The 70,889-nt window shown below is 48.3% G+C and overlaps 3 protein-coding genes across 3 annotated transcripts; all 3 read right to left on the bottom strand.

Annotated features, from left to right (window-relative positions):
- Window positions 1-33,874: 33,874 nt before the first annotated feature.
- Window positions 33,875-35,273, bottom strand: LOC149853211 (E3 ubiquitin-protein ligase RNF167-like). The gene is made up of 2 exons (XM_090027914.1): window positions 35,268-35,273; window positions 33,875-34,831 (listed from the first exon to the last, which is right to left on the bottom strand). Exons 1-2 carry the CDS (start codon window positions 35,271-35,273, stop codon window positions 33,875-33,877), a joined length of 963 nt encoding a protein of 320 aa, XP_089884040.1.
- A 7,153-nt stretch (window positions 35,274-42,426) lies between these two features.
- Window positions 42,427-43,524, bottom strand: LOC149853210 (E3 ubiquitin-protein ligase RNF167-like). The gene has a single exon (XM_090027913.1). It carries the CDS (start codon window positions 43,522-43,524, stop codon window positions 42,427-42,429), a length of 1,098 nt encoding a protein of 365 aa, XP_089884039.1.
- Window positions 43,525-45,941: 2,417 nt separating this feature from the next.
- ZNRF4 (zinc and ring finger 4) lies at window positions 45,942-46,850 on the bottom strand. Its single transcript, XM_090028007.1, has one exon. The coding sequence runs from the start codon at window positions 46,848-46,850 to the stop codon at window positions 45,942-45,944; it is 909 nt and encodes a 302-aa protein (XP_089884133.1).
- Between the last annotated feature and the right edge of the window lie 24,039 nt (window positions 46,851-70,889).

Genomic DNA, 70,889 nt, shown 5'->3' with positions numbered 1-70,889 from the left:
TCTTCATCTTAACTGCTGCTAAATATAATTTCCCCCAATATTTATATTAATTCTGTGCCATTACTTTTTATTTCTGGGCTACAGGAGCATGAAGATTTGTGTGCCATAATCTATGCAGGAAGGCTGAGTTGATACATTGGTTGCAAAGGAAGAAAAGCATGTGTGGCTCTTCCTGGGTAGCTTTAATTTTATCCATCTGGCTCAATCAAAGTGGTTGATTAAGTAAATTTCTTCAGTGGAGTCGCACTGCCATAACTTGGCTCATTTTCTTCAAATGTTAAAGTAGTTATTGTACTAGGGGAATCTAATTTTGTATTCTTCTTATTTGCCTTGTCATTGTCAAACAAGAGACAAAAGGTCTCCCTGGGCGAATACAGTGTGCACGCTAGCACCGCACAAACAATTGACTTTTTTTTTTTTTTTTTTTTGCAGTTTTCTGGGTGAATCAAAAGATTTTTAAAAAGTTGTCGAGGGTTGACCTGGAATGAAATTTTTATTTTTGTTTTGACAAAAGAATAAAATTTTAAAGTTGGGTCTAACGAAGTGTTTTGCTGGCGGCGCACGACTGAAAGGTTGCATTTGCTTTTTATGTTGGTTTTTTGTTTTTTAGTTCATAAAGTTAGGTTTTGGCAATTTTCTGAACCGGCACGTTGTTTGAAATAAATGTTTGAAACCTATTGCAAAACCATCAAAAAAAAAATATTTTGACTTCTCTGAGCTCCCCCCCCGCTCCCATTTTTTCTGACTGAAATTATTCCCCAGATTTCACTTGAATTCATGAGTATTTTCTCTCACTCCAAAATTTATATTTTTCAGCAAATGAACTATGAACCCCAAATTCACCCAATTTCAATGGGGTTTCCTCTGAAATGTGCTGCATGCATCCATTTCGGATTTCCTCCCGTTGAAAGAGATGTCTAAAAGGCCTAAATTATATAAAGATGCATACAGTTTTGAGGCTTGATCCAGACTTTTTTTTCACAACTTTAACTTGAAATTCCACTGCCAAAATGTGTGGGAGCCTAGAGTCAGGTTTGTGATTTGTTTTGTACTAGTCCAGAGACCCGTGCAAAGACCATCACCAGACGCATGAGATGTTTCATTCAATCTTTTAGCGAGTCTGTTTTTTGCAAACCCCTTGCCCCAAATTTGCACCGTTCACCCTACCCCAGGCCCTGATGAGGCATGGCAATTGTCAAGATAATAGGAGTATGTGGGAGGACTTTTGAGCACTTAAAACAGCAAGCCAATGTCAACCTGCCTCACTGTAACGCTGCAGTAGTATCCGTGGGTCTCAGCTAGGAGTCGGGACCCAGTTGCTCTAGGATGGTGCTCAGCAATGTTTCCTGGATGGAGTCACCCAGCTCTGGTCCAAGGCAGGGTGGCTGCCGTGTGGGATGGGAAAGCTCTCTGTCTGTCCCCCAGCTGCTTGGTCATGGTGTGGTGTGGGCAAAGCCCCTGCTGCTAAATGCCTCTAAGTCTCAGCTCTGTGGGCCAGATGCAATGGTGCCATGGGCTGGATCCAGCCCTCAGGCTTTATATTGCTGACCTGTGCTCCAGGATATATATACACCGAGCAGTAAAGAGATGGCTCTTGCACCAAAGGACTTCTACTCTTGGATGGACCAGAGTCTTGGGTCTAAACCTTGAATGTTAACAGGGCTCCAAAGGGTATGATTTTCACTTGGTAGAGCGCTTTTCATCCCAAAGCAGTTTGCAAGCTACATACAGTACTTCTAAAATACAGTCACTGCTGAAGAGGTTCCTCGGCATGTGCAGGATGCCCATGGTGTGACACGCAGGGCCTGGGGACGTTTCTTTGTCCCAGCACAATCCAGCCAGACATCCAAGTCAATGGAAGTTTTGGTATCGACTTCATTGATGCTAAGGGTCCTCTATAAGTTTGAACAAATGCAGCGCGCCAGCAAAGATTGAATTTTAGGCACAGAGGGTTGGAAATCAGCATTTATTTTCAAAATAAATAAATCAAATTTTAAAAAGGGTTCAGATGAGAAGCAAAAGCTGAAATTTCAGCATTTCTCGTGGAACAAAAATCAGAGCAATTCAGTTTGGAACCATTGGATTGTTTAACATTGATTAATGTAGAATCACTTTGGTTTGATTTTATATTGGATTACAATGTAAGGCATGACAAAAATAACACCTAAGATAAGTATTTCAATATAATATACAAGTCGAAGCAAAGCTATTCAATGTTATGAAACAAAATGATTCAGTTTTTATCAAAAGGAAGGAAGCAGAAACGGCTCCCTCTCACTGACCATTTGGCCAAAGCCTCGTGCTCCCATGAATCATTCTGATCTTGGCAAAACTGCATTTTTCAGTGAAAAGGTTTTCTTTTTCTCTCCCCATCATTCCCCCATCACCTGTATTTTTTAAAGGTTTCCTTGGTGGTATGTTTTAAAGACCCCAATGCATCTGGAAGATGAAAGCCTCGCATCACACCAGCAGGATTTGAACCCATGCTTGGCAGGCAGCCTGCCTATTTCCAAGCCAGTGCTTTGGCAACTGGAGCCAAGCAATGATGCTGTCAGTGGCTGGGGCCTCAAGGTCTGTAGATTTCTGCACAACTGCATCTCGGTTTATTAATAAAAGGCATTCGCTGCCCTTTCCATTCCACTCAGAATGAAGCCTTTATGCTCTGCAGCTGAGGTCGATTGTTGCTCTCTGGCAGTTTATTACCTTGCTACTGGACCAATAATTAACATTGTGTGTCTCAGGCTCTGAGGCTGAGAAGCAGAAAGGTGGGGGGTTTTTCTTCTCCCTTTTTCTCTCTCTCTCTCTTTGCTGAAAGTACAAAAAGTTCTAATGATTTACTTCCTGGCACGGTGGGCTGAGGCCTGCAGGCAACAGCAAATCGGCAGCCGAACGAGAGTCCATTTGAAGCAGTGCCATGGGGGCCGCGGTGCTGCCCGCTGCTGCTGTCAGAGGAACGCAGCAACTTTCCCCCAAGCTGGAGCCTTTCAGTGGGTCCAGCCAGGCACTTCAGTAAGGTGAGGAATGGACCTTGGGTACCAGATGGTGGCCTATGTCTGTATGCACCATCCAGCCCCTGTAGCACAGCCTCCCTGGCCTGCAGCACGGACCCTGTTGGACAGCGGCAGTGATGTGACCCGTGAGCTGTATTCATGGTGGCGGTGGGCAGGCTAACCCTATATTTGCCTGAGCAATACCTCACAGAGAAATTCAATCCAGGACATGGACCTGGGACCTGAGCTGATATAGATGGCTGTAAGAGTGCCAGCATGTCCCTGGTTCAGGCTTTGATGTATTCAGCAGTCTTCCAAGGGCCTGGCATGAAGAGCTTAGGGTGGCCATCATGGAAGGTTTTCTGCTACTCTGTCCTCTATTGGTACAAAACCCAACTCCTTTATGTCGTTTACTTTTCTTTTTGAGAGAAAAATAGAGGCCATAAAAGTGTCCGGTTTTGTATCAATAGAGGACAACTGGACTGTCCTCTATGATGGCCACCCTACACAAAGTTTAGTCAACTTTGGGTGATGATCTTAGTACATACAGCCTAAGTGGGGAGTTAATGCAGCAGTAGTTTTGTGGAGCTGGGCCTATATGTCTTTAGTTTAGACCTATGGCCTGCCTTTTACAGTGCAGATCAAAGCTGTATCATAAGACTCTTTTGCATCTAAGGGCCGTGCAAAGTTGTCATCTCCGTCTCTGTCCTTGAGTGGGTCCTTGCGCTCCTAGCCCCATTTCAAACTGGGCACGTCTACACGTGCGCTTTAATGCACAGTAGCCTATACTACTATGCATCAAAGCATCCTGCCTGATGCAGGGGGACTGGACCCAATGATCTACAAGGTCTCTTCCAGCCCCTAACAATCATGTATAAGCCCATGCAATTACACTAATGCACAATAAAATAGGCTAGTCTGCATTAAGCATCACTTAAAAACTGTGCACATTCATTATTGTGCTTTAAGGCAACCTAATGCACATTTCTGTAGTATCTCCAGTGTGAGGTACTAACTTGAAGGCCCTTTTCCTAATGCACATTACTGCACATGTAGATGTGCCCACTGCCATGAATCCAGGCCACAAGCGACTGCAGCTTTAGGCCCTGTGACTCGTTGGGCTTGGTGAGGGCGGTTCAGTGACAGCTGGAAGTTTGCTGTGGTTTTGGCATGAAAGGCTCAACAGCACGTCGTGAGATGTGAGCGTTCACTGCATTCTGGCAGCGCTGAGCCCTGCAGCAGACAGGGCAACAGTTAATTAATGCTTGGCCATGCAGGTCTCCTGGGCAAAGCTGTTTGCTACCTGGGCTCTTGCAGCTGGAGGGAAGAAACAGAGAATGATTGAATTTTTCAACCTTTGCTATGGAAAAAATAAAAATAAAACCCAACCCCCCGAACAGTGAGCACTGAATGAAACCAGGATGGTTTAACAAGCAAGCGAGCTGCAATTCTGGCTGCACAGCATGAGAAAAAGATACGGTCCATACAAGGCATCACACTGGGGTCTCTGCCTCCCTTGGGAGATGAGTCAGATTGTCAGGACTTAATCTTGAGCTGGTGGCTCTTTCCAGAAATGAGAGAGGGCCTTTTTTTCCATGGCCACTTCACTGGGTGAGAGCTGGCTCACATGACAGACAGACAGAGATACCTCCAGACCTTCCCTAAAGCCTCCCCTGCTGCTTTTGCCATCTGCGCAGCCCAGCAAGGACAACATCTGCCTGGCAAGAGAAGGCCACAAGATTGCTTTGAAGCCTGGGGGACACCTTGTGAAACCATCTGCGGAGTGCGGACCAGGAGGCACTATCGCGTCCCGTCTCCCAGTTCCATTTCTGGCCCGGTGTTTGATGCACAGATTGAAGCAGCCGTTGGGTTATGTCTCCACCATTGCTCTGGGGTCCCGAGAGTGCCACCAGAAACCTGTCCTGCCCTCTCCTGCTTTGCATGCGTCAAACCCAGAAGCGAGGTGGCATTTCTGCCCAGGGTTATATCCCTCCCTTTCTGCCAGCCTCTCTCAAGTGCTCCAGACTGAACTTGAGAGCAGCAGTGAGGCACGTCCCCCGGGGTGACCGTTGCTGCCTCCTGTCCTTGCAGGGGGGCTGTGGGAGGTGGGCGTAGCGTGCAGGTCAGTGGCCTTCTCCAGCACGGTGCTGACATGCTGTTAGACGCTGGGGGCCCTGGTCTGCTGGGTGCCGCACAAACAGGCTACAAAGGACCAGAAGGGGCATGTAAGATCATCAAATCTGGTCCCCTGCCAAGGGCAGGAGTTTTTTGGGCTCAAATGAGCTCAACAAGGTGCCTGTCTAGCCTCCTCTTGAACTACTCCAAGGATGATGACTGCACCACCTCTTCTGGGAGCGTATTCCAGATTCTAGTTACCCTTACGGAAAAGAAGTTTTTTCCTTCTGTCCAGCCTAAATTTGTCCTCAGTTAGCTTGTGCCCATTGGTCCTTGTCCTCCCGAGGGGCGCTTTTCTGAAGAGTTGCCCCCCTACAGCTTGGTGCTCACGTACTTGTAGGTAAGTACAAGTCATCTTTTACTTGGATTGAACAGATCCAGTTTCTGGAGTCTCTCCTCGTGGGGCCTATCCTCCATGCCCCTAATCATAGGGGTGGCCCTTCTCTGCACCCTCTTGAGCTTGTTCGCATCCTTCCTGAAGTGCGGTACCCAGAACTGGACACAGTACTCCAGCTGTGGCCTCACCAATGCTGAATAGAAGAGGACAAGCACCTCCCTGAATCTGTTGGCCACACACCGGGTGATGTAGGCCAGACTTATGTTTGCCTTGCTGGCAACTTCAGCGCACTGTTGGCTCATGTTCATCTTCTCGCCCATTCTCACCCCCAGGTCCTGTTCAGATGCTGTGCCAGCCAGTGGAGCACCACCCATCGGATAGTTATGGTGAAGTACTTCCTACCCAGATGAAGGGCTCGGCACTTTTCCCTATTGAACCTCACCTGGTTCCATTCAGTCTGTCGAGGTCATCCTGGATCCTAACCCTGACCTCTGATGTGCCCGCGCTTCCCCACAACTTGGTGTCATCTGCAAGCTTAATCATTGCGCTTTCCACCCCCTCATCCAAGTCATTGATTAAGATGTTGAAGAGCACGGGTCCAAGCACCGATCCCTGGGGGACAGCACTGGAGACGGCCCTCCGGGATGAGGCCATCCCATCGATTTACAACTCTCTGGGATCGGCCTCTGAGCCAGTGGTCCACTCATCGCATTGTAGACTGGTCTAGGCTGGGACCCTCCAGTTTAATTGATTCAGAAAGCGCTCGCAGCAAAGCTGCTCAGCTACTTGTCCAAGCTGCCTGGGAGCCATTGCTTGCAAGCGACTGCTTCCTGATACGGAGCATGAGCTTTGCTCGCTCTGGGTGTGAGTTCTTCATTATTTATCAGTTATTATTCCCCGTTTGGAAAGATGAACGTTTGGGTGCTGCCTTGCTTCCCAGAGCTTGGGGAAACGACCAAAGCTTCTGGTTCAGTTGGACCTTCAAAGAAAAAACACCAGAAGAAAAATGATAGCAACGCTTTTCTGCAGCTGTCTTTTTTTTTTAATTACAAAGCTTTTAAATGTTGTAGTCCTGAGCCATCTTTTCTCAGCCCTCCTGTATGTCATCATTACGCTAGGCAGAAAGCTTATGAGCCAGTCAGGGAGCAGAGCCAAACTAAATGACTTAAATGGCTAGCTAGCACATCGGATGCCAGGAGAATAGGGGTTTATTTCCAGCTCTGCCACTGACATATCCTATGACCTTGGGCAAGTTGCTTCATCTCTTTCTGTCCTTATTTCCCTGTTATTGCCCTCTGTCAATCTTGCTTGTCAGGTTTTAGAAGCAGCAGCTGTGAGTTACTGAACCAGGCCTAGCAGATTAGAGCCTTGTTCTTAGTTAAGTCCTCTAAATGCTCCAGGAATAAGAATAATTCATATCAATAGATGACCATCCATGCCCCTCCAGATACCAGGTTGCAAATAACGCACAGGCTAGGATCCATTTGTAATAGCAATTGCAAATAACTAGCACCTTTTTAGGTATCCAGGTTGTAGCCATATTGGTCTAGAGGCAAAAGGAATCGTAACTCATGGTAGAGGTGATATCTTTTATTAGACCAACTAGATTTTTGCAAAAAAATTCTTTAGAAATTTCTAAAGATTTTTTTTGGCAAAAATCTATGTTGGTCTAATAAAAGATATCACCTCTATCATGAGTTCTGATTCTTACCTGCAGTTCCTAAAAAGGCACTATCTCACGAATGGAAAAGGCTAGCTGGGTAATTTATTCACAGTGGCTAATTTGATCATCCCTGCTGGTCACTGACCTCTCCTGCTGTCTGATGGCTGTTTGTTAGTCTCTCTAAAAGGAATATGGTCTCGATCCTTTAGCCAGTCAGGAAACACCGTCACCGTATTCATCCTCTAAACAATTCTGTGATGTAGGAAGCATTTAATAGACATTAGATCAGGGGCGGGCAATTATTTCAGGCGGAGGGCCACTTACTGAGTTTTGGCAAGCCTTCAAGGGCCGCATGACGGGCAGCCAGGAGCAGATCAATATTAATTTTCTATATTTTCTAGGAGCCCCGCGGGTCAGAGAGAATGGCCTGGCGGGCCGCATCTTGCCCAGCCCTACGTTAGATAATGAAGACCCCATTTGGTTTGGTCTAGCCTGTGCTGTCCTAGCCACTGGGGCCATAAATAACTGGCATGCCCATATGCATGCATGCACACTTACTAATTTCCCGCTCAGCCCAGCTCCCGGGGACCTGCTCTTGGTTCTTTCATTTCCCCACCCAAACTAGCTTGAAAGATGCCTGTTGATTCCTTCATGGCCCTGTTTCAGGAACCAGCCAGTGCCTTCCTTTCCCCCTGGATTTGGCAAGCAGACAGGGTGAATGATACCCGCAAGCTCATTTTGTTCCTTAGTCCCCTTTCGCAGTGGCCGCAGCCAGCACACGGAACAGGTACTGGCAGGGCGTTTCAGGTGAAAATCCCACCACGTGATCAAGCAATGCACTCGGCCTCTGAAGGGACTTGTGTAAAATTAGCTCTGTGGAGCTCTAAAATAGCTTTTGTGCACAGTGGGGATTGGGCTGTTACAGAGACAATAGTGTACTATTATTCTTGATCTGACAGCAGTGCTCTGATGTCCTCATCAGAACTGGGACTCCTTGTGTAAGGTGCTGCACTTACCTGAAGATAGAAACAGCGCCTTTCCTGAAGAACCACCCCCGTCATCTGGGATAAAGGAGAATTCATGTCTCTGGAGGAAAAAGCTCAGGTAGAGAAGAGTCAGAGAGACGAACAGTAGGTGTTGAAGGAAGATAAACACAGAGACCCTGCCTGCAAGTGTGTCTGAGTGTGAAAACTGGAGTGTGCAAGCCAGTGGGGACAAACCTGTACAGCCAAGGGAAGAATCTGGCCTGAGACAGTGTAATAACTGGCTGGCGTGTAAGTGGCACTGTTGTCTTCTGTTGGGTGGAACCAGGACTTCTCGACTATGTGTCATAGTCCCTGTCCTGCTGTTGGAGATTCTCCGTGCGCTTGGGTGGCAGCGGAGCTCGCTGCAGGTTTCTGCATCGCACGGGAGCCGCAAGCTGACTACGCTGCGTCTCCCTTACGTTATGTCACTGTGTTTTGTGTGCTCAGTTGTGGAAGGCAGATGAGCTTTTCCCTCTAGTTTTTCTGTGAGATGGGCTTACGTGAGGTTGAGGTGCTCTGATATTTTGAGACAAAGTCTTGGGGCGCTTGTACACGTGACACATTTCCATGTACGTGTAATTTCAATCTCAGCGTGTGTGGCTTAATTGTCATCACAGTGTACACATTCAAGAATCTGGGGGGTTTTAGATGAGTTTGCATCATTGCGAACTAAACTACATCCTGACGCAGTTTAGGTTGCAAATCACAGCAGTGCAGCTGCCAGCTGGTCCCCCGGCTCTGGGAGAGGCGGACAGGCTCTGCAGAAAAAAAGGATCGGTCTCCTCACCTCTTCTGCTTTCAGCAGGCTCCTGCGGCTGGCAGGATGCGGGGTTGCCCAGGAATGGGGCTTGCTGGCGGCCGGAGAAGGTGGTGAGGATGGTGCATGGGGCGCTGGAAGCCTAGGCAAGTTCGGGGAAGCATTGGATTGGGCACCATTGAACTGGGGCAGCACCCAGCCCGATCCAGCTGTCCCCTGAGCCTGCCTGCTGGAAGCCCGCCAGGTGCTGCCCCCCGGGTGGGCGCAGGGGACAGCTGTATCAGGCTGGGTGCTGCCTCCAGCCACCCGGGTGGCCCCTGGGGTGCTGCTGCCATGGAAAGAAGGACTGGGCCCCACCCCTGCAGCTCAGGGCTGGCTTGGCCACGCAGCAGCTCAGCCCCGGCCACGGGAAGGCTCTGGCTTTGACGAAAGAAATTAAAAAAAAAAAAAAAAAAGGAGCGGGCCCGTTGCCATAATGTGATGGAAAAATTGAAATGGTGGGTTTCAGTGAAAAATTTAGGGGGCGTAGAATAAAAGCCTGAGGACTAAAGTCCCGTCACGTGTTCAAGCGCTTTCGGAGGCCAGGCCTGCTGTTAGTGGCTACAACTTCGTTGCAGTCAGTGGCGTCGCACCTTGCCTCTAAACCAGGCTCCTGCCCGATTTGGAGCATCACCGAGCAAGTGTGTGCACACGGGCAACTGCATCTGCTGTATGGGCACACCTGTTTGTACGCAACTGCGAGCGTCTGGAAGTGTATTTGCACACATTTGGCTGGGATGATGTAGTTGGGGCTGGTCCTGCTATAAGCAGGGGGTTGGACTAGATGTGACCCTCTGAGGTCCCTTCCAGCCCTCATTTTCTATGATGTTATGATTCTGCGCGATTCCTTGTGCTACACGTATTTTGGCATGGATACAAATGTCCGTGACGGCGCGTGATCGGACCTTTGGGTCAGCATGTCCAAAGCATGCCCGTGAGCCCGTCTGTCCCTTGGTAGCACTCCTATTCCCACCCCGGGGTCGGAGCACGTGTAGAGCTGCATGTCTGCGTTCAGGAAGGTGCAGCAGTGAAATCACACCTAGGATTTTGGCGCTCACGAGCCCTCAGCTAATTTGTAAAGCAGAGCAGAGAAGCAGCCCAGGTGGGACCTCTGACAAAACCCTGCTTCTCCTAACTGGGTCACATGCAAATTTCTGTGCCAAGCCTGTGTTTGCAGGAGAGGCTGGGCCTGGGTCGGTGCTGTTGCCTGTCGAAGGGAAAGCAGCCTCAGCTCTGAAATTCTCATGGCTTAGGCAGTACTAGAGCTACGGAGGAAAGGAGATGCAGACCTTATTCCTTGTCAAGGTTGTTCAGCAGGAAGAAGCCATTTTCTTTCTGTGAGCTCCCAGCCATCTAAGTTATCCCAATAACTCTGTTGTGCTTGGTTTTTCTGCCGACCCAACCTTCCCCGAGCTCTCTCTGCAAATGCTCCGCTTCCCCTCTGTCCTCCCCTGCCCTCCCTCTCCAATTTAGGCAGCAGCAGGAGACAGAGCAAGAGCGCCAGGCTCTTCCATCGGCTGTTATATGTCAGGAGTTAACATCTTGTAGCCGTTTCAGCAGTCTCAGATGGGACCAGATCCACAGCTGTCAGTACCTAATTAAATCTTAACAAGTAGAGCTCAAGTCATTAATGCCAGTCTATCATCTCCAGCCAATAGCCAAAGATCCGTGATGAAGGGGATGTGCACAGTACTGTTTAGTCTTCATTAACCCATGGAAATTGCAAGTCTACCAGGGGGCATTCACATTACAGGCTACATTTTGCTGTAGTTTATACCCTGGAGAATCCTCCTGATTTCAAGGGGCTGGAATTCAGGTTTTTTAAAAAAAACCCAACAGGCTTCTGTGCCAAAATCTGGTTTGTAGTAACCTTTTTTTTTTATAGCTGATCAAAAAGAAAGCTTGAACTTGGGTCTTCAGCACCACACTACAGAGCTCTGCTGCTCCAGCTAAAGGGGCAGATCTGTTGTGGTAGGTTGGTATCAAGTGCCACAGACCCTGCAGGTGCAGACACATGATACATTGCTGCACAGTAGACTAGCTTTATTACATAGTAAAAGGAAGCGGATGCATGATGCACAGCCCTACCATGTACTAAATCATTCACAGCCAGTGTATAGTTACCCCTTGAAAAATATGGAGTGACTTTACTCCCAAAGAAAGTAACCGCGTTGCAAGCCTGTTCCACAACTTGGTTTTATCCTGGGGTAAATTGCTGTTCGATGCAAGCCCGCATCCCGACTCGGTAGTGGCTGTGCTTTGTAATAACCCTGACTGGAGGCTGTGCAGGTGAAACGCACTTCAAGGCTCAAGGAATCAAGGTTTCTCTTATTTACCATATAAAAAGCAAAGAGGACACAATTCTCTTTTTCTCTCCCTTTTGCAGGGCACTTTTAAGAGATTTTCCTGAGGACAAATAATTGGACAGAGCTAGAGGTGGGAACAAAACCCATAAAGAGAACGATGCTATGGCTTTGTAAGGGTAACGCGAACTGAACAAAATGCTTAGCTTTGGATTTCCTTACAAGCTCAAAAATTGGGACAAATTCTCGAAGCTTCGTGATCCTTGATGAAGACTGGAGAGCTCCACGTGAGCTTTTAGCAAGCTTGGGCTATGCAATGATTTCAAACAATCCTGAGATTTTTTGACCAAATGTTTGCTTTGATTGAAACCTCAAAGGTGAAGCAACCCGAGTTTGAATTTGGTTTTCCATTATGCTGCTGTAATTCTGGAGCGACTCAGTCAAAAGCTCACCAACAGCCCAGTTAAATCTATGGGTTATAAGCTGGAAGGAATCAAAACTAGAAACAAGGGTCACGTGGATGCTTGTGAAATGAGACTACTTGGTGCCATGCATTTTAACCAGGAGTCCTGACTCCTATTTCCTTGCTTTAAATGTTGGGCAGAGATCCCAGCTTGGCACAGTGGAAGTACTGCATCAGGCCGATGTATAACTCATTTGCTGTCCTGCCTCTCGCAGTGGCCAGCATCAGCTGCTGCTTTGGAGGTCCGAGAATCCAGCAGTAGCATCCTGGTTTCAAATAGAAGTAGGTAATTTAAGCCCCAAAGCATGAAATGTAATATGCTTTACAAAACATTTGTTATAATTAATTTTAAGTCTGGATATTGATATAAATATCCAGCCCCTTTTCCTCCTAATCTCATTCAATTTAGCCAGCGTTCCATAAATTTCACAGTTATTTTTGCAAAATGCTATAAAAATTCCCTGCACTTCTAATTCCTTTTTTTTTTTTTTTTTTATTCAGTGAAATATCTTTATCCAAGCAATAGAGCACCAGCAAAACCACCCAAGTCCTCTCCTTAGTCTGGGACAGACATTGCATAAATTGGGTTGACCCAAATCAGTTAAACTGGGCTGAATGTAGTATCAGACTTATCTTAAACCAGTTTTGGCCATTTTGAAACTAGTTGTTGTGCACTGAACCTATCTTCTGTTACAGGGTTAAACCAGTTTCTGATCATTTCAACCAGTTTATGTGTAACTTCTGTCCGTAACCCTTGTGCGTTAGGGGCTGGATTGTTACCATAGGGCAGGGGTGGGCAAAATGCAGCCTGGGGGCCAGATGCGGCCCACCAGGCCATTCTATCCAGCTTGTGGCGCCCCTAAAAAATTTAGAAAATTAATATTTATCTGCCCCTGGCTGCCTATCGTGCAGCCCTCGGCGGCTTGCCAAAACTCAGTAAGCGGCCCTCTGCCCAAAATAATTGCCCACTCATGTCCTAGGGGGAACTGAGCTCTACTCCAACATGAGTACTACTCCTTGTTGTAGCTGGGAGCAGAATCTGGCTTGTAGATTTTGTAGCTGGTTTTTAACCATCCTTCTGGGTATGTGGTACTTCCAACCTGCTGAGCTTGATACGGACACATTTTTCTTCTTAAAAAACAGAGGCATTGAAAACCCCAGCATCCTCTTACACAGCCTGGATCCCCCCCGGCCTTTCCCCTTTAAATGGTTTATTAAACAGCCCTAAGCTGGGTGGAGCGAAGATGCTGCTTGTTCCTTGCCTTGCTATCCTCATGCCTGGTTGCTTGTAATAAATCACCAGCAGCCGCAGGAAAGTGGGGGTTAACAGTGCATGACTCCGTCTTCTGTCTCCCTGTCCAAGAGTGACTGAGGAGTGAGGAATGGCCGAGGTTTTGCTATTTAAAAGCAGATGCCTGGACTGTGACACATAACGCATAAAATAATACAGATGCCCCAACTCTTGCCGGGAAGCTGGGTTCTGTACTAACAATGCAGAAGAATGGCACTGTTATGTATGAGTGTCAGGATGTATATGGAATATGAATTGATTTGGGTACAATGGGCTGCCTCACTGATGCTTTTTGATGGCCCCTCTGGCGAGATGATCTGAGAAGCAGCAGAGAACAGACTGAACAAATATTCTGGTGAATGAGGTACCTGGAAAAGTGGTTGAGACAACAAGAGACAATTATAGAAGGAAGCAGGGACATGATTTTCCTAATGTAATTTCAGTCACTTAGAACAGTCTTCCTGGCCTGATAAGAGGATCCTTTCTTTTTTCTTTTTTTTTTTTAAAAAAGCTGCTGCTAGCCAAGGGGATCAGATATGCGTTTCTGCTGCTTTTATTTTTAAAAGCATCTGTGTTAGTTCAGTTTTCACTTGGAATTCAAGAAGAAAATGTTTCCTTCCTGACAATTTTATATATTTATCCCTTTGGCTAAGGCCTTTGATTCTGAAAAGTGCAATTAGCAAGTGGCAGTGTGCGGTTTGACTTCCAACCAGAGGAACTCCCATTGCAAATGAAAAGTGGTGCTTCAGTGAAACGCGGCATTTCTTCGATCTGTCTCTCCATAATTATATTCTTACTGGTATGAACATGAGTCAGTATATGGGTATGCACATAGGAGTATATAATAATAATAATACAGTTCCTGTCATCCATATACCTTCAAGAATCTTATAGTGGAAGGATAAGCAGCTTGGGTGCCTATACACATACACAGGAGTGAGGAGGGGCATTTTAATGAGAGTTCCCAGAGAGCTGCTTTAATTAAAACGCTACAGTGTCACATGTATGAAGTCCCCAAGCATTTAAAAATGGCCACAGGGTGATTAACTAAAGCTCATCCCATTCAATAAGCTTTTGTTAAAGTACCCTATGGCTATTTTTTAAACGCCGGGGGCCGGGGAGGTATGCACATGAGGCTGAGGCAATGTTAGAACGTGGAGCAGACTCAATTAATCGAGTCTGCTCCAATGTGTTCTAATTAGAATGCATCAGAGCATGTGTATAGGCATCCCTTGATATCCAGAATCATAGAAAACCAGGCCACCTCAAAACAGGAGACATTCAGTGAACAAAATAGCTGCGACCACAGACATAGGCAAACAGCTTCAACACAGCTTGAGTTCCAGCTCTAAGCGCATTGTTTACCAGGATCATGCCCTGCATCTAATTTTATACTGCTCACATTGGCTAAAAAATGTAACGATGAACGAATGAGAGTTTATTATTCTCATTTTACAGAGGGGGAGACTGAGGGACAGGGAAGGTCGTTGTCTAATGTGGGGTCACACAGTGGCAAATCTGAGACGAGCCTACACCTCTGACTAACCTACTAGATCATATTATCTGACACAAAGAAAGCCTCCATACAAGCCCATATGACCATGATGATGAAGTGCCCCACAGCAGACCGGCCTGGATGCCACTGGAAGCAGGCGAATCTGTGGCCAGGTGCAGACATGACACTGACTGATATAAGTGATCAGAAACCAGTCTATCCCATAACGGAACAGAAGCTCGGCACACAGAGACTGGTTTAAAAATGGCAGAACTTGGTCTAAGATTCCCCTTCTCACGGTGAGTGTGTTTGGTTCGCTACTGATCTAAACGATGCCACTTATGGAAAATCCTGTAACTTAGATCAATTCTGCCTTGGGCTTTTTGTATGTCTATACCTAGCCTCTAGGATGGGTCTGATTTTGCAGAAGCCACCAAGTCCATCTAAGTCCTGCTTGTCAGAATCCTATTACAGGTGACATGCTGAAAAAAGGATTCCCTTTTTGTCCCCTCTCTAGGAGCCCTCCTGTCAGAGACTGACTGCTCTTTCATCCCCCTGCGGGACACTCACAGTAGTTCCATTGGCCTCTCTGTGTGCTTGTACACGCCATGATTTTTGCCCTTTCTTGTGGTGCAGCGGCCTGACTGTTTGCATGAACAGGTTTCCGGCTGCTTTAAAAGTCTTTCTGGTGCACTAAAGTAAAACTCCTCAGACATAGTTTAGTTTGACTCTCCATGAATTAAAGCGTCATGTCCATGGATTCATTGTGCGCAAACACAAAGGGACTCAGAAGTGTAATGAACTTCTTTGTCTACCAGATGGCTCTGCAACTTTTTTGTAGTTCACCCCTTTGAATTGCTTCCACTTTTGACTTGCTTCCACTTTTTTTTTTTCTTGTGCCATTTGCCGGTTCCCTGCTCCCACAACTGCATGGCAGGGCATGGGCTAGGCTGGGGCCCAGGGCCAGGGGGGCAGTGCTGGACCGTCCCGCTGTCCTGCTGCACCAGCTGAGGGCCGAACTGAACTCATTTGAGAACCTGAAGTGTGCAAACACTGATGCGACACTCCAAAATAGAGGAGTTTAAATGTTATAAACCTATTTAATTTAATTAGGATTAAACCCCGTGGTGTGTACAGGCAGCCTGTGGTTCTTCTTTGGTGCCTAAAGCTGTAGAGCCAGTTTCTGCCCTCAGTTACACCAATGCAAATCCAATGTCAGGGCATAAGAAAGGATGTAAAAAGTGCCATACTGGATCAGACCCAGTATCCTGCCTCTGATAATGGCAGGAGTGGATGCCTTAGAGGGAGAGCATAGAGGAGTGTCTATGATCTCCCTCTTATTACCTTCCTAAGTAGTACAGCCAAATGCAAAGTTGTAAGTTTAAGATGCAGGGATGCCGCTCATACCTCAAAATGCAGGGCTTTAAGCTGGAAACAATGAGTCTTGAAAGGGATTCAGGGGGTCCTAATGCACAACCAGCTGCCTTGGAGCTATCAGTGCAATGCTGTGTCCAAAGTGTGACCCTTGGGTATGCAAGCAGGGGAGCAGCGAGTAGGAAAAGGGAATGGATTTTGGAAAGCCAAAGGCTGCTGCAGTGTTTAAATATTAGAAAGGTTGTTGAAAAACTGGAGGAAGTGCAGAAAAGAGCCACAGAAATGATGTGAGGACTGAAGAAAATGCCTTACGGTGAGAGCTGAAGAGCTTGATGGGCTTTTCTGATCCAAGTGAAGATATACTCAGTATGATTGCCTTCTGGGGAGAAAATACCAGGTTCTAAAGAACACATTTATTGAGTGGGAAAAGGCATTTTGAGAACCAATGGCTTGAAGCTGGTGCCAGGCAAATCCAAGTCAGAAACAAGCATGTGTTTCTAATGGTGACTAATCATTGGGGAAAAAAACCACTCTACCCCATGGATTCCCTCATCTCTTGCTGCCTACAGTTCAAGGCAGGATGCTGATGCGGAAGATGTCCTTTAGCGAATCCCCAAGCCGTGTTTTAGTCAAACATAAACTAATGAGCTCGGTACAGGGGTTACTGGGTAAAGTGCCACCGCCTGTGATAAACGAGGTCCAAGTAGGTGATCTAACGGTCTCTCCTGTCTTGCGATCCTCGGACTATGAATGTATTGAGACGGTATCAGGGCAGCCAACGAAGGGTGCTGGGGTGGGTTGAGTCTCTATGGCGAAGTCTTCAAATTGTTTCCTGTCAGCTTTGTCGTCTGCATTTGTGATGTTTAGAAATTGTTCTGAATCTGCCTGGAGGGCCAAATCCTTTCATCTCATCTAAGCCGGGGAGTTTCTATGGCAGCTATCACCTTGGTAGCTAAGCGCTGAAGTTTTTTTTTTTTTTTTTACTTGGGTTTTGCTCCCTCCTTACACGGGGGAAAAACTTGCGTTCCCTCACGAAAGTACTTCAGCCGGGCACATCATGCTCAGATCCCCTACTGAATGGTCTGTGAACTCAAAGTATCTCCAAACTCCTGCCGATGAGCTGGGAGCGGTGAATTGGCCAGGCACCGTAGTACGTTTTGACATCCGTGGATAAGTGACTGCTTGCTATGAGCTACGTGCAGGCACTCTTTCCATGTGCACACAAACCTATGTTAATATTGTCCCTATGATTAACACAGTGTATATACATCACCATACGGGTTGTGTTTCATCTGCCAACAGCTAGGCATTTGTCTGATGCCATGGATGCATGCTGTATGGGTTCTGCCATGGCAGATGAACAGGTGTCGCTTGCCTTCACTGGGCAGATTTGTGGCTCTTGCCATGTGGGGGTCGGTTCCCCTTTCTCTGTGGGCACACGCTGCTCTTACATTTTTGCCGGGTGTTAACATATTTTTAACCTCCAACGTGGAGCAGGAAATGATCCTATGTCAATCCAATTCAGCAGGCAGAGCTCTGCGAGCACTCTAGCACCATGCACAAGTAGGCACAACCTCAGCAAGCTCCACGAGCCTTTTCTATTGCTGCAGTGCTTTATTCACTCGCTGGCGTGCCAACATCCCGCAACCTGACTTCCAAACCCCAGCTGAGCAGAGAGATGGCCCAAGGCAGCTGCTGGGGTACAATCAAAACACATGCATACAACTTGCTGAAATACTACCGGGCGCGTGGGTAGCCTAACCTGCCTTGTTTTCCAGGGAGGTTACAAAAATCCCTGAGTAGGCTTGTCCCTTCTACCGTTTGATCAGCATTCAATGGTGCTGCTATCGCACGAAGAGAGAAATAGCACAGAGACACGAGAAGGAGCTGGAGAGAAAAGGAGTGTGGTGAGCAGGAAAACATGTTGTTTCTTAATTGAGCCGGGGGTGGTGGGGGAAGGAATGACATAGCCTGCAGCTCTTAGCTTATGAGAGCTCTGACTGATCTCTCTCAGGTGGGAGTCTGGTGCCACTTCTGATTGACTTTCACGCAGGAATTAATTGATAGGGAAGTGAGAAAGCAACAGCAGTGACGTATGTGTGTGTGTGTCTGTGCATACCTTTGCCATCACCCTGCAGTGTGCATACGGTACAACCTGATGGATGGCCTCTTGATTGCAGCATGGTATTTTTTTCCTTGCCAAATGCCACCTTCTCAGCTGACCCTGAGCAAAGGGTCTTGCATATAATGTGAAAGACCAGCTCTCCTGCTGCTGCTGGGCACAGAGGGAGCACGTGGGAATCTTTTAAAATTAGCTGGCTCAAAGCAAATGGTTCAGGATTGGACCTCAGGGCCAGGGGGAGTAACCTGTGGATTGTTGTCTGACTCACGCTGGTGTACATCGCGGTCTCTGCACATGGACGTGCATGCACACACGAACCATGCATCTTCTCTTTTCTACCACTGGATGGTAGATTTGCAAGCATGGGCACTATCTGCTTTGATTACTCATAGAAAAGTAGGGCTGGAGTGTTCCTCAGGAGACCATCTAGGCCAGCTCCCTATCCATATCCTTCCATACAAGTGCTCGTCCGACTTATTCCCTAAAGCTACATGACAGTCCTTTTGCACGGCTGAAAGGCATAAAACACCAAGAGCACCCTAACTTGCCACAGGTAAAGCAGGGGAACAGGAGCACTGTCTGTCCTGCTGCTGCAAGATCCACGAGAGAGGACCATACCTGTCCCCTGCTATTGAGAAAGGCTAAAAACTCAAGTTTATGAGCCTCTCTCAATGCTTTATCTCTTTGGTTGTAGATGAAAACTACCCATCCAGTGTGGGAAAAGGGAGAAGATGGGTTCTGCACGCATCTTAGGAGCACAGCTATTTATTCTGATTGTAATGGGCCGTATAGCTGGAATGAGGGAAGAAGGTAGGTTAAGTCTCTTTGCACATGCATGCACAGATAGATTAAGTGAAGGAAGAGAGCACCTTGATCTAAGTGGCTGTGTTGGCCTAGTGGTTTGGGAACCTAACTAGGAGCCTTTAGTCCAAGGCTGCAATTCTGGCTTAGGATAAGTCCCGGGACTGTGATATTTGCTCCAGAAGAATGAGGGCTGTTGTATTTACCTCCTTATATCCCACTTGTATTCTTAGTTCTCCGTGCTGTGATGCTATCTGCATTCATGGACCCTTGAACCCACGGAGAGCTCTACTGCAGTAAAGGAGAGATGCTACACAACAAAAATCACAGGCGTGTAAAGCTCTTACAGAACCAAGAGCAAAAAAAAAAAGAAAGTTGATAGGCAAGACAAAGTGTCAATCGCTCAGAGAGCCAGGGGATGCTTTTTCCTTTTTTGCAAAGGATTTTGGGCCGGGAAGCTCTTTGTGAAAGTTGATTCCTTTTTAGCCATGCAGTTGGAAGTGGAAGTGTGTTGGGGAAGGGAACCTAGGTTTGGTATGTGGCTTTGGGGTACTTTGGATGGGAGAAAGAGCTGTTTTACTCAAGAAAGGGTTTTTTTTATGTTTTAAAATAAGCCTTTACTGCTATTCTTGTCAAGCCCCTCTAAACCTGCTCCTGATGCCTTGTTGGAGCCTCCTGGGTGCATTTGGCCCTTAGACTAAGCAAACACTTTGCAGGAGCAGTCTCAGATAGCGAGCTTCTTGTGGCAGATTGCAGCTCTTCGTGTGTGTGTGTAAAGCAGAACCAGGAAGGTGGCCTGGTCTAGACCAGAGCCTCCATGCCCTTTGTAACACAAAAGTCTTTGCGCTGCCAACCAAGCACTTGACGTTTCTCAAGAAACGCACATTGCTGGTGCTTGATTATGTGATCTGTAGCATTACCTAGAAGAACAAAGAGCATGGGCTGTCCTACACCAGTTGTGTCCGACATCCGGGCCCCGAGGCTGCAAATGGCCTGCTGCAGAATTCAGGGTCCCAGGACCCCGATGGATATGGCCATTGGCAGCAAGTCCCCAGAACTGCTGTCCAAACATGGACCCTCCGTGGTTGCTGCTGACCCTGCAGATCCAGCCTGGAAGGTCCCCCTGTAGTCCGGATCTGGCCCAGGGCCCGGGGTGAGTTTGACACCCCTGTCCTGGAGGGTAGGAGCTTCTTTCTTGGAAAGCAGTTACTTTAGATCAGGTGCGGGGGGTTGAGGTAGGTGGATAATTGCCTCCATATAAGCTCTCAGGGCCACTCCATGAGCAAAGACTTGACAGGGCTGCTTTTTTGGAGGCATAAAGTAATCTAGTGTAGGGCAATGATCCTGAGTGTGTACACAGCTTTGTAAAAGATCTGTTACGGTATTGTCTCTGCTTCTGGTGTCCACGTTTCAAGGACGCAGTGAAATACTGGCTAAAGTTCAAACGGAGACTTCAGAAATGATCCAGGGTTGATGAGCTCCCAAGGTGGGGTCAAGCAGAGAGGTCCTCAAGCTTATCAAAAAGCTAATCACTTGCTTGCTATATGGGGGATGTACAGGTGGAAGAGCTAACTCGTAATGGGGACAGCCTTTCTGCCTCACAGACAGATGCCTGGCCAGGTCCAGCAGGTAGAAGTTGATTCAAGTCAGTCTTGAAGGAAGCAGTTTCCAGGCAATAAAGGGAACAGAACACGAGAGCAGATCACCAAGGGAAGTGGTGGGTTAGCAAACACCTGGCATCTTTAAAACATTAGATAGCTTTTGGCAATCGCTGCTGCTTTAATTCAGCTGCTGGCAGAGAGAACAGGGCACTCTGCATTGCCTTCACCATGCTCATAATACTTGCATTAAGACAATAATGCAGCCTTGCATTAAGATAATGAGCATAACTTATCTCAAGCTGCAGACAGCAACCTGCAGGAGTCAGGGAGGAAATTCTTCCCTGCTGCACAATTAGATAGATGTGTTCTGGGTTTTTGCCTTCCTCTGAAGGCCTGGGGTGGGCTTGGTTACGGCTGGCGACAGGCAGCCGATTCATGTGGACCACTGCTTTGAGCTGGCACAGAGAATACCTTAGGCACTGGTGAACCTTGCTTATGTGTTTGGGATCTTACTGATAGCCTTGGTGGGGGTTGAGAAGAAATGCCCCGGTCAGATTGGTAGGGGTCCTGGGGTGGTTGTCTGATGTTGCATCTGCCTCCTACCTAATACGGTCCTTGAGTTACAGGCATCTCCAGAAGGGTGCCACCTGGGTCCCTCCTATCCCTTATTAAGGGAGACTTATAGTTTCTTGGTGAGCATTGGCCAATGATTTCCTTTTGGCACATCCACACGGTTTGGATTGCTCTTCATCTCTGATTACTTTAATCTCCTGAGGACTGAATATCCAGATTTTTGGGCTCAGGACTCACTGAATCAATAGATGTGTCCGCCTTGCAATCCAACATGTGCGTTTGCAACTCTTATAGGCATGCTCCGGCATGAGGGTAAGGATGTGTATTTCCTCTCAAAATACATGGGATATTTTTCTTCCTTAATTAGTGATAAAGGGAGACTTTCAAATTCATCTTGATGTATAAACCAAACTTTAAACAAGTGTCCAAAGATTTCAAGTGTTTTTCCTGTCTGGAAAACAGATAACACATTCATCTCAAACATTTGCTTATACTGCTTGTGGTGGGCCAGTAGGGGGCGTTTCTGCATTGAGCCACCCACCTCCCTGCACCTGACCACCTTCCCGGCTCCGAGTGCCTCCCTGGGGGCGCCTTGCGTCCGGCTGACCCCCTTCCTGGAGCGCACTCGCTAGCCTGGGGGTAATGTGAGCTGCCACCACCCCAAGAAGGGACTGTCTCAGCCCTGTGTCCTTGGGGGAACACAGGCCTAATAGTCCTGGGGGTACTTGACCCAGTATGGGCACTTGGGGCACTTCCCCAAATCGGGGGCCAAAAAGGAAAGCCCCTCTTAATCCGCAGACCTAAGGGGCCTCTTAGGCATAATTTAGACCCACCCCTCAAGAAGTCTTCTACACCGGTCACAAAGGAGAACTTTATTGATTATAGGGGTAGGGTGAAAATAGGGTACAAGATAGAGCGATATCATAGAAATCCTATCGAGCAAAACAGTCTGGCTAAGGTAGCCTTTTGATCACGCATCTGAGTTACTGCCAGCTATATATCTAACCAGATCTCGAGTAGCTTACTCACAAGCGTCATCCCAAGGCTGGTGGAGATTTCCTCTGGAGGCAGGCCGTTCTTCGCTCATGAGTTATGGGGGAGAGAGCCAGTTTTAGATGGTAAACTCCTCTTTAAGTTGGAGTTCCCCGCATGGCTGCTGCCCCCTCCTCCTGGGCAGTCTTAACTTATATAGCCCCTGTGACCTCATTCACCTGGTCCAGTACCAGCACCGGTTGGCTGTTGGCCAACAAATCTGAAATACATCACTAGTTGCCGGGCAGACTCTAGCCCACCAGGTAGGAGCCCCTCACCCAGGTAGGTGATACCAGTCCCGTAGGCAGAGGGAGCAAGCTTCCCCTCCCTCAGGACTGGAGCCAGCTCAGGTTACCTAAAGAGATGGGGTAAAGGGGTGTCTCCTCTGCTGGGCCCATCCTAATCACATTGTCACAGCACAGAGATTTTGGGAAGAAACAAAGGTGGCGTCCTGCCACACTGCTAACCCCAGTCACCTTCAGACCAGGGCAGTTGAAATGCTTCATCTTGATCTTCAAACTCTTTATCCTAGTTTTGCCTTTTTTTTTTAAAAAAAAAATCTCCTGTCAAGAAGCTCTTCTGAAAGAGTGCTGATGTGCCCCATTTTCAGGCATCTTTGTTACTTATACTAAAGAAAAGACCCCCCTCCCCCCCCAAACCAGCCTTGTCCCTGTGAACTCCACCCCCCTACCTCCCCCAATCCTACTTTTCTGAGATAAGCATTAACCAGAAAAGTCCCGACCATCTTTTTCTTAGACTGCCCTGCTAGGTTTGTTAATCGTGGGCAGATCTCTGTGTTCAAGCCCACTGGGAGCTGTCAAGCAAATCCTAGCTCCTCGAGGACCGGTGCAAGGGCAGGGCTTGGAGCGCGGCGCTCAGGTCAGACCCCTGGGAGAGGTGACTTGGGGACAGACTTGTCTTAACCCTCTCAGTGTGCGGCCACAAGCTCCCACCCACGCTGGATAATGCGGTCAATGCCCTATGTTCACACGAACAGGACCCATCAGGCTCATTTAGGCGAGCAGATCCTGTTCGAGCACAGAAGGGGAGTGCCCACCTATATTCTACCTATGCAGCTGCTCTCCCTGCCTGCGCCTTCATCTGCTGGCTATCCCCGCCCCTGCCTGCCACCCCCTTCCACGCCAACCTCCTTCCTTTAATTACGTTGTAGGAAAGTCTCACAACTCAGCGATTCAAGGTGGCATTTGAGAGAAATGATTCCCTTTAGCATAGCTGACAGCTAATTTGTGTAAAGTTTAATTACAGCTAGCATTAATTAACTGGCAGTGTGTTGCGATACTAAAGCGAGACCATCTGTTCTTAAAACCGCCTCCCCCAAATTTCAGCCCTAATCATTTTGTTGCCGAGGAGGTTGTTACATTGGACACAACGTAACCGCGACCGTGGTGGGAGGAGTTCATCCATCATAGTAGCTGGAGGGCGCAGTGCCGCGGGATGAATCATCACCTTCTCGGCCTGCTATCACGTAGGAATCAGCTTTTGATAACATGGATTCATTACGCTTCTTAACACTCCTCTCCGGCGTTCGTTCGGGAAGGTTTCCCTGCAAGATCATCCATCACGCATTACCCGCGTTGGGTGTGTACAGTGCTCTCTCTCATTTTCTTGCACCGTTTGGGCGTTAGCACCGAAGGAAATGCCAGAGACCCACCTGGTGTACCTCTTTCTCCCTTGCATGCTGCATCTGGAAATCACAGGCTTTGCTTTCAGAGGCAGGAGCCCTCTTTGTGCTCAGGCATGTGTTGATAGGCGCAAGAGGGTGCATTTCCTCCTCTTGCAAGCCTCAGCACAGAGGGCATGCCGTGGCTGGGCCTGGAGCATATGATGGCACTGCAGGATGGGCGGCAGTCAGGGGCTCGAGTAACTCCTCCGGTAGCCCAGTGTCTAGAGAGGGAAAAGGTTTAGTCCTGCCCTGTCACCTCTCCCAGTGACCTCAGCTGCCCTTCTTCCCCTCCCCAGCCACAGCACACACTCCCATTGCGCTGGTGCAGATGCCTAAGCCCTGATTTTCTGTGCACAAAGTGCAAAGCAGCAGTGCGATTGGATTAGGAGCGTTTTGCACCTGCTTTGCACGAATGGGCTTGGGTGCCCACCGTTCAGAACGATGGGAAATCTGGTCCCTACTACAGCAGTTGCTGTTTACACCCGTGTGGCATGGCTAGCACCAAGGGAAGTCATGGCTGGATTGGGGACTTGCACTGGTGCAGGTGCAGTAGTAGCTGTATTTCCAGTGGAGATAAGTCCTGCAACTACCACGCTCTTGGGAGATGGGCTCTAAATGCAGCTCGTACCTGGATTTCACACCCACCAGTGGGTGGGCGGAGGAGGCCAGGGTTATAAAGACAAAGACTTGTTAGAAGGGCCTTAGGGACACTGGGATTTAGCTACACGCATTTTATTTAATGTATATATTTTAACCTGCTGTATAGCTTTCCAAGAGCAGCAGAGCCTCCAAGCTTGCCAGCATGGAAGAAGTGCTCTTGGGTTCATGCTTCTCTCATTTTCAGATATCTCCTTTCTTGTGAGCCTCCTTATTTTTCTGTAATAGCTCTGGAGTTCGGTCCCCTCCTCTGCGGCTCCAGGATATCAGCATGCGCCTGTGTGCAGGGAGGGCAGGGGGTGGGGGCGAGGAGACCCTTCAAGCTGGGAAAGTGCGGGTCGTCTTGTGCTGTTTTGAGTATTAAGAACATGCCACGCTAGTGAGTTGATCTGGGCCCAGTATCCTGGACAGTGGTGGTGCTTAGCTTGCTGGTTCAAGGCATATTCAGCCCCCATTTGGCTATATGAACACTGAGATCAAACTTTCTCTAATTTGTCAGCGATCCCTTATGGTCGAGGATGATCGTTCCTATGGATCAAGTAAAGGGTTGTAATTACGATGCAGTAGTCTAAAGTGAATAAGGTACAACCCAGTACTCCTCCCCCTGCCTTGAACAGGGTGAAATGGAGAACAGGACAAAGTTATGTAGGTCAAAGATCTGCTTTGGTCCCACTCTCAGAAACTAATCCTGTCTAACCCTGAAGTGCAGGTGCTTTGATCTATTCATCAAAATCCAGATGAAAAATAAATGTGTGCCCAGCAGTGAGATAATGCGTGCCCAGCAGTGAGATAATAAAGGCTCCCAGCCAGCCCCACCTTGTTTCAGGACTTTGAACTGAAGTATGTGATGGCTGGTGGGAAGGAATTCCTCCAGCCATGCTGTTTCTCTCCCAGCTGCTGGCTCGCAGAACTTGGCAGGGTTTAATAGACCTGAATCCTGACATCCTGACCCTTGAGGGAGTTTGAATTCTAGCCTCAGCTCTGGATTTTACCTGGCTGGGACCTCAAGTATTGAGCTCTGGTTGTGAGTCTTTTTATTTTTCAAAGAGATTTGTTTCCTGCCTAAGATTGGGGTTCTCTGGTGGACCCCGTATGCGAGGTTTAAAGGGCTGGGGAAGCCAGTTCCAGCAGGCCATTTCTGCTGCAGTGTGAAAGGGGAACTGGCAGACTTCTCTGCCACCAGTGGGGGAACAAGACAGGATGGCTCAGTGGCTAGACCATTTGCCTGTGGCTTGAGACCTGGGTGGCATTCTTGGTACTGATGCACATCTAGTTAAATAAAACTTGCCTGATCTTGCAACTACGTTACCCAGGCTAACCAATGTAGGTTAGTCAAGCCAAGTTAAAGCATCTTCTCTTTCCTTTTCTTTGCACTATAGTGATGCTCCAAGTTGTTGCCTGCACGAACAATCCTGGAAGAGGCAGTGGACTGCACCATGATGCAAAAGGTAAGTGATTAGAAGGCGTTAGCCTGAACTCCACAGGTTGCTCTACAAAAACACAGGTTGCGGTTTCCTTGAGGTACAACAAAATTCTCATTGGTACTTGCATTTCCTTAGAGCTAACCAGCAGCCTTTGCACATGCCATATTTTTTGCCCTTTCATGTGCTGCAACTGCATGTCTGTTTGCATGAGCAGGATTTCTGGACGCTTTAAAAGTCTTTCTTGTGCATTAAAGGCTCGCTGGGAATTAAAGAGTCACACCCATGGATTTGTCGCACGCAAACACAAAGGCACTCAAAGATGTGTAATGAATGAGCCTCTATGTCCATCAGAGAGGACTTTTTTGTAGTTCACCCCTTTGAATTGCTTGCTTTCAAATTGCTTCTGCTTTTTTTTTTCTTGTGCTGTTTTCCAGCTCCGTGCAGCATGGGGTATGGGGTAGGAGGGCCTGGGCTAGGGGGGCAGTGCTGGACTGTCCTGTTCTCTTGCGGCACCAGCTGGAGACTGGGCTTAATTCATTTGAAAACCTAGTGCATGCAAACACTGATGCGATACTCCAAAATAAACAAGTTTAAATTTTATAAACCTCTTCAGTTTAATGAGAACTAAGACTCCTGGCGTGTACAGATGCCTGAGGTCCCCAGAAGCTGATGATCATTCCCCATGATGGCCAGTGGAAACTTTGCATTCTGTAAAAGTGTTTCAATGCTCAGCTGTACATGATTCTGATGTTGACTTCTACTCTGGGTTGTATCATGTGGCTAAATGACAGAAATCTCAATCTTTCCCCTTGTATCACTCCTTGAAATATAGTAAATGTGTACAAAAGCACTCTGTAAAGGGCTCAGTGTTTCCCTGGTGTGTTTGTGGGGGGTTACCAATGGATAGCACCAGAATGAATCAACTGTGTGTCGTAGTTTCCATGGTGCTTACTGAATGGAGAATCTCCTCTAGTTCAAGCAGCTTTTGAAGCAGGTGGAGCTGAATTCTGCCCGGGGTGCTTTTGAGAAGTTCTGTATAGACGCAGTGCAACAAAACACCTGCGCCGTCCTATGTGACCCTGCTCTTGTCAAAGTGTTGCTATTAATGCAGAAAAATACAGCTCCTAGCCAAGAGTTTGGCAGGGCTGGAAGACACTGCAATCACAAGAGTCAGCTTTCATATTAGAACTTGTTAACTGGGTTATTTAAAGACTGAGGGGAAGAGTTGGAACAAGACGTGCTCTAGAAAATAGACCCGATTGGTGAGCACTGCAGTTACTGAGCACTTGGAGAGCTGATGAGATGAGACGGACCAAAACGCAAGTCTGAATCAGAGGAGACATCTTCATTCATGGAACTCCAGAAAAACCTCAGATTCGGTGCTTCCTGGGGGGTTCTCATGGGTCTGGGGCTTGGAGAAGAATGAATCCTCTGACAGAAAGAAGGGGAGAGATGATGAGGCATTTGTATTGTGTCTAAGGGCCCTGGATAAATCCGATTATATACTTAGTAAAATATAGTCTCTGCCCCACAGAGCTTTCAGCCTATTGATAATCTCTCAGGGGTTTTGGTATGCATGGGATACATTTCTCTCCAATGCTGCCCTAACATTTTTCACACCATAAATATTTGAGATGCTTTGAACCGGAAGTGCCTGGCTCCTGCGTTGGCTAACAAGGGTACTGTTGCTGCAAAGTCCAGGGGAGACAGTTTCCCACAGCCTGCTGAGTGTTTTGGCTGTTCTCTGGGGCCTGCAGCTGGAAGGAAGATGCGTGGAGGTATCTTCGCTGCAGCTGGAGGGAAGATGCGTGGAGGTATCTTCGCTGCGGCTGGAGGGAAGATGCGTGGAGGTGACTGACTGTATCTGTCCCCTGATGAGCCGAAGAGCCAGGTCGAAGGTTGCCGTGATAACGGTGGCTCAAACTAAGGGAGGTGGAACCGGAGCTGAGAGGCACTCTTGGGGCTCGGGGGTCAGAACTGCATCTGCCACCTGGAGCGTGGATCCTTCCACAGGTTCCTTCTGCAGAGGAACGTAGTCCACACAAGTCTGACTGTTACAGGGGAGGCCGAAAGACAAGGCAGTCCAAACCACTCTTGGGAGGGTTTGATATTGCAGATATTTAATGCCCCCATTCTTGCATGGGGGGCATTAGAGCGTTCATGGTAGTAGCAGGAGCCTTTTTCAGGGGTGAGCATTGGGAGGTTGTTCGGGAAGGGTTGGATAGTGGGAGCAGCTGGGGACAGGGTGGATGCGGGGGGTAACGGGTGCTAATCTCATCCTGAAGGAACTGGAGAATATTGAATTTCCACCGCAGGGACATGTTGCTACCACCCAAATGAGACTGGTGTAACTGGTGCTACGGTGCCCTGTGGGGCTCCTATAAACATGTCTAGGACTACGGCAGTGGATCTCATTCTGCTCAGCTTCCTTAGGGAATGTCCTTTTGCATTCATCACATCTCCAGCCTGTGTCTTCTGTGGCTTGCAGAAAAGATGCCAGGGCCCTAGAGAAGAGAGTGATGTCAAAGGCTCTGGTAGTAACTCAGCATTTCTGCCTCGCCCCCATCTCCCCTCCGGCATGCGCGCACAATGTACTGCTGCAAATGTTCCTGAGCCCAATTCATTCACAAAGTGGATGTGCCTGCATCTGCTTGCAAGCATCTGATTACATGAGGAAAGTGCCCACTGCCTGACCCCTGCAAGAATGCCAGCCCAATAGAGATAAAAGGCTTTTTAGAGGATTGATTCAATATTGTTTTTGAACTCTTTCCCAGTACCTGGGAAATGATGGTTCACTTATTAATGACAGTGCTCCAGCTGCCTGGTGATCTGAGTGGGACTGCTCACTGAATAGATGCTGCCTGGGAAGACAGCGTCGAAGAGTCTGGGCCAGCCCAGCGTCCCACGTAGCAACCCCATAATGTAACTCCCCTTTGTCAGTGGATGCTGAAAGACTGTGATGCAGGGAAGGTCTGCAGCAGGGTACAGAGCTCCAGGGCTGGCACGTGGGGTGGGCTGCATGGGCAACTGAGACTGATCCTAGGGCTTTTCATCTTGAAGGATGCCTGGTCCCTCCCCATCATGACCCAAATTTGGGGGCAGGAATTACATCCTGCCACCCTAGTTTGCAATGTGGTGCTTGGCTTTCTTTTCATGCCCACCCCATCATAGAGAGATGGACCCTGCCTCCATGTGCCCCAGGCTGCCAGCCTCCAAACAAGCCTTTGCGCGCTCATTCCTGCTGCCCGTCACACTTGGCAGGAGCTCCATGCAAACCTACACAGAACCATCTCCTTTTCCCTCTTCAGATGCTTCCCTAAACTTCTCCTTTGCTTTCACTTCCACAGAAATTGGCCATTGGTAGACAGCTGGTGGTCAGTGGTCTTGGGACATCATGCTGATGTTCTTCTATCTGTCTTGTCTTATCCTGGGACTGTACAGTCTTTGAGATGGGAGTGGTCTTTTCATTCTGCGTTGGTGCATAGGTCCTGGTCCATGACGGGGTTCTCGGCCACTGCTGTAATATATATAATAAGTGAAAAGTAACCTTTCTTCTCTAGGTATTGAGACCGTTGGAGAAACTCTGCTAATTCAAGTTCTGTGCTGGATTCCCTGTGCTTCAGGGTGCAAGCTAACTGATGGGGTTGGGGAGAAGCTTTCCAGGTGGATGGCTAACTATGCAATGCTGTATTGCGGGGTCTCTGGCAACATCTCATAGTGGTGTCTTTTGGGAGCAAAGGACTGGTGCAGAAGGCTTATGAAGCTGGTAGGGCAATGCCAGCGTTATAGGGGAGAGAAGAGAGTAGGGAGAAGCCTTGCAGCTATGCAAGGGAAGGCACTGAAGTAGTAACATCTGGAAAACTGAGCCTGTGGATCTTGGACTCACCTCTTTTCGACTGAGCGTGTGGGGGGGGGGGGGGGGGGGGGGGGGGGGGGAGCTGGGATGACTGGGAGTGTTATAAATGAGGCCAAGTCCTTGAACTAGCAGCTGGGTGAATTGTTTCATCCCGTGCTACCTCCATTCGCACTCTTCACACTGATAAAGGCTAATAGAGGGAAAAAAAACAATCCAAGGATGGATTTCCAGGAAAAACTGTTTTTTGCCAGCTATAGTTTTTAATGACGTCCGAGAAAAGCCACAGAGCCCAAGTCTACCCCTAAAGCAGCTGGGGTTCTCTCTGGGCTGAATTTGGGTCTCTGCGGAGCAAGGAGTAGTTTGTTTGGCCCCTTGTCACGAAGAAATCCACCATCGCCAGGGGATGGGGAATCCGTCGTTCCCATTAGGGAGTCCTGGAAAATGCACGGCTTTTCCGAGCCTGAACTTTCTCTGACTCTCAGCCCATTGACGCACGCCCATGGTCCCGGCAGCAAGGAAGCTAGCCGGCAAGGAAATGGCACTTGCCTTTCGTCTCGCAGAGTTCTTTTAAAGACTTGAATAAATGTTTACACAATAACGCTCCTCAGGCACCACGCACCTGCTCTAATTAAAAGCAATTTGTTTCCTGGAGCTCTTATTATTCCTGCGGTGGGAATCCCCGCTGCTTTCGCAGAGACCGGGCTCTAACAAATCTCTGTCCAATTCTGCCCGTGCGTGCCTTGAGCTCTTCCAACAAGAGCCCCCAAGACAGGCCTGTAAATAATCTTTAGGGCCACATTGGGAAGGGCTTCTGGGGAGCTTTAGTAAAATATTTGGACTATAAACCTCCTCCAGGAGGGAGTGGAGGCTAAAAGGAAGAGCCTGTCAGGAGCATTTTTTGGTTTATAACATACTCATAAAATTTAAGAAATATTGGTGTTTGGCCAGTGAATTCCTCTTGCGGTGCGTGCTAACACTTGCTACGGAGAACATCACGGAGCTGCAGATCCACCTTAAGGTCTCCTGGTAGCCCCTGTCCTTGGGGAGTGAGTGCCCCACACCCATTTGTACTTAAAGACAAGTTGGTATCAGTGTTGGTTAGACTTTGCTTTCATCGAGTTCAGTAGGATTAGAGCTGGAACTGTGCACATGCTCCAGGAAGTCGTACCAAAGGAGTTTGGGCACTTCCTCATCCCTCCTCTGCAGGGCCAGACACAGGTACGGGCAAACTGAGCGGCTGCCTGGAGCCTGGAAACGGTAATTTTTTTGTCCAATAATAATAATAATAATAATATTATTATTCTCATCATCATCATCATCTCTGGTGAAGTGGGGGCTGATACTGAAAGTTTGCCCGGGGCTGCCAGGAAGGTGCTGCTCCTCTGCCACGCTGTACTGACTACTTCCAGGATTGCTTGGGGCTCAGTTCATCACAACCTTGCACTTTGCACAGTCACGGATGCAAAATGTTGCCATCCTGCTATGGTAGCATTTTATTTAGGGATCTCAACTCGGAATAGCAGGCAAAAATAAACTGAGCCCATTGATGGAGCGCTTGGTGAAAAGCAAGGAGGCTTTGTGACCTAACTCAAGGGCTGTCTTAAGGAGACTGAAGTCTCTGCTCATGGCAGGAGGTAGTTTAGAGCTGGGATTTCAAGAGGCATTGGGATAAGGTTGTAAGACTCAGATGCGGGGAAGTTAGTCCAGCTGCTTGGGTTGACACGAGGCAGCATTACTGGGGACGCAGCCTTCACGGACGGGTCAGGCTCAGCTTTTGCTCCGCGCAGTTTTTTATGTATGCCTCACTGACCAAAGCCGAAGCAATTCGGATTCTAATTAAATGCACATCATTCAGCCAGGGCCATTGCCGTGGTCATTTCTTCAGCTCTGGTGACGGATGCTGGCAATTAAATCAACAGTGTTGCTCCTCTTTTACATTCATCCTTTCATTCTCCCTCCATTATCAGAGCCAGAGCCATGGTAATTAAGGTCATTTTTTCTTTTTCCTTTTTTTTTTTGCTTTGGGAATCATTTAAAGCTGAACAGAGCCTGAGCTAATAGTCAAAAGGCTTTTCAGCTCTGATGGGGAAAAATGATTGCAGGCCCTCCCTTTCAGACTGAAGCCTTCTGGAGTGGCCCTCAGCAGAGACTTCCAATCTGCCTTCAAGTGGACACGTCAGGATGAAGCTCAGCAAGTGCCTTTCTTTCCCTTAATCAAGCTCTTCATCTTGTGCCTTCCGAGAAGAGTTAGAGCCCATCTCAAGTCTGCCTTTTTGCTTCTGCCTAATGACCTTCAATTCAGCTCTTTGCATGGCCCCGGCACACGGCTGCATGAAGCAGTCTAGGGCAGGTGCACTGGAGTGGAGATGGGCCGATGTGAACACAACCGGTTATCACGCCTGTCTAATTTGTTTTGCTAAACCTGAGTGTCTCCGCAGCACCACATTTTTCGCTTATTAAGGATGAAACCTTCAGAGGGTATTTTTGCTGCGCCTTCACAGAAGGTGGAAGGTTCCACTCGTTAGATCTTTTGATGGGGAAAAAAAGGGCGACAATGAAGCCTGATCATTCAAAGAGGTGTGTTAAGTGTGGCACTTCAACCACAGCAATTCAAAGCATGTCAATGGTTCAGTTTAAACAAGAACCTTAACTGCTAAAGGTGTGCCAGGTTGGTGACACGCTGCATTAGCCTACGTAGCCACAAAAAATATTCTGCTGAAGAATGGCAATGTAGATATTAAGCTCCTTGATTATAGAGGTGTAGCAGGGTGGCGGGGCACCTGGGGCACAGGGGCAGTGGCGACTTCTGGTTTCTACCAAAATAGCGATGTGATTGCTTGGCTGCTGGCAGCAGCTGGCTCCTGCATTGGTTGCCATCCTGTCCTGGTTATACCACTGCCTGGTTAACTGGCACCCTGATAGCTAGTCAGGGCAGTTGAGTTAAGTCTACTTATCTGTGAACTGTGTAGACAGGCAGAGGTAGGAGGAGGGGGTAGAGATCACAGCACCAAGCCTGGTGCCTATGGCTATACACGCCCACTGTGGGTTTGTCTCGTTGATGATGGCAGAGCTCAAATGACTTTTCTACCTTTGTAGCCCCATTTAAATCAATGGGAAGGTTTCAGGGATGATTTGGAAGGTGGGTCCTAGACCAGAATGTGAGTTGGGGGAGGAATAGGAGAAAGTGATAAAGAAATGGATGCACTGGGTGCATTTACATGTGCTCTTCAATGTGTGTTAGCCTATTTTAATGTGCATTAAAGTGTCACAAGAAAACCGGCCACTTTTGCTAATGTACATTAAAATAGGCTAATGCGCCTTTGTCTTGTGCCTCACTATGGAGGTACTAAATTTAATGTGCATTAGCAAAAGCATATTAATGAACGCGTAGACGTGCCCACCGAGAACCAAGTAAGTGGAGTATGTTTGACTGGTCACTACTTCTTTGTGCCTTTTTATTCCCATTCCTGTAGGATGGCGGTAAGGATATTTGCTGCTTTGGGTGCTCTCACTGGACAGTGCCTCTTAGTTTTACCCTATAAAAGCCAAGCATAATTCATATTCATAATAGTTTATTGTTGTTTGTTCATTTGAGGAAGACGATCTGATGGACAATTTGTAAAAGTTGCTCAAAAAATTGAGCTGGTCTCTGACTTATTTTAATTTTCCCCAGTGTAGCAAAACTTTACATTTCACAGGCTGATAGCTGAATGCTCATTCTACCGAATTAAAATTCATGCTAAAAGTTCCCCAGCAACTGAATAGGAAGTACTTTGAGAAGCAGAGGAGCTGGTGATAACTTCAAGGCAGTTTGCCTTCGAGCTTGACAACTGCTATCTCATGCCAGTGCTGTTTAAGATATTCTGATAGCCAGGTTGGGCTGGGTTGGGTTTAACTTTCATTCACCTTGTCTGGACGTTGCTTGCCTGCAGGAGACCTGGATTTGCTCTAGTGTCCAAGAGAGGCAGAAGAAAGGAAGTGCATTTGGTGTTCAGTTGGTCTCAGTCTTCCTTCCCTGTTCCTCCATTTCTGGGTGTGTTTCTGAACCCACGCTGAGCTAAAGGCTTGCCAGTAAATTTTGACTGGAGCTGGAGTTAAGAAGGTGCTGGGACGGGGTGGGGGAATAAAGGAAGAGGAAGCCAAGAAGGCAGGGTCACCTCATTTTGGTGATATTAGTCGGACATGAGTTTGACCTTCCCAGGAGCAGATCAGTTACTCTCTGTTGTATCCCTCTTCCTCACTGTGGTTCTCCTCCTCCCCCTCTCTGTGTCCCTCTGTGTCCAAGTCAGGGGTCTCAGCTGTCAAAATCACCCTTTGCATACAGAATGGGCACGTCTTATTCCTGGATTGGATGAAGTGCCACAGGTCTATGCATTTGCTGTGATAGCCATGGGAACAGGACAGGATCTTCAGTAGGTCTCCTTTCTTGTATGGCTCCAGGCAGATGGCACACTCTGTGTATTTGACTCCTCTGTTAAACCTGTTAGTGGACAAGTCCTTCCGCTGTTCCTCATTCAGCTGCTTTCTCCTTGTCCTCCAATACTGGTACCTCCTCACGTATTTCACAATGATCAAGATGCCTGTCGTTATGGTGAGCAGGATGGTAATTGCCCTGCAGAGAGGCCGTATTTGGCTATGGGAGCAGTGTCCCAGAAACCGTATCCGACACCTGCAAGCACGGGGGCAGGAGTTCCCAGGAGCATCCATCCAGGTGAAGTGGTGATATTCAGGGACCAAGGTGATATGAGCTCCCTTGCCGGCGTGGCAGATCTTGCTCAGGAGCTTGGAGGTGGTTCCTCCAGTGAAGACAGATGGTGTCTCAGTCTGCTGCCTGATCTCTTCAATGTCAGTCACCATATCCGCAAGGGCTCGTGAGTTCACATTGTACACGATGGCAGCTCGATACCCAGCTTGTTGAGTGTGGAAAACCTTGGCCCCAAAAGTGCAGTTGGGCCTGCGGATAAGTAGGATGTCGTTCCTGGAAGAATTGCTGGATGTTGCTGGGCTTTCCATAGGATGACATGCATTTGCAGGCATTGCCTCGATCAGATAACCTATCATCCCTCTTCTTGGGAGTGGAGGTCCAAAGAGTGCAGGGAGAGCCATAAAATCTTGGCTGGTGCAGCTGCGGTTGTAAACAGCATGGAGAAAGGTTTCTCCATCGAGTACCTGTCCAAACAACAGGAATAGAGCAACCATGTGGATAGGGCACCACATGCTGATTAGCGGTGGAGACTTCTTGGTTGCAACCGCTGGCTTGGGTCTTGTCTAGAAGGAAGTTCTGGCTTTAGGGGCCTTGGTTGGTACCAGCCAAATAAAGGTGACTACTGGATCTTCCATGAGTCGGGACAGACCAGAGATTTTCCAGGCAGTGACAGCAGAGGGACTTTGCAGGTGTGTAGACTGCGCTGACTTATTCCTGAAGCCCTTGAGTATGTGACTGCGGTTTCCTTTGTTGGATGGCCTGATCTGTGTGGACCCAGCCGATCCTCAGCTTCTGCTTCCAGCGGCCAGGTCGGAAATTGTGACCTCATTGTGACCTTGCGGGTCCTTGTGACCTCGTTGCCTTGCTCTGCGCTCCTTCGCCTTGGCTTTCTGGACATACCTCCATCTTTGTCGTCGCATACCTCCCTCCCCATCTTTGCTCTCTTCTCTTTTGCTTTCTTCTTCTCTGTGAACTACTCATGAAAATTTCCCACTTTCTCTTTTTTTTTTTTTTGATAGAGTGCCAGGAATTTCTAGTAGGAAGCTGATACAGAGAAAGTGGAACTGTTAGGACCATCCCCATCTGCTCACGAGTGGAGATCCAAACTCGTCTCGTGTTGAAGGAAGCCGGAGGGAATTACCGGCTCTGTTTCTGTAGAATCGGGGGGCTCAGAAAGGCTGTGCTTCTTCTCTTTTCAAACTGTGGGACTTCTTATTCCCAAGGTAAATCATACTCAGCAGTGAGATGTAGTTATGTATTTGCTGCAGATGTATCTACAGGCCGTATTGGAGCTGTCCATATGTATTATGGGAGATAGTCCCTGCCTCAAAAAACCTGACAATCTAGGTAAATGAGATTGGGATGGTAGGTGGGCACAGAAAAGCCAAGTGACTTGTCTGGTTTCCCGTAGCATGCTGAAGGTGGAGTTAAGGGTAAAATTTGGCAGGTTTCCCAAGTCCACATCCATTGCTCTGCTGGCTGTGCAATCCTTGTAGCTCCATACAGCAGTGCTGTCTGGCCCAGCCTTAAGCTGCAGGAGTTTGCATCTGTGAGTTGCAGAAGATTTGTTGTTCAAGTAGACGGTCTCTGAAGAATTGACCACTGTTTCTGTCCCATTCAGGAGAGTTCTGAGTCCCATACATTCATATGCATTTAAGCAATACTGTTCTCACTTTATATCCCTTGCATGCAGCCAGTGTAAGCTTTCGGACCTGACAGCGGGGCTACGTAGGATCACAGGCACCATAGAAAATTAGGGTTCAAGGGACCTCAGGAGGTGACGTCTAGTCCGACTCCCTGCTCCAAGCAGGACCAGCCCCAGCTACATCATCCCAGCCAAAGCTTTGTCTAGCTGGGTCTTCAAAACCCCCAAGGATGGAGAATCCAGCACCGCTCTGGGGAGCCTGCTCCAGTGTTTTACTACCCTCCTAGTGAGAAAATTCTTCCTAATACCTAACATAAGCTTCCCTTGCTGCAACTTGAGCCCATTGCTCCTTCTGTCATCTGCGACCACTGAGAACAGTCCAGCTCCATCCTTTTTGGATCCCCCCTGCAGGGAATTGAAGGCTGCTGTTAAATCCCCTCTGTCTCCTCTGCTCTGGACTAAATAAACCCAGTCTTTCCTCATAAGTGTTCCTCAGGGTTTGAATTACACTTTGATTTTTTTTGGGGGGGTGGGGAGGAGCAGGCTGCAAAAAAATTAAATTGGTTCATTGATTAACAAGTCCACCTAAGTCTGATCAGAAACACCCCCCCCGATTATGATTTTCAAATCTTACAGGGGGACCTCTCGTCTCTTATGGGGGGGCTTATTCCCCGAACTCCCTCTTAATTAGGTCTTTCTACCTAACCAGGCAAAGGAAGAAGCTCATGCAGAATTGAATGTTGAGAGGCTGGGGAATGAATTTTCAAATGTCCCAAATATATTCTTCTTCCTCTCAAAGATGCATGGTATTGCCATTCAACTTTTATTGCACTAGCCAGCAATATGACTAGTCCTAGCGGTGTACTGGGTTTTGGACCTGGGAAGAAAGTGCTGTGAGGGTCTTTCCCAGCATGCTTTAGGACCAAGTCTACACTGGTGGTGAACACGAAATCCCTTCTTTCTTGAAGACTGGCTTTATGAACAGAGATGTGTACTGTTAGAAAATAGTGTTTTGATCCAGTCCTCTTGGAAGTAGCTTGAAACATCTGAGATCTACTGCTTGCTCAGGGCACCCCTGCAAGCAGGGCTGGAATACTAGGATATTTGTTCTCAGCACATATTTGTGGCCCCAATGTACTGAGGAGCAAAGTTGCACAGCTAGGACACAAGGTCAGGGGGTGATTCCAGGGGGAAAGACAGTGAATAGAATTGATTACAATTGAATAGCCGTATCTTGCTTCCTGGTACCCTGGATTACAGTGTAGTTTCAGTGGAGTTACTCTGGGTTTATACCCATGTAAACAAGAGCTGGATTCAATCCATAGACTGGACCGTACCTTTGAGCCATTCACCTACACTAACACTGTTGCCAGCTGTGAGCTTATGCTCTGTAGCTTGATAGAAAGCGACATCTAAATAGTAGTTCTGAGCTTGTGTGCTCCGAGCAGGGGATTTTTGTGAGCCAAACTATTTTTGTTTTAAAGCACTGATCCCATTTCCTTGTTCTTAAGCAGCTTCAATCCATCTTAGTGCATTACAGAAACGGTGTTGATTGTTCTACTGTATTGAATAATAACAATTTGTACTTTAAAGATTACCCCAGAGAACTATATTCATGGCTTAGCTGTACCACACTTTCCTGAATGCAAAGGGACCTTGGGGTAACTTGATTTGTTACAGTGCTTAAAAACTTTTCTTGGCGGTGCGGATGATGCCAACAAGTAGGAGTGGACCAAAAAGATGGGAATTTGAACACGCGGAAAAAGAGGAGAAAAAGAGTGTAGACTGGCTACAGGTAAAAAGACTTGGCTCTGGAAATTCAGGAACAGGGTGGCAGGGAGGGAGATGTCCCTGGAAAACGAAAAGGGTTAAAAAATGGAGTTTTTAAGGAATGGAGAGAAGGAGGAGAGAGAAACAAGCCCTGGGGGCATTTAGAGGAAAGGGGGAAATGCCAGCTGCATCTCTCAGGGTACCCTAATGCCAATGCTTCCTTCTCTTCCTACCTCTAATTCTCTAATTAGTTTTAGTAAAACGGAATAATGTTGTTGGGCCCAGCAGTGCCTGTTTCTTCAGTCCTTCAGAGAGCCTTGGCAGATGCTTTCTAAAGGTAAAATTGAGGGTGGCTGTGCTGTGCCCTAAGATAAGCTTCATTCCTTCAAAGCATACGAGGCCGGGGGTTGTCTCCCCGATTCATCTAAGCAGCAGTGCAATTTCATTAAGAAAAAAAATCAAAGGTTCTAATGTCTCATTTTGGTATTTATGGAGTGAAAAGTTTGATTTTCTTGTTTCATTTTATGTGCCTGGTGTTAGAAACTTGCTATATCAGAAATAAGGTGTTGGAATCAATACATTGAGAACACTTCAAAGTGAAATGCTTTGACCTGACATAATATCTTAATTGTGTTTTGCAAAACAAACAAACAAACCCGAAAACTTTACATTTTTCCTTTCTTCACAATGTGAAAAAAGGAGCAATTCTGAAATCCTACTTTTCTTCCCCGAGAGGATGGACTGTCCATTTTCCAAGTAGCCAGTGAGAGGGAATGGTGCAAAAAGGCATCTTTCCAGAAGGGATGAGTAGAAAAGACAGCTATGATTCTGTTTTCTGTTTGATTTGCAAGACAGTAGAACATGTTGTTCTGCTTCCCATTGCAATCAGCGGCAAAGTAGGATGTTCTGGACTCGAGCAGCAAAACCCAGCTTGCACTATGGCGGAAGGGGGGGTGCAGACACACCACTTTCTATCTGACAGCACGGACTGAGTAGCAGAGATGCTGGTTCTGTGGCCCAAGCTAATTCTATCCGCCTTCCTCTCCGACATGGGTATTGGAGATCAAAGGTAAATTTTTATGCTGGTGTAATTCCAGTGATGTCAATAGAGTTCTGCCTGCAGGGAATTTGGCTCATTCCCTTTAATTACAGTAGATATTAAACTTCACTCTTCAAGCTTGAAATTCACCCCTATACTTTAGCCAGCACAAGGCCTATATTTCATTTAAGTCCCACTTAAACCTTCAAAGTAGTGTTTTAAGTATTGCCTAGGCCTAGTGATGACTCTTAGCACAGGGTGATTTCACCCTCCCTGGAAGGTTGCACTTAGGTAGCTGATTAGTCCAGGTGTAGCCTTAATTGCTCCCAGTGATCTACAGTGCTGATACTTTGCTGGTTGTGGAAGTGTAATAGTTCTCCTCACCGGGTCAGCGGCTGTTTCACACTGGGTCACAGTCTGGTAAAACTCCTAGCAATGTAATACAATCTGCAACCAAAAAAAGCCCTGCAATAAAACGCCGTGTAGGAAACTACAAGGAGCCCTCTGACAAATGAGATCTATAAGTCATTCTTCGGTTCTGCGCTGGGATCTGCTTATTGCTTAATAGAGTGTGGGCAGCGAAGCTCGGTTTACGGGAGCAGGGAGGAGGTGAAAGGCAGGAGGAGGTTTCTCTGATAGCCCATTAAAAAAAAGTGGGGGAGCATTTTGGGGAACTGGTCTAAGCAGATGCCCCTGGTGTAGCAGAATGATTGATGGAGCATAAACTGAGGTGGTGGCCCTGGCTGGTCCTTACACACCTGTAGCTTGAAGTAGCTCTAGCACTTCTCTTGATTGGCCTGATCTGACAGTATGCCTGCAAAATCTTGCTCTCCAGTCACAGCCTTCTGATCAGTCCCCATCTATATCTTGCTTCCTTAATTGAACCCTTTTAACTGAAGTGTTTCTGCTGGTTTCCCTTTCAACTTCTCCTCCTGTTTTGGACTCCTCTAGCTGTGCTCCTCATTAAAGACTTGGAGACTTCTGAAAGAGTCCATCTCCCTCTCTTTCCTGTCCCTGATCACACACAAATCTCCATGCAGTTCTTCTATTCTGGGCCCATGTCTAAAGCACAGCGTAGTTTTTTGGTACAAGAGATGTTAGACGTTAGTTATGTATGGAGGTAACAGTGGTCTTTATCTTCTGCTTAGTTTGGCGCTCAGTTTTTATGGTGAGATGGAGACCTTTCCTTGACGATTCCTTTGCTCTTTCATTTAGCCCTGTGGCTTGCAGACAATTAAATACATTTCCATTACATCTCAATTGCACCAAGACAGCAGACGGCAGGTACCACCGGATGGTACTTCAGCAGCTGCTGCCTCATATAAGCCTTTTGCCATCCCAGGCAACTTGCCCCTCCTTTTCCAAACCTCATCCAACCATGCTTTTCCCAGCTCTGCTCCCAATCCACACTCATGGGCTAAACCAGAACATTTGCAGAACTGTTTCACTGAGACACAGCCCAGATTTCCGGGAGTATAAATCTGCCTAGCTCCATCCGAGTGGTTGGAGTTGCACTCATTCACCCCACCTTGGGACCTAGCCTGTCAGGTGCACTCCCTGATGCCACAGCTCTGCGGCTTTGTCCTAAAGGGGGGTTGCAGCAAACACACTGGGGTAGAGGTTAATGATAACCATGCAAAGCACATTAAATGCATATCCCACCCCAGCAAAGCCTGACATTCATGCTTGGTGGAACCTGGTAGATCTGACAGCTTCAAGACAGACCATGCTATCTATGGCCAAGGTGTCAGGCTTCATGGCAATAACTTTTGATAACACCGAATGCAGTAAAGAACCAGTCTTTTTTCTCTCATTTAGATCCTCCATCTCTTTTTTTCCCAAGCAGTTTTGAGGATGTGTAGGGTTGACCCATGGTGCGAGACGATAGAAAAATAGATGCATTTTAATAAAAGCCTGTCTGGCTAGACTATATGCTTCCCTGACGATGGAAAAAAAAAGTCATCGATTCAGAGACATTAAGCCTAATGTGATCGCCTAGTCTGACCTCACGGGTAGCACAGGCTGGAAAATTTCACCCAGTGATTCCTGTGTCAAGCTCAGTCACATTATAGCTGGCTTGGAGCATATCTTTTGAAGTTATTATCTAGAACAGGGCTTCCCAACTTCTTCGTGGCCGGGGGCCGCACACCCCAGAGGCCACCCGGCGTTCACCTCCAAGTGGGCCTTTCCCCTCCACCTCCCCTACTGCTGCACTGTGTGGGTAGGTGGCCATCCCCTCCTTCCCCCTGCCCCCCAACACCTCCTTGGCTGCGGGCTCCCTCTTTGTGCTGGACTGCAGGCTGTGCTGCCCTGCCTCCTGGAGAGAACAGTGGGGGAGAGCCTGCAAAACCTGGCTACAACATCAGCTGGACTAGGAGGGCAGCAGCAGCCAGGGAGGTGCCCAGGGGCCACAGCTTAAGTTTCCTCCACATCCAGACGACCAGTGAGATGGCCCTGATCTAGGAAGCCATCATATCTGGGTCTTGTTCAATCGCTACATGTAAGACACCTGCCAAGGGAGGTAGTGACGCGTTTCCATCTGACATGTCATCAGCATGCAGATAGTGCTAGGCTCTCCATCCCTTTGCCTTCTGCCCTCGGAGAGGCAGTATTGATGCTTTTCCCAGATCTGAATGATATAGGGCTAGACATTACACATCAGCTGGTTTAAGTGATCCAAAATTGGTTTAAACCAGCTGTTTAGCACATGTAAACCAGCTTGGAAATGGCTTGAGATAAACCTGGCTGAATGCAGTATCAGACTGAACGGATTTGGCTCCAACCAGTTTTTGCAATGTCTGTCCCAGACCTAGGGGTCAAATGGGAGAGACCGAGCAAACTGAAACCAGAGCAAAAGCCAAGAGGCAGAAAGAAACCTCTGGAGGATTTCAGCACCGACCCCCACTCCATTTTGGTGCAGGATTACTCCTGTCAATGAGGATCAGAAATTCATAGTTGGCTTTTAGACCCTTAGCTGCTCGTGGAAGCTCAGGCATCACTAGAGCTTCTCATAGCTATGTGGATATTAGGAGCCCTGCAACAAATGGGTCCTGAGCTCTTGAGTTGTTGCAGATGGCCGACCTAGGGGACTGTGCAGTTTAGTGGGGTAGGAATCAGGAGATGTAGGGCCTCTTTCCACCTCTGCTACTGATCTGCTGCATGACCCTAAGCAAGTCGCTTCATCCTGGGAAAGTCTCTTTGGCCTGAGAGCCTGGCAAAGCAGGGAAGGGCTCTACTGCTGTGCATACAGGGCCTGGCACCAGGGACTTTCAGTCCGTACTGGGCCCTCTGATCATCATTGTTTCATAATTCCTATGAATATAGCTCGCTTTAGATAGTCCATCCAGACAAACACATTAGAAAAGATGATGGGTGTGGGCCAGACATTCCTCAGTAACACCAAATGCACTCAGCTTCCCCAACCTAAGAAGTGTTACATTGCCTATGTCCATTTTACACCTTTTATTGTGACGAGGGAGCGAAGGAAGCCAAAATGGATTTGAGCTGAGCACTTCCCCTTAAAGACTAGCTGGAGCCGGTGACAGGAGAGAAGTTGAGGGAAGTTTGGCTTGGGCTGATGTGGGCCAAAAGGCTGCTCATGTGACTCAGTGAGCGTTGTTGTCCGGCTCATCGTACCACTCCTCCTTGTCTGCATCTTGGTCATCTCCAGGCTGTCCCTCAACATACTCCTCTTCATGCCTCTCTTCTGTTTCCCCACCCTCGTTGCTGGGCTCTTCTTCCTCATGGTTGCCCTCCTCTTCCCTCGCCGGCTCCTGTGGGCCTCTCCCTCTGTCCAGATTGATATTCTGAGCTTCAATAGTCACTTGCTGTTTGCAAAAAGGGCAAGATTTATTCCTGGGCTGGGTGTGAAGCCACGTGTCTATGCACGCACAGTGGTAGGCATGAGAACAAGGGAGGATCTTCAGCTGGTCTCCTTCTTCATACTCGGCCATGCAGATCACACATGTCTCATACCTGTCTCCCCTTTTGAATGTGTGCATTGTTATCTTCTGGGCTTTCTTGTACCATCTTGCGCAGACCACAAGTGGTATAGTGCAAACAACCACGTTGATCATGAACCCAAACTCCTGGATGACATAAGAAATGGTATGGTGTGACAGATAGCTAAACAGGACTGGCCAGAACTGTCTAAAGCTTTCCAAGAGCTTATCTCTATTTTGGCAAGAATTGAGACAAGGTTTGGATGCCACAAGGGTGACACGAGTCCCTTTCTCATAACGCAAAGCCCTTCTCAGATAGAGGTACGCTGATTGTCCTACGAAGACAGAAGGTATTACAATCTGCCGTTGGATTTCTTTATCATCAGTCAACGTATTCACCAGCTCTTCCGAATTCACATTGTGCACAATGGCAGCATGGTACCCAGCTTGCTGGGCATGGAGGACCTTAACCCCAAAGGGGCACTCAGCCCTACGGATGAGCGCAATGAAAGTCTCAGAGGAGTTGCTGGACGGGGGTGGACTTGCTATGGGGTCACATCCATTAGGCGGTGTCACCTCGGTTAAATATCCCGTCAGCTCTTCTGTGGGCAGAGGCATCCCGAAGCACGCAGGCAGCGCATTAAAACCTACGCAGGTAGAGTTGTGGTTGTAAACCACGTGACACGAGGCTTCTGTAAAAGCAGTTTCATAAATCAGGAATGTGGTGACCACGCAGAAAGGAAGATGGAGCGGAGGCCTCATGCCGCTGGATATCTCGGCATACACCGACTGGCTTGGCCAACAGGATTGCTAGTGGCTGTGGAAGACCTTAGGAAGCAATCAGCAGCTTAGCTCATCAGAGCAGTATTAACATGGCAGTCCTGCAGCTGTCTCAGCAGACAGCGGTGGCAGCAGGCAGGTAAGTATTCCTCACCTCTTGTCTTGAAGATGCTGCTACCAGCTTGCTCCTTGTTCACCGTGCTGGCCTTGGGGCTCCCAAGGTTTCACCTCTGTTGCTCACTAGTATCCAGCTGCTAAGCAACCTTTCCTAACCATCACCCCGAGTCTTTGTGACATCACCCAATGGCAGCTATATTTGCCAGGGACTGGGTCCCTGCAACATGACTGCCCATCTGCAACGCACTTTTTCCCCACCCTCCGTGTTTGTTTTTCATTTGTCCGTCCCTCCGGCTCCCGCCCCAGGCTGCTTGGGTTCAGCTCTGCCTCACTCCACCCTCCGATGGGATGCTTGCATCTCCTGCTGCAATCAAGGGGAGTTACTCATCTCCTGCAGGGAGATAAAAATCCCCCTTCTCTTGAGAATATTTCCATTGCAAACTAAAATCCTTCTGATCAGACATGATTCCTGGAAAACATTGCGTAGTAGGAATGATCTTTAGGATCATCCTCTCCCACCTAGGTAGGGAAGTGCCTGCTCAGGTTGGCTGTTTTTTTTTTTTTAAAAACAATGTTATTGTATTTATAAGGGTGGTACTTCCGATGTCACGGCGCCCAGAGTTGCTCAGATTAGAGCATTTTGTAATTTGCAATAGACGCTTAATACTCAAGTAAATCGCAGTTCAGTGTATAAAGAGAAGGATGTGAAGTTCCACCCATCCGTATGCACAGGGTGAGGCCGGCACAGTGCTATTGGCCATATTTTCAAGAGAATGCAGATTCCATTTAAGGCCAACCTAAAGAGTTGGAAAAAATTCCTCTTTGCAAGTTTTCGGGTACAAACGCCCTTCGTCGGGCTCAGGAGGCGTCTGCGGATGGTCTGTGCTCCTTATGCACCGAGTGGGAAAGCAGCCAGCGCCCAGTACGTATGCGAGAAAGCCAGTCGGTTCAAATGTAAATAGGTACTGGGCGCTGGCTGCTTTCCCACTCCATCTAGGAAGAGCACAGACCATCCGCAGATGCTTCCTCAGCCTGATGAAGGGTGTTTGCACCCAAAAGCTTGCTAAGAAGAATTTTCCAACAATTTGAGTCGGTCTAATAAAAGATATCGGATTTACCCAAAGCACCTTGTCTGCCCATGTCCTTAGACCCACACGACTACAACCTACACCCCGACTCCATTTAAGGCAGATTCTCAAAAGAGATCAGTGCATTGGGTTCATGTTGGGCTGAGCGCATTCAAAATCCCAGTGGTGTAACAGTGGGAGAGCACTGGGTGGTGGAGTTCAAAAGATCTAGCCTCCTGTTGCCAGTTTTCATGATTTTCTTGGAAATCTCAGGATTTCTCTGAACTTTAGCTTAAAGTTTAAACTCCAGCTTCTGGTGACCAATGATTAATGGCAAACCTTGGTTTTTGTGACAATAAGGGGAAAGTACATTTCTAGCCCTTGTGCTTGCACAGGAAAGCTTGAAAATTTGAGATGATCAGGCTTGGACACCAGAAGGAACTTACAAAGGCCCCATGATGCCTAATTCAGAAAAATCTCATGATTAGGAAGAAAGTTTCATGATTTTAGCATCTGAATTCATGAATTTTGAATGATCGGGGCAGGTGGCACTGCCTGCCCAGTTGAGAGCGCTGGGCGCTTAAAACTCCAGCTTTGAATATGTGACTATACGTCTGGATTATCAGAGGTCCTGAGTCTGCAGTTGCTTCTAATTTCAACAGGGAGTGCTGTGCTGAGCCTCTCCAACACTCAGTCCCTAAAACCCGACCCTTGAGCAGGCAACCCCTTGTTTAATTAATCATTCACCTTAAAGTACCCTCAAGGTTTTACAGTACAGGTTTGTTGGACTGGTAGCTCAAGACTCGGTGCTAGGCAGCTGATTGCTTCTAACCCCATGGGCTCTGCTTGAGACCAATTTCACTGCATATATTTTCCTCCCGGAAAGAAGTGGTACAATGTCAGTGGACAGTGTGCGCACGTGGGTGTGCATGCCAGAGACTTCCAGCAGATGTGACTTCAAATCGGTTTTATTTCCCTTGTCTAAAAAGTTTTACACTTTCAGTGAGACAGTCTGAGGCTTTCGAAAGTGGTAAATAGTTCCCACCAAGTGAGTCTAGTGCAAGAGGCGAAACGGAAAAGTTAGACTCGCTTTGCTTTGGGCACAACTGTGTAGGTCTCACTTTTGTTTTGATCTCAGCCGTCCTCTTCCTGTCTTCGTTGCCTCTGACATCTTGTTCCTCATTGCTGTTCTCAGGTCCCATTGCTGCTTCCAAGTCAAATCCCTACATTATAAGTCACCAGCTGTTTGCATATTGGACAGGTCTTATTTTGTCGCTGCGTGAGAAGCCACGTGTCAATGCAGGTGCCGTGATAGGCGTGAGAACAAGGGAGGATCTTCATCCGGTCTCCTTCTTCGTACTCTGCCATGCAGATCACACACGGATCATACTTCTCTCCACTCTTGAACTGATGCACTTTTATCTCCCGGTTCTTTCTACACCATCTCATGCATGCCACGATGACCAGGGTGCTGATGATCACAGCGAGCACCAGGCAAAACTCCCGGAGGAAAAGCAAGAGCGTGTGTTTGGAGCAATAGCCAAACTGGAGATCCCAGTAGTACTGAGCAGTGTCCCAGATGGAGAACCTGTTATTGCTCCAGCAGGGGTTTCGATAATATTCAGGTACCACCAGCGTGACACGAGCAACTTTTTCTGAACCCAGAACGCGTTTTAGCAGCTTGGCGGCTGATTCCCCAGTAAAGACAGAAGGAATCCCAATCTGCCGCCGGATTTCTTCAACATTAGTTACCATAGTCACCAGCTTCTCTGAGTCCACATTATGTATGATAGCAGCTCGATAGCCGGCTTTCTGAGCATGAAGGATCTTAACACCGAAGGGGCAGTCGTAGCGACGGATGAGCGCAATGAAGGCCCTGGAGGAGTTGGCGGATGGTGGCGGGCCCCCGATAGGGTGGCATGCATTTGCAGGCACTGCCTCCATCAGGTAGCCCCTGAGTCCCTCTCTTGGCAGCGGTGACCCGAGGCATGCAGAGAGCGCTCCGAAATCTTTGCAGGTGGAGTTGTAGCGGTAGACCACGTACACGAAGATTTCCGCCACGGCCATGTCTATGAGCAGGAGGAGAATGACCACGGAGAGAGGAGTCTTTTGCAGAAGCCACATTGCGAGGGCAAGGGGGGATTTCTCTAGGTGTGTCCTATCTAATCAGAAGAGTTGGCTTGAGAGGAATCAATGCAGACAGCTCAATTCATCCTTTCCAGGCAGTAACAGCAGGGCAGGACGGGATGTTGCATCCCAGTCCCTTTCTTTAGAGGTACTCCCAGCTGCTTCTTTCACTACATGCTCCAGTCTGATGGTTCCCAGGTTTCTCACTAGCGTCATGCAGTCACCCAGGTCTTTGTGACATCACTCACTGATTACATTTAAGACCAACTCAAATAGTTGGAAAAATTCTTCTTAGCAAGCTTTTGGGCCCAAAAGAGTGGCATCCCCAGGATGCGATCCCAGCGCTCGTAGGAGAGAGGGAGGGAGGAAAGGAAGGAAGAGACAAGAGGGACCTTTGGAAGTGGAAGAAGAAAAGAACCAGTGAGAGGGGAAGAATGGACTGATCAGCTCAGAAACCAGTAGCAGGTCTGCGATCCTCAGCTCTAAACCAGTGGTTTTCCACCTTTAATCATTCGTAGACCCCCTAAAAATTTTCAGATGGTGGTGCAGACCCCTTTGAATTGTAAGTGTGGGTATTTGCATACTTTTGATTGATCATAGTCATCTTTTGTGGGCCCCTTAGACATAGTGTATGGATCCCCCGGGGTCCTTGGACACGGGTAGAAAACCGCTGGTTTAGAAAATATCAGGAAGTAGCTAGAACCAGGACTTGCTCGAAGGCAAGAGAGAGAGAGATGGTCACGTCCAAAGGCTCAGCAATGAGCACGCAGACACCCAGATCTCCTTGTGTGAAGTTTCCAAGGACTAGGTAGGCCTCCAGACCCATGCAGTTTATTCCCAAATGTGACAGTCCCTTCATATTTTCTATGAACTTCGCAATTTTGTGAATCTTCTGACAAGTTGTTACCATGGCTGGGGCACTGATGCCAACATTGTCGATGTATATTAATGTCATCTTATGTTAATGCACGTTGAGGCTTCGGTCCATGTCAGGGACCTCTTGGTGCTGGAGGCTTATACAGGCAACCATTAGTGTAAGAGACCGTTTTGAACAGCTACCACTCGGGCTCTCTAGTGTGTCTGTGAACAGATCTACAGGGGACTTTGAACCTGGAGTGACAGCCAAGGCAGAGGGGTCTGGAAAGATCAGGGGAGATGCATTCCTAATGTAATCCTGCAGCCAAGGAGGAAAATACACAGCAGACACTCAACAGTCAGATGCAACCATCACATTTGAAGGAGTTCAGTTTTACTTTGGTTTCCATAGCATGGTCCTACATGGGAAAGGGTTATGTATCCAAGCACTAGAGTTGCTACCAGGAAGGTGTGCATGTCAGAGCTGGAATTAGGTCCATGAGAAGATTTGTCTGTCAAAGGTGCCATTATTTATGACTTGACAGCAATGCACAGAGGCCCTGAATGAAGTCACAGCCGATGCAGGCATAAAATGAGAAGCAGTTAGCGTCTGAATAATGCTTGGATCCAGCATAGACCAAGGCCTGGAGAAGAAGCAGAACTTAAATGACTTGCCCACGGGTGCAGAGCAAGTCAGTGGCAGAGGTAGAGCAGAACCTGCATCTCCAGGGCCCCGAGCCTGTGTCCTCACCCCGGATCGCACTCTTTCTTATGCAGAACTGGTCTCTAATATATAGCTATATAGATCTATATCTATATCTAGCTGTATTTCTATACCTATAGATATAGATATTCTGGGCTGCAAGGCTTACTAAGTTCCATTTCTGTGACAGCATCAATAGCAGCAACTCCTGCAGACAGGCTGATTCAACAGGTTGGAGGTTGGTCATCATTGCCATTAGCAGAAAGAGCTGGAGCAAAAGGTCTAGTGGGCATGGACTATAACTGATGAGAAGGTCTGGGAGCAGAAAGAGGTGCTGTTTAGAGGAAATGGATGAAAGAGCATGGATTTGCAAAGGAAAAGGCAAGGCTGAGATCAAAGGAGCCCTGGCGAGAAAGAGATGGGTGTGCGACAGAATGGAGAAGCAGAGGCCTTGGGGAGAGAGGAAAGGGACTTGGGGGCTGAGCTGGCTGGTGGAGCTTAAGGCATCTGAATCCCAATGAAATGCAGTGGGAGGTGGGTACCTCACCCCCTTGAACCCCTAGGAGGAATGGGAGAAAGAGCGAACCAGAGATGGGGCAGCAGCAACGTGGACGTGGAAGGAAGTGCCAGGCCTGCCATTGCTTTAGCTGATAATACTTCTTCCCCGATTTCCCTTTCCCCGTCGCAGTGCAGGGTGGGCTTTGTTTCCTGCTGCGTGAAGCCGATTGACGTCCGTGGGGTGGTTGGTCCTACGCCGCTCATTGTTCCAAAAGCCACCCTAGCCGCCGGCTGTTTTGTTACACTCGGCATTTAGGATGAACTGAATCCCGCCCCCCGTTGCCCTACACCAGCAACAGTCATGTGCACTAAATATGTTGCAGATGTTTCTGGATGTGTCTTTTCTGCGTTTCCTCTGGGGTCCACGCAATCTACTTCCTCGATGTAATTGCGATTTATTTAAATGTCAACAAGCCACACATGGGAGACGGCAGTTATATGAGAGAGCAGAGCAATTACAGGGAAAAGGTCCCATATTGCCACTTGAACAAAGATCCAAGGTTGAAGAAGAAAAGGACCATTTGGTGCTAGGGACTGACCACTTCCATTTGCACTACCAGAGTGCCAGTGCTCACGTGCCAGCTGGAGCCCAGAGGTACACAACTAAATCCTGCATTTACTTGGGACTGCAGAAATCTGGAGGGACTTCTAGTGAAGCTAATGGAGTTACTTTGGATTTGCACACTAGCAACACCCAGCCCGTATTGAAGGGATTGATCCTGCTAGGAAGAGTCCATGGGGAATGGAGACCTCCGGGGGACTGACTTGCAGCGTTGCTGTAACTCCAGCAAAGACAGTATTTCTAATCTCAAACCCAGCATTGATTCGAATTGTTTCAACAGAGAAATAAATGTGGATGTTTTATTCAGAGGCGCTTGCAGTCTGAGGAGCAGCCCCGCCAGGTGTGTGATGTGAGTTCCTTACTAATGGGTCGGTTTGTCCTTTATTATTTACGCTGCGGTAGCATCTAGCGTCCCCAGTGCGTTAGGAGCTGCATGCGCACATCGCAAGAGATGGCACCCGCCCCGATTAGCTTGGCGTCTAAGCAGGCACAGGTTGGAAGCAGAAGTAGTGCTTCGCCCAAGACCTCTCAGCAAAATGAAGACTAGACCTCTTCCCTTGTAGCTCGGTGTAGCTCTGCATGTTGGATCATGCCGCTTCTCTGGGGTCATGCCATGCTCGTAAACCTAGTGCCACAGGATGAGTGGGGGCAAGCTAAATGCATGATATTTTCCTGGCTCTCTGAGGGCTGCCCTGCTCCTCACTTCTGGCTGTTGTGGACCCGAATTCACTGCCCGTATTGTTTCAAGCAATAGCCAACGCTCGGTGCAGAATGAAAGGACTTGTGGCTCTCATTTGGCTTGAGGCCGATGTCTTTTTTCAGGATAAAATGCAACGTTTTACTGGGGTTTTTAGTATTACAATGATTTGCTGTGGGGGGAGCTTTTCTGAGCCAGCTGGTAACCCACTGGTGAAAACCATTGCAAATAATAACGTGCACAATTCGTTGTTTCTTAATAGGCATGTGAGTGATGACTAATTATTCCCCCAGTCCTACAGAAGCTCTGCCTGGGTGGTGACATGCACCCCACCAGTATTGTTGCAAGACAGAGAGTGAGTTAAACTTTGAAAGGTCGTGAGTGTACTAACTGCCCTTCATTCAAACCATCAAGCTCTTTGAGAGCTGGAACAATAGGAAACACCACCCCAAAACGCTGGCTTTGGTGGGTACTTTTTGTTGGAGCTCTGTGCAGGCAGAGGCGCCGCAGGAGACAAAGAGGGCACTAAGGAAGCACTGGACACAGCCGGAGAAGCATCGGTCTTATGACCCTAGGAAAGATGCTTTTGCAGGGCTAAGTGCTGGCTGGAAATGGGACTGCGCACCGGGATCCACACTTCTGCTGGATTGCAGCTGCGGTCGGGACGATACGGCCATCTGGATTGCCTCGGTCCAGTACCTGCCTCCTCCGTTTCTCTCCCTAAAAGCAACTGCCTGTAAGACCTCAGTGCACATGAGACTTGGATAGAGATTCATGGATTTCAGGGTAGGAGGGAGCATCTACTCCTCTCTCCCACATCCTTGTAAAATCTCCTCCTTGCATTTTGAGGCCACGTTTCTCAGGGCACGTTAGGAAGGCTGATACGGAGAACCTCATTTGGACATCCCTGCCTAAATTCACAGTAGTAGGAAAAAATTCTGGGCTTGGTCCTGGGTTGGTTTCGAATAACTCATGGTGGCTAGATAGACTCTGGTGGAGCCAAGTTGTTTGCCACCAGCTAAGGATCTTGCTTTTTGTGCAGTATCTGTGAACGGAAGGGAGGGCTAGAGACTGATTCCTATGTGTTGCACAGTCATTCGCGGCGGGTCCTGGAGCTCTTAACTGCTGGACTGTCTGCACGTTAACACCATGAAGTGGTTTTAAATGCTTGTTTTGCAGCTCAAAATTATGCCACTCCAGGGCAGGATTGTCTCTGGTCTGCACTATCCAGCTCTGGTTGCATTAAGATGTGCCGCCCAAGTTGAAGTCCTCCAGTATCCCAGGATAGCGGAGGGATAGAAGCGGGTCCTGGCTCACCAGCCCTCCAGCGGCAGCTCCAGCTCCTAGTCTTGGCCTCGCTCACCAGGCCGCTGGTGGCAAGTCGCGGCTGCGCAGGTGCGGGACAGTCGGAGAAGGTTTCTAGACTAACTGCTCCAAACTCCAAGCTAACACTAACACCGATCGACAGTTGTGCAGCTCACAGCATAAGGTGTACCAAGGCCCTCAAATAGGTGTCACTCCGGATTAACTCCACTGAAACCATTGGAGTTATCCTGGTAAGGGAAAGCAGATTCAGGCTTGGAGAAAGGCAGCAGACTGACCTGAGCACCGCCGTGCCTTCTGCCTCCATCAGCCCCATTGCGCTTCCCCTTCCTAGCCCACTTACCGTGTGCAAACCTGGGGATGGTCTCCGTCCAGATCTCTCTCCTGCATTTCCCTTATTTGCGGGCAGTCCCCTCCCCCCATGTTATTACCGAGGACATACGTGACCGTCTTATCTCTAAAGCAGGCAGCCGATTACGCGGCAATCACTTCTGGACCTGCCGAAGTGCACCGCTAATCTGCAGAGCGTACAACAACAGTGTTGTTCTAAGGAAAGTAGCCCTCAAGCTAAAGCCAGCTGCAGCGCTGCAGAAGTCGACTGGGATTTTGCTTGCACCTCTGGAAACAGGCTCCGGTCTCTGTGCTGCCAGAAGGTGCCACCTGCCGAGGCTTCTTTCTTTATTGCACTTGTAAAATCTCCTCCTTGCATTTTGAGGCCACGTTTCTCAGGGCACGTTAGGAAGGCTGATACGGAGCTTCCTTGTGTCGCGGGCTGAGGCACGGGGAGGGGAAGTGGCATGCCCGTGATTCAACAATGCACCAGTGGCAGAGATGGGAAGGGAACAGCAGGGTTCTGCCATCCAGAAACCCCCGAACTAACAGTATTCCTCTTTGCACGGCTTATCTCGGTGCCTGCATTTTGAACGGGATAACTTATGCAGAAGAGATCTTAAGAGTTCAGACGCGGAATAAAGCTTCGGCTGCTTTAGTCTGTTGCTCTAGCCCGTGGCTTGTTTTCCTGCGTGCTCTTCCGTTCAGCTTCACCCCAGTCCATCACGCTAACTGCTTCCCTGCATCCTTTTTTTTTTCCATCCCGCAAGAAGGGCTTCCAGTCTGCCCCTGATTTTACTGATCAGCAGGAAACCGTCGTCTGTGTGGAAGTATGAGCTTCTGCTTGTGAATCTTGTGTTTCTCCTCCTCTCTCCCCTCCTTCCCAACTGGACCTCCTCCTGCTGTGCCATTTCTCCACGTCTCCCCGCATGGGCTCGCAGCACTCCTCCTGAAGTTGGGTGTCCCCCGCAGCAGGCCCTGGAATGATCTCCCGTTGCTTTTTCTAGTCCTCTTTGCTCCTAGCCAAAGTCCTGTCCCTTTCTTCCTTCTCTGCCACTGAAGCTCCCTCCCTGGGATGCCAACACTCCTCATCTCCTCCTTAAAATCCTTTTGTTCCTGCAGCCCCATCTCTCTCTGCCTCTCTCTGCTCTCTGCTTTGTTCTGGTGACAAATCAAGTTACCCTGGTGTGCGTCTGCCCTCCGCAATATGTGGTACAGCTAAGCTGCGAATCCAGTTCCCTGGGGTAATCTGGAAAGTACAAGTTGTTATTACTCACTACAGTAGAACAATCAACGCAGATCCTGTAATGCAGTAAGATGGATTGAAGCTGCTTAAGACTGGAGGAAAATGGAATCGCTGCTTTACGAAAGGAGTTTAGCTAACCCAATCCAATTCTAAAGAGAGAGGAGACCAGAGTGAAAGCCTAGATCTGGGGGGGGGGAAATCATCATCAGGCGCAGGGAATGAGAGTGAGGTAGGCAGCATGAGCTGGAATCAAAAACTAGCCTTGCCAGAGCCCAGATGCCGCTGCAAGGGGCTTAGGCACGTGCTGAACTCTTAAGTACGTGCATAGCCCCTTTTGCTCTACTTGCACGCTTCATTTTAAGCACATTGGGCGTCTGGATGAGTCGGGGTCCTGCCAGGCAAAGACTGGATAGGAGCATGCCAGACTTCAGCATCCACAGAAATCAGGATGCAGGTCTGCATCTTGTGGCTCTGGCCCGACTTCAGATCTAACAGAGCAGCTGCTGGGGGGTATTTTGTGATTCAAATGTGCAGTGATGCTCTGAGCCCAAGGTTGCCACAGCCAGTTGTATCTGATGGAGTGCTACTGCTCCTAGCTGGAGCAATGCAAGTCCTGCTTCACGATCCAAAGGTCTCATCCAGTATGGACCTCTACCGGCTACACAAAGCGGAGGTCAACTGTCCATCGCTCAGGCCTTGAGGAGCGAGGGAATCGCTGTGGCACATGGCTGTCTAGCTATCCCAGGAGGTCTTAGAGAAGCCCCTTCCTTTTCAGCGAAGGAGTTGGTGCTTCTGTCATTTCACTGAGCTTGCAAATTTCTACCGGGAGCTGGAGCTGTGAATGAGGATGATGTTGCTTAAATGTATAGACATGTGTTGGACCCAGACAGGAGAGAAGCAGCTTGCAGCTTACAACTGGACTTCGGGGCCCAGCTCCATGCGGCTGCGTGGAATCCGTTGTGATGCCGAAGCCGAGCGTGCAACCACCTAATGCCCAAGGAGGTATGCGGCACAGTCCCTTTTTGGTCTCTTGCTCCCAGGAAGGATATAACAGCCAACAAGTCATCATATCAATATTTAAAAGGCAAAAGGCAGAGCATTCTTGGCTTGCACGCGTGTTGTGTCAGGCTATTCCCTGAGCTCTTGGAACTGCCATGCTCATCCCCCAGTGTTGATTTGTCTTGGAAACTGGCAGGGGCTGGGGAAATACAGCAGTACGCATTACAGCCCTGCCAGCCTCCCAGATCTTGCAGAAATGGAGCAGGCGGCTCCCTGTGGCTTCTGGCAGCACAAAATGAGCCAGGATCTCTAGCTCTGAACGGATAGACGTGGTCATACCAGATCTCTGTCACTGGAAATCTCTGCTGCACTGCGGAAGAAGTATAGAGCTTGAAATTAGACCACTGAAGAAAAAGAGACAGCATAAGAGCAGAGAGGGACCAAGCAAAGGTGGGAAGGAGATGACGAAAAAGGCAGTAACGTGGGGCAGCCCCTAGCATGGGGCACTATCAGGTTGGCTTACAGAGTGATGGATCCCTGAGGCAAGGATTGGAGGATAATGATTAAACCAGTCCCAATCTTGCCACCATTCAGGCCTGAAAAGGTATCAGACAACCTAGGTGGTGCCTCTTGGACAGCCAGAGCAGTCCCTGATCTTGATCTTTCCCATAAAACCTTCCAAAGCCACAACCGCCTTTAGACAAGACACAGATCAGCATAGGATAGCTACGTGAATAAAGATCTCCAGCATCTGCTCCAAACTCCTTCTCACGTAGTTACCATCTGCTGTTCTTCAGTCTTCATTTGTCCATCTCCTGCTTTGTCACTGTGGAGTTTAAAGTGCAGCTTGTATGTCTTGGATCTCCTTTCCTGGGAAATGACCCAAGGGGCTATGAGATCATAGCAAAGCTTGCAAATATGTGCCACAGCTACATCCAGCAATTCTGCCTTCATCATGGTCCTCTGTTAGTGCGACCGCGTCTTTGGTGCCAGTTGGAGTCTTTCACAATCAGCAAGGCACTGGCCTCGTGCAAAATGAAGACTTGCACATTATGATGATGATGATGAGGTGGAAGACATTGGGCAGTAGATCGACATGGTAAGAAGGGTTTGTCATTCTGACAAAGGCACTTATATCATCCTGCTCCCTGGATGTTGTTGGGGTGGTGCTGGGACACCGCTGAGCACTACTGCTAGGCTACTTCTGGATCCAGGCCAGAGGTAAGTAAAATTTCTCATCACAACTTTCTCTGCAGCTTCTTGCAGGGTCCCGATGTCACCTTGCTCATAGTGAGCCTTGTGATGTCAGTATATGCTTCCTCTGCTGCTGTTAATATATTTAGTTTGCAATCTATCTCAAGCTATGTGAATGCCCTGGAACGAACATACGTTTAACTCTGTCACCTTCACTGGGATGCTTTGTCATGAATGGTGCAATTGGGCAGTAAGAAGACCCTTGGGAGTCATATGAACATAATTAATGCATTGCATTGACTCTGCCAGACTGCCAACTAAACCTCAACTGAGTCATTTTTCCACCCGCTTCTCTTTGCTGCTGTATTATGAATAGAGCACAGTCCTTCCATTCGGCTTCTCAATCTGCCACTGACTCACTGAGCAACCTTGAACAAGTCACTCAGCCTCCTAGCACCTCACTTGGAAAATGGTGACAAAAGGATCTACTATTACATTATGCAGGCTTTAAAAATATAATAGTGCAACCATTGGCTCCTTGGGTATGAGAGGAGACTTCCTCTAAACGAGGGGGATGTTGCATGATTAAACACGGTGGTGCAGTCCTTTCCAGCATCTTACTTGGGACAGTGTTGAAGGCAGACTGCTATAGTGATTCCTATGCTTCCTGGACCATTTCTAAGGCTTTCCATCAATAGCCCCTTCTGCCTTTGTTCTCTCTGGACCCAAGAGGATACTCACCATCCTCATACCTAGCTAGGACTGGTTGGATCAGGATTACTCAGTTGCAAAAATCCTGATTTTATAGCTGTATAGCACCCGACCCCTCTAATGGCTCAACATTAGTCTTGTATTGACACACAAGACTCGGGTTCTGGCCTACAAAGTTGTTCCAGTTTCACTAATTTAGTTAAGGCAGTGCAGGTTTGCGCATGGATACGCCTTTATCCATTTCAACCTCCTACCTATTGGTTGAGGAGCTTGTACCTTTAAATAAGGCCTGCTCTGCTCACAAATGGAACCAAAATAACAAAATCCATTGAAGTTCATCGTTTCATGGTTGCTAGGGGCTGGAAGGGGGATCATCGGGTCCAGCCCCTCCCTGTGCATGGGGCACTTGCCCCTCCCCAGGCAGGAAAGACCACCGGGATCAAACGATCCCAGCAAGTTGGGTGTCAAGACATTTTTTGAAGATCGCCAGGGTGGGCGTCCCCCCTTCTATTACTTTTTTACAATCTGGCTTTACCCATTTCCGTTGCATCGGTGTAGATGCACTACGTGGGAAACCAGGCTTCTGGAGACATTCCCCAAACCAGTTTGAACAAGGTGGCTCAGACTAGGACAGGCACACAGACAGAATTTCTCCAAGAATATAAATTGATTCTGATCAGTTCCTCAAACAGAAGAGGGGAAAAAAAGATGCTCCGAAGAGAAAGATTAAATCAGATCAAATATGCCCGTGGGCTGCTTGTTGTTTAAAAAATTATTTTCTTCCCATCAGTTCCGTTTCAACTACTCAGTAACGGAAGAAAATACTTTAAGAAGGCCGTGGGTTAATGTCTGGTCACAAGTTCCTAAAGAAGGGCAAGTAGCTGAAATGCAATGGGACCGGCATGGTTGTGGTTTAATCCTGGGTAGTATATCCCGTCAGACGATTCATGACGATGCACCCTGAGATTCAGATAGGGACACAAGGCAGACTACCTTACAGGGAGACACCCAAAGCAGGGCAGGGATGCAATCAGCTCTGTAATGGTGAAAGTGTCAAGGAGCACAACTTTTTAATCTTGGTTCCCTTTTACCTGTAGACAAGCCTCAACTCAGGGGTGCAAGCTGAGCCAATGTCAGGCAGCTTTTGGCTGAAACAAAAGTGTCCCTGCAGGAGTTTGCAGAGATGTCATGAAACTGGGTTTTTAAACTACTATAAGCCAAATGCGACAACTTTCTGGTTGCGTCTACATGTGCGTTTTAATGTGCAGTAGCCTACCCTGCTGTGCATTGGAGCATCATGGGAAAACCCCTGCTAATATGCTAACATGCTGTAAAATTAGGCTACTGTTCATTAAGTATCACTAGAAAAGTGTGCACTTTTGCAGCCGTGCATTAGGGCAGCCTAGTGCGCATTTAGTTAGTACCTCACATTAGAGATGCTAAACTTAACGCACAGGAGCCAAAAGAGCATTAATGAACGAGTATTTGCACCATCTTGCCACATCCATGTGACGGTGGACATTTGATTCCCTGGGGGCAGCTAGCAGCCGGACGCCTTGTGCCCAGGGAACGCCTGCGCCACACGCTCTCTGGCACGTGGCAGGTTACCCAGCTGGGGCCAGCCCCGGGCCGGCCCCCACAGCCTTACCTGGGGGCTTCCTGCAGCTGCAGCAGCGACGATCCTGCTGCTCGGAGCCTTGCCGACAGCCAGAGCTGCCCCTGCATGCACTGGCCCACTTTTTGTTTTTTTGCATGGGTTTTTTTGACCCCTGGATATCCAGCAGTCCACCCCCCTGCATTGCTCCCTTGCAATACAGAGAACAGCTGAATGTGCGCAGACAGGCCTGCGGTGCCACATGCCGCACAGCCATGCTCATCTGGACACAGCCTCTGAATGCAAACAAGCCCCAAGTGGTGGCTCCCTAATATATAGTTCAGTCCCTGAGTGGACAAGGCCTTTGTGGCCGTATTTTATGTTAGCAATAGGGAAGAACACCTCCGAGTGCCTGGTGCGCTCCGGGTTTTTACCACGTTCGCGACCGGGGGTCGGACCCCAACCTTTCTGTAAGCGAAGACGAGGCCTTTTACTGGAGCAGACCCGTAAACCAAACCTAGTCCTGGTTCGATTTCCTCAGGCACAATGTGCGACGCTGCTTCATTACCCTGCAAAGCTGACCCCGTTGATTCCCTGCTCGAGTCCTGCAGGCAAGTGTTTGCAATCAGAAAATATCACCTTCATTAGCCGGAGGTCCGTCTCCTCCCCTTTACCATTTCACCCGTTGCTGTTGATTAAGTTTCTCTTTGCAGCTCTTCCAGGAAGCCACATGCCTGTTGTTTCGGAGATAGCCTTAATTTGTTTACTCATGCATATGCTCTGTCTTGTACAATGATGTTGCGCAGCTGGTCTCAAGCAGCCCACGGCGGAGGAGAACCAGCAGATTAAACTTCAACCGAAGGAAGTCTATCAAAGCCATACCGACGTGCTAATCCAAGTGTAGGCACCATGATACTGATGCAGCAAAGCATGTTGCCCTATTATTTCAGATAAGCATCTTTACATGTATTGCCGTTCCCATCACAATACGGGCACGATAATGGTTTGTTTGTACCGAGTATCAGTTAAGCACGAAGATTTAAAGATTTAAAAAAAAAAAAAAAGAAGGAAGAAAGGAATAGCTTCTCTGGTTTACAATGCAAATGTGCCGAGAAAGCAACGCGGTGGCTTTGGTTTTAAAAGCAAAGGAGGAAGTTGGACCAAGCTGTTGGGTTTTTGAACTGCATTGCAGTCCAGTCTAGAGGAGCATCTGCAAAATGTAGCGGTATCTTAATGCCACCCACATTTGTGTAAAGCAAACGCTTGGGTAGGCAAAGTCCACGGAGCAGGTGTGCATGGGGTAGTGCTAGGGCAGTGGGTGGGTGCCTTTCCAAATGCTGGCCTGGATTCACTGTTGCCTTGTTCCTGGTCTCATTAGGTGTGTCTGCACCACTTTCCAAAGGGGTGGTAGCAGGTCATGTAAATGTAACCAAGCAAGCTTTAAATGAGGTAGTTTGGGGTCTCGCCAAAGCAGTGTGGGCTTCAGGCTCTGCGCCTTCACACAGGGTCCCAGGCATCCTTGTGCAGCCTGCCCTGAAGCCTGGGGTTGCACTGCTAAATAGTACCTAAACTAAGTCAAAGTTGGCTTGGGGATGTTGGCATCAAGTCTTTAGCCTGCGGTATAGCTCTCTCCTGGCACCACTGAGAGTAGCGTTACAGTACCCCCAACGTGCAGCCAGTGCGTCGGACTCTTGCAAATCTGGCCACTTATTTAGGTTTCAAAAGTGGGAATTGAGTGAGCATCCTAGATAGCTGCTGGAAAGTAGCAGAGCTCTCCCAGAAGAGGACACCAGCCTGATCGCTCGCTCGCGCTCTCTCTCTCTCTCTCTCTATCTATCTATATATATATATATGTATATATATATATATATAGATAGATAGAGAGAGAGAGAGACACCTCTGAGCAAATCTCTGTGAAGGATCTCCTTGGTGCAATAGTGCATAACAGGGATGTGGCCAAGACAGATTTGCCTTGTGCGGGAAGGCATCTGCTGTTTGTCCTAGAGCCAGTAGCACTGGGGACAACAAGCTGTTGGATGTCTCTGACACAGGCTCCGTGCCGGGGCGGTGGGGAGGTCCATCCCCCTGCTCCCTTGCAGGGAAAATCCTTTGAATCCTTGTGTGAGTTTAGGATGGACTCAAAGTGGTGAGTCCTGAGCCCACTTTACAAAGAAGCGGTTTCTACAGGGGGACGTGAGTCACAATCCAGACCCAGATTTCCCCAAGGTTCAGGGTTTCATTTGGGTTCATCTTTTCATTATTCTACATGCTGGTATTTGGGGATTGATCGTGCCTGACTGGCCCTGAGTTCAGAGACGCTGCGGAGTTGGACTGGTCCCATATCTCCTCAAGATCCCAACCACAACGAAGTGGTTTGCATCCAGCCAGCTTTGCTCTTGATACTCTCTTCTCCCCTCTTTAATTTTTCTGTACAGGGGGCACAGATGAGAAAGGAAACCCCTTTTGTCCTCCCTCCCTTTGCACATCCATCTAGGGCATCAGCTGGCCCTAGATGCACTAAAAAAAAAAAAGTCATTCAGATGCTTAACATCCATTGTCAAGCTGTTTTATCTTTAAAAAAAAATCCTGCTTTAATTTGCCTGCTTGCAAATGACTCCTAAATAACACACTTGTCTTTGGCCAATTGATCCGAGGAGTTCTGCTAGTGCATCCATGCGGTGACGTTTTACATCCCACATTAGCCATGTTTCTGAGGAATTATATGCTTTTTCTGTTTTCAAATGATTTTTTGGTAGGGGTTGAAATTGAGCCAGATAACTATATGCATAGAATCAATAGTTTGCAGAACTGATAGAAAATTATCCAGGTTTAATAAACTTCATGCGTGGCTTCCTATCGTGGCTGTATATCAAAAGGAAAACAAATATATTGACTGGCTCTCCTTAGAATAGCATCTATAAGTCACTCTGCGAAAGAAGCCAATTGTTCAAACGGTTACGCAAGGCAGGGTTGATTAGACCCAAGGGGGACCACAGTCAGGACTCCTGGGTCCTCTTCTCATTGACTTGCTGCATGACCTTGAAACGTTGTGTAGGGCATGATTTCCAAAGTGCCCGCTGTAATGGGGTCCCCTTTTTTTTCCCCCAGAAGGGGAAAAGCCAGAGAAGAGGGGAGACCCTGGCCTGGCAGGAATATCGGAGGGGGAGGCAGCAGGGGAAGGGCAGGTGGGCTCTCACAACCACAGACATTATCGTGCTGACTCCAGATACTAAGGGACCGATTTCTCGAGTGCCGAGCGCCCACAACTCCAGTTGAAGTCAGTGGGAGCTGTGGGCGCTCAGTGCCGGGCTGGAAGCCGGGTCCTATCTGTCTCAAGTTGGAGGAGCCAAAATCGCATTTGAAAATTTGGGCTTGGCCCCTCTTTCTTCCTCGGTTTCCCCACTGTTTCTAGGCTGGCAGGAGAGTTACTCAGGCTTTGGCTATATAAAGTGCTTTGAAGTCCCGGGGAGGAGACTAATAGCAAATAGTTACTGGATGACAAATGCCAGTCATTATTACCGCTTGATTTAATATAGCCTGAGTCCTGTATATTGATGTTTCCTATCTTCATCCAAATCTCGGGTGACCTGGCTTCTGTATCCATATCTAAACTTACTCCTTTTTGGGATTCAGAATGACACTTTCATTATCAATTTGCCCTGTGGAAATGTTCCCTTCTGCTGCTTCTCCGAAACCAGGCCTCTCTGCAGTATATGAATAGAGGCATATGGAGCGTCAAAACTCACTTAGTCAATGCCTTCATTCATCTTCATTTACCCTGGTCATAATGGACAACGGCCACATGACTGTCTTTGAAGATCACTAATGCGAGACCATAACTGCTGCTTCATTGATAATACCTCTCTTTGCAATGGAGAAACAATTGCACGTAATTGTACATGGTTTGAACACGCTGCAGCTGACTCTGTGTGCAGCTGCTGATAAGGGCACCTGGCGTATGAGGTCTGGACACACAGCTGGCTGCATGTAGCTGTTGAGGGGACCTGCAGCATCCCCTGCAGTGAAGAAGAGGTAGGACTTTACTGTAAGGGGTATAAAGAAGATTTGGTACTGTAGACACACCCTGTGCTTTTTGCTGGGTTTCTCATATTGTCGCTCAGGAACTTTACTGATGAGCCAGCATTTCATTGAAAAATGCCAGTTCATTGAGAAGCTTAAAGTTTGAAACGCTCCAGGCTCCAAAAAATGTTCCTGAATCCAAGGAAGAGTCCCAAGGGACCCCAATCAATCAAGGCACACAGGGGCAGGAGAATCGGGACCAGAGGCTTCCTGGGGGGATACTGGGATCTGAGAGAGGGAGGCTGCCCCTGGTTTCAGCTCCTTTGTGCAACCCCTTGGCTGGGAGCAGAGTCTGGGGTGAAAGTGTCTGATGGAGCAATAAGTCTGCTTGCAATAAGCAGGCTTCTTGCAGCCAGAGTTACTGCTCCATCGGACAGCGGAGCAGCCCTTGGGAGACTAGTGTAAATTGGACGACCTGCTTTGGTTCGCGCTTGGGTCCATTGCAGCCTCAGGAGCAGACCAGAAGCCTGAAGGGCCCAACTGTAGCTGAAAGCTGCCTGCGCCCACCCTCTGTGCAGCAGCTCCTGGAAGTGCATCCGGAAGTATTCGTACTATTGCATTGCTGTATACGTGCACGAACCTACTGGTATTCTTCTGTACCAGCAGAGAGGTTAAGGGACAGAGATTTTTGTGAATGGGAAGCACAGTAACAATAGCCATGCTGCTGGTCCCTGTGTGCATCCAGCTAGAAGATTCATTCAGTGGCTTACGATTAGAAAAGTATATTCCATCCCTCACCCCAAAGCCCTGAGACTGGCCCTGCCAGGGCCTGAAGCCATCCTAGGACTTGCTGGAGGGGCGTCAGGCTGTGCGGGCTGGCTGGTTTCACCGAGAAAGCTGCTTGATGTAAAAGAGGGGGAAAAAGCAAAGCGGAGCTGAGGGCCGTTTGGGGGAATTTCGATCAGACCCAGCAGAGCGGTGTTTCTGATCTCAGCTGCAGTGCAGGGACCCCCCCCCCCCCCCCCCCCGATTTACACTCTTGTACCTAAAAGCAGAATGAAGCCCCATGGCAGCGCGCTTTCTTTTCACCTGTGATTAGCAGCCGTCAGCCACGTCTACACGAGATGCTGACTGCGCAGTTGTTACCGCACAGACACTTAGTACATGTGTCTGCAAGTACTAAATGACTGTACAGTAACCATAGTGTCCCCAAATGGCTTTGCGGTGATGCTGTCATTACTACTGTGTGGTAGCTTGTTACTACTGCCCAGTAGTGTCACACCATGCTCCGTGCCCGTGCCCTGCAACACTACTGTGCACGAGTTGGTGTCTCGTGTAGACATGGCGTTTGTGGAGCTGAACCCTCTGCAGCTTTCCCCAGGGGTGTTGGGTACCAGGGGTTGTCCACACACGGAAACAAGCACCCGGTGAGCTAGGGTGGGAGTATGCAGTGTGCTGGCCACTCTGCACCGGCTCCCAGTGTCTCAAAGGGCACATTGAAAGTGGAGTCAGTGTCTTTTTGTACAAATGGATTCTGATTGTGCACGGGGGTGTTGGCACGCAGTAGCTGTCACACTGTAAATTCACACCTGACCTGACTTGCCTGCATCCTGACTTCCTTGTGCAGACAGGCTTTGCCTGGTACCGCATGGGGTTGTCTATGCCAGAGCAAAATGAGGACATTGTCCAAGGCAGTGTTTTACACTCCCATTGCACTGGTGCAAGATAACCAAGGATCCGACCCGCACAGAACGAGCATTGTGTGTGCACTCGCAGCCTTAGCCTCTGTACCTGTCCCTCCTTTGGCATCTCTGGCAGCGCCCTTGTAATTCCTGCCTTGTGCCAGCTTTCACTCCAGATTCCCTCATCAGTTCCTTCATAAATCCCCAGTTGGAGGAAACCACTTCCTTTGACTACGGCAGAGCTACACCAATCAACACCTGCTGAGGATCTGGTCCCTGCTATTTTAATTATCAGCTACAGCCTTTCAGTGGATTGTTGAATGGATAGGGCTCCTCCTTTCCTTTAATGAAGTGAACAAGAAGAAGCAGCTTTCCCAGCCATGCATGGGTGAAGAGGAAATAAATGTGGAGGATGAGCAAGTCATGGGTGGGTGTTATTGGCTGGGACGTTAAGCATATAACATAATTTATCGCTTAAGTAACTTTGAAACAGCATTCACTGTGATGGAGAAGCCATGCTGGCATTGCAGCGGGCAGAGAGAAAAGAGAGCTCTGCTAGTACGACTCACTCAAGTGTGCACCTGTCATAATTCATCATCCAGTTAACCCCAAAGCAAGCGCCACTTTCTTTTAACATTTTTTTCCCTCTTCTCTTTCCCGTACTCTGCACCTTTCCTCCTCTCTCCCTGCCTGCCAACCCCACAGACCAACATCTAGAATCCTCTCGGACCAGTGGGTAAGACATCTGAGACTCAGGACTAGGAAGGGAGGCATCAGGTGAGTGGCTTAGGTTGGCTCCGTGCGTGCAATCAGCCACTAGTGACCCATGTACCTAAGTGTGTGTAGGGAAGGCAAAATAGAGACCAGCATAGTATGTGTTTGTGCGGGCTGGGACAGAAAGAGAAGTAGTGGAGACCAGGAAGATTTGTGTGCCCACAGGCAGAGGGTGGCAACATGGGCAACCATCCGAAGCACCGTGGTCAGGGGCACACCGGACACATGCGCTCCGCTCAATCTTCTTTTCTCTAGACTAAATAAGCCCAGTTCCCTCAGCCTGTCCTCATAAGTCATGTGCCCCAGCCCCCAAACCATTTTCATTGCCCTCCACTGGACTTTCTCCAATGTGTCCACATCCCTTCTGTAGTGGGGGAGCCCACATCTGGACCCAGGACTCCAGATGTGGCCTCCCCAGTGCTGAACAGAGCAGCATAATCACTGCCTTCGATCTGCTGGCAGCACTTCTACTAATGTAGCCCAGGACGCTGTTAGCCTTCCTGGCAGCAAAGGCACACTGCTGACTCCTTGCCCCCACGCAGCAGCACGTGCCTGCCTGGCGCACCATGCCACCGCCTCTCTGCCGCACTGAGCCCTGTGCCCCTGCCCACCTTCCTCTGCATGCAGCAGTGGCACTGACCTAGGGAGGATGAGGGGTACAAAAATATGGGGGGGCCCCACAAAATAGAGCGGGGGATAAGAGGCACCAAAATACAAGTTTGCCCAGGGTGCCATGTTCCCTAAGGCCAGCTCTGCCCACAGGCACAGTGCAACAGTAGACACTGGTGGCACGTCTGTATGTGTATTCCCACCAAAGTGGTATAATTAGGGACTACAAGGGTTTGCACATGCAGAGAGAGGGCAACATTGAGCTCAGGAGGGTGTGATGTATTTTGGGAAAGTGGATGATGAATGGTTGGTGTGTGCATATGCATGCAGGTGGTACGAGAATGTAATGTTCACCAGCAGTGCGCGTGCGTGTGTGTGTGTGTGCATACCAAACTTCTTATCCAGTAAGGGCACCCAAAGGAATATTGGATAATAGCTAGTATAAAATTCAGAGAGTGGGTGTGTAGATGCATCAGATACGCCGTAGGTGCATGTGGGTTTCTGGATAATAAGGGCAAGTATATATATATTTATGTAAGTGTATGGGGAGCAATAAAGATCAGAGAGTGTGAGGGTGGGTGAATAATCTGCTTTACAGCAGAGTTTGGGGAGGGTGTGTGCAATAAATAAAGTGGGCGTGGGTGTACTAGTTCTGGAAGAATTAGATTCCCTTCATCTCCTTACAAACATTTGCCTGTCATAGGATCCGGACGCGAGCCAAACCTCTTCACATCGTTATAATAAATGGAACTTTTCAGTTTCATTCTGAATTTGCACTTTGCAGGCAGCACTAGCAGAAGTGCTGATAGACTAGGTGAAAAAGTCTTTTCCTGGGACATATCCTGCCCAGGGGACAGGCCCAAGATGGTCTGAACTTGCAAGTCCTATGTCCAAACCAACATCAAGCAGTGTCTTGGTCCATTTAAATGCTTAGTGCAAGGTTTAGGGTGTTGGGTCTATGGTGTGATGGGGTTGAGGGTGGTCGTATGTAGAGTTTAGATTATGGTTGTAGGGGGTGGTTTGGATAAGGATGATCCTGCTTCAGGCAAGAGGTTGAGTTAGATGCCTTTTTAGGTCTCTTCCAGCTCTACTTTTCTATGACTTGATGACTACCTCTCTATACATAATGTCTGCGGAAAGCCCAATACAAAGGGGGTCTTATATTTGGCTGGTTGTAGCTCTGGAAAAGTGTAGGTGGCTACAATCAATAGAAGCAGCAGCCCTTCCAACTCCCACAACATCACTTTTGATTCAAAGCAGCTTTCCATTTCTGAATTTTAGTTCATTTATACAAAAAAGGGCTTCAAAATGATTGGAACAAAATGTCCCTCAGTGTTAGGAGTTTGACTTCCTGTCCTGAGGCATGAGGAAGGAGAAAATGTCAAAATCTTCAAAATTCACATTCACGGTCCTACTTTGCCCAATAACCGTTGAGCAATAACACCTTGCCTTGATGAACACTTGCTATACACAAAGTGAGTCTGCACATCGGGAGGTTGGGGGGAAAAAATGTATTCAATACTGATTTCAAACACAATTCTGGTTTAAAAAAAATACCATGGAAATTTTAACAAAAATGTTTGGATCCTGTGTTGAAGCATTTGCCATGAAACGACTTTGCAGTCAGTTCTAGCAAGGGCTGAGAAGGAGTCGCTCTGTCTGAGGTCCCAAATCGACCCCCACTGAAGTTAGTGGGGGCTGGATCAAGTCCCTGGACTGAATTAATCCGATGTGGGGCATTATCAGAAGTAACTGGGTGAGCAGGCATTTAAGGAAGCCGCTAACCTCCTGGGTGGTCCTCCACGCTCCGGCTTCACCTGTCTTGAGCAAGGCACTCGCTGATGCCATTGTCTAGTTCAGCTGGAGATCTGTTCAATTTTCCATGCTCAGAGTTAGTCTTGGCAAGGTTGCTCACTTCTTCCATGCAAGTTAAAAGATCTCTTCCAGGAAGGTCATCTTCCCTGGGATAATGGTCCTTCCATGGGGCTTTATGGTTGTAAAACAACCCTTACTGCATGCTGACTTCTCGTTCTTCTGTGCACCCCGACTGCTCTATACTCAACACATGGATTCAAGGAGCAAATGGCTCTTTCCCCAACTGGAGCTGGCGCCATAGCCTCCCGCTTCCCAAGGCGTTGTCACAGCGCTGCAGCCGAAACAGAGAAGGTGCGATCCCTTTTGTAAACTTGCCAAGCTCCGTCTCAAATGAGTTCGCATTCTTGCCCCCGTGGCTGCTACTGGGGACTGGTACCGAACTTTGCTGCTCTAATGGTTTAAATCGATTCATAGCCAATGTATATGCATTTGTCCTTAAATAGCTCTTTCCCCTCCCTGGCTTTTCTCCCCCTCCATGCATTTATAGAGTATTCCTGTTGCTAGATTAAACAGAGAGAGGCAGTTAGGTGGGTTCATCTGAAATCAGGCAGAAGGCAAGGCTAGATTTGCACCTTGTAGCCTAAATCAGAGCCTTATAACCTGTAAGCGGCAGGCTTACTTCATAGAGGCCACACTGTTTCAGCCTTTTTCCATAGGACAGGCTGTCTGTTCCCCTTGTCCTCATAGCACTTCCCGGTATCTGTGCCGATTTGAATTGACCTTTCTTGAACGTGGGCAGCCAGGTATGCGCAGCATTTCCAGCTTCTGGATGCACCTGTGTCTTGCACAACAGCACTAACACTTCCCTACGTCTACTGGAAGTACCCCACATGCTCTACTTACCTTTCTGTATTCTTCTTGGTGCTCTGCTCTCCTCCTGCCTGTGCTGCCCAGGATCTCCCTAAATCTTGGCCTGGATACAACCAGAGGTGACTTGAGAGCTGCCTACAAGCGAGCATGAGGATCTAGGGGAGCAACTCTTCAGGAAGGTACCTCAAAGAAGGGTGAGGACCAATGGGCAAAAGGTGATAGAAGGTAAATTCAGGCTGGTTGTAAGAACAAAACTTTTGTCTCTGTAAGGGTCACCAGAATCTGGAGCACGCTCCCAGCAGAGGTGGTGCAGTCGCCATCCCTGGAGGTGTTCATAGATGAGGCTGGACAAGCATCGCGTTGAGCTCCTGCCCATGGATGATCTTACAGGCCCCTTCCAGCCCTTTGATTCTGTGATTTGCAGCAGGGACAACTGGCTCCCATGCAGGACCCCCCCCTTTTTTCCCCCTATGGGGTGGGAATTGGAGAAGAGTTTTGGTTTTGACACATCAGAGGAGAGCTTAGGCTTGCAAATGTTTGCCCTCCATGGCTGCACATTTCTGTAGACAAGTTTAAAGAGTGTGACCTGATGGATAGGACTCAGGGCTCCTGGGGTCCAGTTCTGCCACGGACTCACACTGGGTGTTCGCAGGCAAGGCACTCACTTCTGCATGCTGCTTTATCCCCCTCGCCCCATTGCATTTTTATTTAATGAGACGGCTGTAGCTCCTACCACAGGTACAGTTCTTGGTAGACGCACAGGCAGGCAGAGCACTCGGCTTTTGCAGCTCTGCCCCATATCTACGGCATGTGAATGGCAGCCGAGCGTCTCTAAAAATCCGGCTGTTACAGCGACCCACGTCATCCAGCAGTGTCTTTAGTTCTGCGCAGTGTCTATAAGTGATTCCCCCAGTCCCGAGGTAGAAAATAGCAGGCATCCAGCTGGTGCCTGGCAAGATCCCAAGGACGCTGAAAACCAGTGGCGTACAAAGCAGGCACAGCTGCATGCTACCCACAGCTGTTTGTCTGCAGGACGCACCCCAGCGTGTCAGGCGGGCTGGCTTGGGTGGGCTGGGAGGAGGATCCAATTTGGGAGGAATCAGAAGCAGCCGCAAAGACTTGAGACATGTTTTTCCTCCACTTGTTACTCTCCTTTCATCTGCTCCTCTTTCATGTCCCTGCGGTTTGTTGTTTGTTCCCTGGCTTCTCCCTGCTGCTGAATCCTAATGAGGGAGCCGTCGGTGTGAACCCCGGAGTCGGGTGCCAAGTGTGCGCTCGGCTACCTAATACTCCACATCTTTTCAGTTTATATTGAAGCAGGTCAAGCAAAGGAACATCTGCCCGTCTCTCTCTGTCCCCCTCTCTGTTGCTCTGTATTATGCCGGCCTACAGCACAAAGATTTCCCTTTTTTGGGGCGGGGGGTATTGAGTTATTAGAGTATCCAGCGCTATGAAGCAAAGATGAAAAAGAAAGCAAGGATTTTAGAGGAAATCTAAATCCTCCTGTTCCAGCGCATAAATCAAACCTGGAGTAATGGGAGGTTCAGGAAGAAATTCTCCCTTTGAGCCAGTTACTCTCCGACTTCCTAGAGCAGTGTTTCTACCAACTTCCTTTGAAGCCTTGGGTGCTGCCCACTGTTGGACACAGGATACCGGACTAGATGAACCTCAAGTCTGATCAAGCCTGGCAGATCCTTCCTATATTATAATAATAAGTCTCGATACAGCACTTTTCATGCAATGATCTCAAAGTGCTGCACAAAGGAGGGGCAGAAACTCTCATTATTCCCAAGGCTTTTCAATGCAAGGTCTATGAACCAGATTTTCAAAGGTACACAGCACCCATAATTGCTGCCAGGCTATCAGAAGATTTCAGCTCCCTGTGAGGCACCTAACCAGATTTTTGTTCTTTGAGGGGTATTCTTCTGCTGAGACAGACAGCGAGATTCAGCTTTGCTTGGATTTTCCCTGCCTGAGACTATATGCCCAAGGTAGTCATGTGCTTTGTGCACTGATCCAAAGCCCAAAAAATGCGTGACGTCAGTGAACGTTGGATCCGATCCTGTGTTACTAAATGATGTCTGCGCTGCACTTCATGGCTTGTTCTGGTGCTGATCCTAAACTGGGATGCTAATGGCTAGGGACAGAAGTTACGCAGAAGGGATCAGAAACAGGTTTAAACCTGCAACACGACAGAAGCTCAGTGCACATAAATCGGTTTCAAAATGGCTGAAACTGGTTTAAGATAACCCTGGTTGGCTGTAGTATCAGACTCCGCGGATTCAGGTCAGACCCATTTAATGAAACTTCTGTCCCAGACCAATGGGGCTGTCGGTTTTTTGGGTCTGCCTCAATCACTTGCATTCCCAGAAGACATTTTGTGAGCTGCATTTTTGGCCCTGCCGCTGCAGAGGAGGAGGACGGAGAAGGCAAACACAATGTGATCCATGTCCTCCTTGACTGATGGCGTCTAAGCTCCCCTTGAGCTGTAGAGCAAACAGTGCTGCCCAAATATTCGTTCCCTTTTCAAACATTCAATTGATTCTGGAGCCCAGAGGCAGCCTGGTAAGTAAATTTTCCTCCAGTAGAAATACAGAGAAAGCCTTCCTCCTCCTTTCGTGGTAGATGAACATGGGGGTTTTTTCTGTTCTAGCAAGTGGTAGCATAAACGTTCGGTTTGTGGCATCCGTCCTGACTCCCTGCACAGGCACGTTGACTTGGCTGGTGATGTTAGCTAGCAGAGCAAACAGATTTTGATGGGTTGAGGTAAGGACAGCAGCTGCATTTTTGGTCTTGCACTCAGCTCAGCTCTCCCCCCCGGGTCCTTTGTCATCCCAGCAGGCTCTCAGGCATGATGCTGAGCTCCTGCAAGTTGGAGCTCCCAGCTTGAAGTGATACTGTTCTGGCAAGATGTTTTCTCCCCCGAGGTGGGTCTGGCCTGGATGGCGTTAGCATTTCGGACTTTACATGCCACCTATAATAGACTTTCTGTGTTGCAATAGCTTTGTTTGTATGGACAGTAGTAGCAGGCTGGTTTGCATTAGCGATATGCCTGCTGTGTTTCTCCGTACGCAGAGCAGACAAATACTCCCAGCCTGATTATCTCATGCAAATATAACTCTATTGACTTTGTTAGAGTCATGCCCGATTTACATATTTGTAAGTAGGCAAAAAAAAAAAAATCAAGTTTTGTTGTCCAAACGACTGTTATTTTAGATTTAGAAAACAACAAGACAGACAAAGACAAAAGGAAGGCCTGAGTGAGAGCATCCAGCATGTGAATCCTGATCCGGGGCCTGCGCTGAGCTCCGCGAACGAAGTGCCGGCTGAAATCAGTATGCAGAGGACGTTTCTTGACGTGAGATCTTGTCAGAACAAGATTGCAAGGTGTCATGTTGGCTCAAACTGTTAACATGACGTTGCAGACATATTACAGACAGAAAAGTCATGTTTAGCACCATGCCAGCTGGTTGCATGTAACCCTCCTGGAAGCA

Source organism: Crocodylus siamensis, chromosome 14 (genome assembly GCF_052110815.1).
Source record: "Crocodylus siamensis isolate JL-2025a chromosome 14, ASM5211081v1, whole genome shotgun sequence".
Taxonomy (NCBI): Eukaryota; Metazoa; Chordata; order Crocodylia; family Crocodylidae; genus Crocodylus; species Crocodylus siamensis.
Note: the sequence above shows the minus strand (reverse complement) of the source record. Positions and strands in the feature narration are given on the sequence as shown.

What these genes read in the sequence shown, in the direction of transcription:
- LOC149853210 (XM_090027913.1), bottom strand. Translation starts at nt 43,524, where the DNA reads ATGAGGCCTCCGCTCCATCTTCCTTTCTGCGTGGTCACCACATTCCTG.
- ZNRF4 (XM_090028007.1), bottom strand. Translation starts at nt 46,850, where the DNA reads ATGTGGCTTCTGCAAAAGACTCCTCTCTCCGTGGTCATTCTCCTCCTG.